Genomic DNA, 72,089 nt, shown 5'->3' with positions numbered 1-72,089 from the left:
AAAATTTACTGCACTTACCTGAGTCTAGCTGAGACTTTTCCCGCCAGCAGGCACCCACAAAACAGCGGATTTTAGCGCTGTCAGAAAGGGCAAACACCGGACGCCATCGCCGGTAACGCGAGGCCACGCCCACTTGCTAGGCCACGCCCACCTCCCTTCCTATGTAACCGCCGATTGGAAGCGCGATACATTGATAGAGACAGACCTCTGAGGCGGAAGCCGGAGGTGCAACTCACTCGTGTTTTTTTAAAATTGTGTGAACTGTGATAAACTGCTTTTAAAATTTACTGCACTTACCTGAGTCTAGCTGAGACTTTTCCCGCCAGCAGGCACCCACAAAACAGCGGATTTTAGCGCTGTCAGAAAGGGCAAACACCGGACGCCATCGCCGGTAACGCGAGGCCACGCCCACTTGCTAGGCCACGCCCACCTCCCTTCCTATGTAACCGCCGATTGGAAGCGCGATACATTGATAGAGACAGACCTCTGAGGCGGAAGCCGGAGGTGCAACTCACTCGTGTTTTTTTAAAATTGTGTGAACTGTGATAAACTGCTTTTAAAATTTACTGCACTTACCTGAGTCTAGCTGAGACTTTTCCCGCCAGCAGGCACCCACAAAACAGCGGATTTTAGCGCTGTCAGAAAGGGCAAACACCGGACGCCATCGCCGGTAACGCGAGGCCACGCCCACTTGCTAGGCCACGCCCACCTCCCTTCCTATGTAACCGCCGATTGGAAGCGCGATACATTGATAGAGACAGACCTCTGAGGCGGAAGCCGGAGGTGCAACTCACTCGTGTTTTTTTAAAATTGTGTGAACTGTGATAAACTGCTTTTAAAATTTACTGCACTTACCTGAGTCTAGCTGAGACTTTTCCCGCCAGCAGGCACCCACAAAACAGCGGATTTTAGCGCTGTCAGAAAGGGCAAACACCGGACGCCATCGCCGGTAACGCGAGGCCACGCCCACTTGCTAGGCCACGCCCACCTCCATCCCGCCATATAATGTGCATTCCACGCAAGCGCAGCGGACGAGCGCAGCGGGAGCGCCGTTTGCGCGCCGAAGGCGCGCCTAAGGCAAGCCCGTCTGCGCCCGTCCGCGCCAGACCGAGCCCTGAGCCCATACCCCAGGCTGGTCATAACTGCCTTCGATTGAAATATTCACTAGATACTCTGTACCAGCTCAGGGAGCCAGTAAACATTAGATGTAATGGAACTTTCATTCCGGAGACCGATCTTATTAGCTGCCCAAACTGCGACTACAGGTTATCCCTATCCCCCCAACCCGAACCAGTTTATCTTGAGATGGCCCTGCTTAATTGTAGGTCACTCCCAAAGCATCAGACAGAAATTCACCTACTACTATCAGAGTCGGACTTAGATGTCCTGTTCTTAACAGAAACGTGGCTGTCCCTTAGCACAGATCCGGACATCAATCAAGCACTTCCTCCCGGATACCTCATTAAAACACTAAATAGACCAAAGGGTATCGGTGGGGGTATTGCAATTATCTATTGTGACAATCTTTCATGCCAGCTTAAAGATAGTCCCATTCTAGATAGTGAAAACGCTCTGTTCTCCCTTCATCTGCCGCCATCTACGACAGTTTCTGGGGCCCTAATCTACCGCCCTCCAGGACAGGTAGGGTGTTTCATAGACTCACTCATGGACGCCATCTCTTCTCGTGCTTGTGTGACCCCAAACTTCACAATCCTTGGAGACTTAAATCTCCACTTCAATGATCAAGGCAACAAACTCGCCACTGACTTGCAAGCCGATTTGGCCTCCCTTGATCTTCATCTACTCAAAAATGAACCCACCCATACGAAAGGACGGCTACTGGACCCCATCTTCTCCAACCTTTCCACACTCACTGTACAATCCCCTCTGCCCCTTCCCTGGTCAGACCACTTTTTGGTCCCTTTTAAACTTCAACTTCCAGGCAAATCGTCTGACACCCCCCTTCCTCGAGCCCCTTCTCGTCCCTGGAAAAAACTGGACACAATCTTATGGGATCACGCGCTGACTTCCTCTCTACCTTTAGTAGACCCTAATCCCTCGTCAGCTGAAATCCAACTTCATAATTGGATAAAAGACTCCCTCGACTCAGTCTTACCTCTTAAAACCCCCCCTTCCAGTAGGAAATCGTCCAAACTACCATGGTTCACTGGAGAACTTCGTGAATTAAGAAGGAAGGGCAAGAGGCTTGAACGCCAGTGGAGAAAGAACTGGAACACAGATGACAAAAGCGACTATAGAACCCATATTAGGCTTTATAAAAACACATTAAAAACTGCGCAGGCCTCCTACTTTGAGGAGCAAATAGCCTCAGCCGCTAATTCCGCGAAAGAGACCTATCGAATAGTGAAACTCCTCACCAAAATACAAGACCCTCCATCATCCCCAGACATGGATGGCGCAAAATGTAACCAAATGGCAGATTTCTTTTCGGCAAAAATCACTAAAATCCTGTCTTCCCTTCCAGCTCCATCTACCGCTCAAGCATTCCTTGGTTCCTCCCCCTTCCAAGACACCCCGAGATTAACCTTTTTCTCCCAAATCTCCTCTGAAACGTTTCTCAACGTTTTACAGAAAGTCAAAAGTGGTTCCCCATCAGACCCAGCCCCTATTAGTAAATTGAAGCTAGTTGCTCCCACTATTGCTCCCCTCTTTACTAAGTTGATCAACGCCTCCTTTGAAAACGGTATAGTCCCGGCAAACTGGAAAAAAGCCACAGTCAAGGCTCTCATAAAAAAACCGCACTTAGATCCCACTGATCTTTCCAATTTTAGACCAATCTCATTGCTACCAGCTATGAGTAAAATAGCCGAACGAGTAGCAAATCGTCAACTTTCGGAATTTTTAGAGACCAACCATCTTCTCCGCATGTCCCAGACAGGCTTTAGACCAGGACAAGGGACTGACACCGCATTGTTAGCCGTGGTCGAAGAAGCTAGGGGCATATTGGACGTAGGAGGATCAGTGGCAGTGATCCTCCTCGACCTGAGTGCCGCCTTCGACACGGTGGACCATGCAACCCTTGTCCAGCGCCTTGGTCTGATAGGAGTGGCGGATTCCGCTTTGGCCTGGATCTCATCCCTTCTCAAAGACAGGTCCTTTCAAGTTGCTGACGGGTATTCCATCTCCAATGCTCAGTCTCTTAGGTGTGGTGTGCCTCAGGGTTCTTCCCTGAGCCCCACACTTTTTAATGTTTACATGGCTCCCCTTGAGGATGTTGTCAAGCCATTTGGCATTAAATCAATAATGTATGCTGATGACACCCAGCTTGTCGTCTCCCTTAACCAATCAGACAACGCCTTGTCCAATCTGAGCAGCTGTCTGGAGAAGGTGCATCAATGGATGTGCGAATCAAGGTTAAAACTAAATGGGGAGAAATCTGAAATACTCCTCTTAGGAACCTCCAACAAAATCCCCACATCCCTTCCTTGGCCACCATGCATGGGAACACCACCTATTCCCAAATCTGAAGTCAAGAGCTTAGGGATATGGCTTGACCAGGATTTAAGTTTCAAAACTCAGGCGAGAAAAACGGCGGGAACCTGCTTCGGCCTGATAAAGATGGCTCGAAAGATTCTACATCTACTCCCGCCCCAGTCCAGGAAACTCCTGCTGCAGGGGCTCGTGAACTCCAGATTGGACTATGGAAATGCCCTGTATTTGGGGGCCCCAGCCTCGGTCGTCCATAGACTTCAATGCGCACAGAATGCGGCGGCTAGAATCCTCACAGGAACCTCAGCGAGGAAATCGGCCAAACCAGCTCTCAGAAGCCTGCACTGGTTGCCAGTAAAGGAGAGGGTCAATTTCAAGACCCTGTGCATTACTCATAGAATTTTGCACAATGAAGGCCCTCCCATTCTGAGGACACTTGTGACTCAACAACAGTCAACTCGACAATTAAGATCCAACTCTCTTTCCCTCGCCAATGTCCCTAGAATTAGGAAGGCTAGAACAGGCGGTCGCCTGTTCTCCTATAATGCCCCTAAACTTTGGAACGCCCTTCCTCTCTCCCTGAGGCAAGAACATAACCACCTCAGGTTTAGGAAACGCCTAAAAACCCTACTTTTCCCCTGAGCTCGCCTCCCTGATCCTTCCTTCCCTCAGTACCGTGGTCTCTTTTTTAGCGCCGGGATGCCCTAGGGTAGCTGCGCGCTCTAGAAAACCTAAAATCAAATCAATCAATCAATCAAATCAAATCATTGATGGTGGTGTTGGTATTGGCCATATTGGTGGTGGTGGTGATGGTATTGGTGGTGGTGGTGGTATTGGTGGTGTTGGTAGTATTGGTATTGGTGGTGGTGGTATTGGTATTTGTGGTGGTATTGGTGGTGGTGGTAATGGTATTGTTGGTGGTGGTATTGGTGGTGGTGGTAATGGTATTGTTGGTGGTGGTATTGGTGGTGGTGGTATTGGTGGTTGTGGTGGTGGTATTGGTGGTAGTGGTATTGGTATTGGTGGTGGTACTGGTGGTGGTGGTATTGGTATTTGTGGTGGTATTGGTGGTGGTGGTGGTATTGATGGTATTGGTGGTGGTGGTATTGGTGGTTGTGGTGGTGGTATTGGTGGTGGTGGTGGTGGACTTGGTATTGGTGGTGGTTGTATTGGTATTGGTGGTAGTACTGGTGGTGGTACTGGTGGTATTTGTAGTGGTGGTAGTGGTATGGGTGGTTGTGGTATTGGTGGTGGTGGTGGTGATATTGGTATTGGCTGTGGTATTGGTGGTGGTGGTATTGGATTGGTGGTGGTATTGGTGGTGGTGGTATGGCTGGGGGAGGTGGTATTGGTGATATTGATGGTGGTATTGGTGGTGGTGATATTGGTGGTATCGGCGCTGGTATTGGTATCAGTGGTGGTATTGGATTGGTGGTGGTATTTGTGGTGGTGGTGTTAGTGGTGGTGGTACTGGCGGTGGTATTGGTGGTGGTGGTGGTATTGGTGGGGGTGGTGGTATTGGTGGTATTGAGGGAGGTATTGGTGGAGGTGATATTGTATTGGTGGTATTGGCGGTGGTATTTTAGTATCAGTGGTGTTATTGGTGGTGGTGGTTCTGGTGTGGGTGGTGGAATTAGTGGTGGTATTGCTGGTGGTATTGGTGGTTGTGGTAGTGGTGGTGGTATTGGTGGTAGTGTTGGCATTGGATTGGTAGTAGTGGTATTGAAGGTGGTGTTGGTATTGGTCATATTGGTGGTGGTGGTGGTGTTGATAGTATTGGTATTGGTGGTGGTGGTATTGGTATTTGTGGTGGTATTGGTGGTGGTGGTATTGGTATTGTTGGTGGTGGTATTGGTGGTGGTGGTATTGGTGGTTGTGGTGGTTGTATTTGTGGTGGTGGTGGCATTGGTGGTGGTATTGATGGCAATACTGGTGGTGGTGGTGGTATTGATGGTGGTGGTATTGGTAGTGGTGGTGATAGTGGTGGTGGTGGTATAGGTGGTTGTGGTATTGGTGGTGGTGGTATTGGTGGTGGTGGTGGTGGTATTGGTGGTGGTATTGTTATTGGTGATAGTGGCATTTGATTTTTTGGTGGTATTGGTGGTGGTGGTGGTATTGGTGATATTGATGGTGGTATTGGTGGTGGTGATATTGGTATTGGTGGTATCGGCGCTGATTGGTATCAGTGGTGGTATTGGATTGGTGGTGGTATTTGTGGTGGTGGTGTTAGTGGTGGTGGTACTGGCGGTGGTATTGGTGGTGGTGGTATTGGTGGTATTGAGGGAGGTATTGATGGAGGTGATATTGTATTGGTGGTATTGGCGGTGGTATTTTAGTATCAGTGGTGTTATTGGTGGTGGTGGTTCTGGTGTGGGTGGTGGAATTAGTGGTGGTATTGCTGGTGGTATTGGTGGTGGTGGTAGTGGTGGTGTTATTGGTGGTGGTGTTGCCATTGGATTGGTAGTAGTGGTATTGATGGTGGTGTTGGTATTGGTCATATTGGTGGTGGTGGTGGTGGTGGTGGTATTGGTGGTGGTGGTGGTATTGGTGGTGTTGGTAGTATTGGTATTGGTGGTGGTGGTATTGGTATTTGTGGTGGTATTGGTGGTGGTGGTATTGGTATTGTTGGTGGTGGTATTGGTGGTGGTGGTATTGGTGGTTGTGGTGGTTGTATTTGTGGTGGTGGTGGCATTGGTGGTGGTATTGGTGGCAATACTGGTGGTGGTGGTGGTATTGATGGTGGTGGCATTGGTAGTGATGGTGATAGTGGTGGTGGTGGTATAGGTGGTTGTGGTATTGGTGGTGGTGGTATTGGTGGTGGTGGTGGTATTGGTGGTGGTATTGTTATTGGTGATAGTGGTATTGGATTTTTTGGTGGTATTGGTGGTGGTGGTGGTATTGGTGGGGGTGGTGGTATTGGTGGCGGTGATATTGGTAATGGTGGTATTGGCGTGGTATTGGTATCGATGGTGGTATTGGATTGGTGGTGGTATTGGTTGTGGTGGTATTGGAGGTGAAGGTATTGGTGGCAGTGGTTGTGGTGGTGGTGGTGGTATTGATGGGGGTGGTGGTATTGGTGGTATTGAGGGAGGTATTGGTGGAGGTGATATTGTATTGGTGGTATTGGCTGTGGTATTTTAGTATCAGTGGTGTTACTGGTGGTGGTGGTTCTGGTGTGGGTGGTGGAATTAGTGGTGGTATTGCTGGTGGTATAGGCGGTGGTGGTAGTGGTGGTGGTATTGGTGGTGGTGTTGGCATTGGATTGGTAGTAGTGGTATTGATGGTGGTGTTGGTATTGGTCATATTGGTGGTGGTGGTGGTGGTATTGGTGGTGGTGGTGGTATTGGTGGTGTTGGTAGTATTTATTTTTTTATTTTTATTTTTTAAACCTTTATTTTGGAAAAACAATACAGATACAGACCTACAACCACCAAGGCCGGTCAATCATACGAAATAGCAAGAACAGAACAATACACAGCTCATCAGCCGACAACCCCAGGGTCCGGCAGCGTAACAGTATGGTGTGATTCGGAGCATTTGGCAGATGAGGATAAATAAAAGGTTTTCATGTTTTTATTATATACAAACAACAAGAAAAAACATAAGAAAAAGAATCGAGGCAAGAGTATCAATATTAGGCCTGCAATGTACAGTAGGGGGGAGGCAAACGAAAAGCAAGCATCAAACAATCGTAGAGGCGGGGAGCGGGGACCAAGAGTGAATAGCACTTCACAAAGAACAGAAAATCAAAACACTGGAACGTACAGTCATGGAGATCTCGGAAGGTCTGGGGGGTCAGCAAAGGGAGGGTCACAAATCTCTCCACGGTACGAATTCCACTGATCCCAAATCCTCCCCCACTTCTTGGGCCTACCTCGGGAGATGTACACAATTTTTTCTCTAAACATGCACCAATCCATGTTCTCTTCCCAGGTCGAGACCAATGGTGCCCTATGAGACCCCCAGAGTTGAGCGATATCTCTCTTTGCAATCATGAGGCCCAGCGTGACCCATTGAGTCTGAGCAATGGTACAGTCATTTGGTTCCCAAACATTCAGCAAACAGCGTCTGGCCTCGGGGAGTAACCCGACACCCGTCACTTCCCCCATCACCGCATGCACTCGATTCCAAAAAACCACGACCGCCGGGCATTCCCATATAATGTGGAGGAAGGTAGCAAGCAAACCACATCCACGCCGACATAACCCATCCACAGAATAACCCATATGGATCAATCGTGGACCCGTGACATAGATACGATGTAGAATCTTGAGCTGCACCAGTCGGAGACGCGCCGGAATAGCGACTTCTTTTGGGGAGGATATTGCAGCCTGCCAGTCTTCATCGTCTAATTCCAGACCGTCACCAGTCCATGCCTCTCGTAGCTGTACAAGAAGGTCCGAACGGGCATTAATACGTTTTTTATATATGAGGGAGATAGTGCTGTCAGGGACATGTCCATCCAGCACTCTATCTTCCAGGGGAGAAGACTCAGGGATCGAAGTACCAGCAGGGAAGACCGAGGCAAGTGCATGGCAGACCTGAAGATATCGTAAATATTCCCTATCACTCAGCTTATATTCCCGTTTTAGCTCATCAAAAGTTTTGACTCTGTCAACGACCCAAAGATCACCCACTTTGCTAATACCGATAAGGTCCCATCTATCGAATCCCTTCGAGGACCACAGACCACCCAGTCTCTCAGCTGCATACAGGGGAGTCGCCCTAGTCAGTTTATCCGTCCAGCCCGTGGCCGATGTAGCACTATCCCATACACGTATCGCCACCACAGTGGGGCCCGTCAGACTCCTCCTGGCGGTCCTGGAGTATAGCGCTCTATTATAATCGTCCCCCGGTAGTTGCCACCTATCCATATCATAGGCGGGATTAGGAACAGGACCATACATGGCATGGTTAATAGCACTCAACTGTGACGCCCAATAATAGCGCTTGACATCCGGCAAAGCTATACCACCGTCATACCAGGGCAAAGTCCATTTCGCCAACGCTATACGCGGCCGTCCACCCCAAACCAATTTCCTCTGAAGGCCCTCGATTTCACGGAAATAGCCGGCCGGAACCAGATCGAGCGTGTTCTGGATGGCGTATAGGAATCGGGGAAGAGACATCATTTTAAACAGGGCCGCTCTCCCTAAAGGAGACAGAGGCAATCCACACCATGCCACTACATCCGACCGAAGTCGGGCAAGCGGAGGCAGTAGATTCCGCTCAAATCGTACCCTGGGGTCCATAGAAATGTAGATCCCCAAGTACTTGAAACCAACACTGGAGACAGGTATAGGGCAGAAACGGGGCAAAGACGGTTGACCACCTGCAACCGGGTAAATACAGGATTTAGCCCAGTTGATAACCAAACCAGAGTTCTTCCCGAAAGAGCTGAGGACGTCAAACAGAACACCCAATGACTTACGGGGAGAAGTAAGGTATAACAGTATATCGTCGGCGTAAAGCGACACCCGATCCTCAAAGGTAGGGGACCACCGTATACCCCTGAGCGAGGGCTCCCAGCGGAGCCACGCGGCAAGGGGTTCAAGAGCGAGCGCAAAGAGAAGAAGCGACAGAGGGCAGCCCTGCCGCGTGCCATGCCCGAGGACAAAAGGGTCAGAGGCCCTTCCATTAACCACCACCTGTGCCAGCGGTTGCTCATATAAAAGCCTAACCCACCCGATAAACTTAGGACCAAAACCAAACTTGGCAAGGGCAGCCCACAAATAAGGCCATTCCACCGTGTCAAAGGCCATCGAGGCGTCAAGGGAGACCAAGATGGCCGGTTCCTCAAGAGACCCCGCCCTCGCCAAGGCACCATGAAGGCGTCGAAGATTGAGTGCGGTATTACGGTGGGGGATAAATCCGGACTGATCAGGGTGCACCAAATCGTCAATCACCGTAACCATTCGGCTCGCCAAGATCTTAGCGAGAACCTTAGGCTCCACATTCAAAAGCGAGATCGGCCGATATGACGAACATTGTTCCTGAGGCTTTCCATCCTTATGGATGACCACAATGGATGCCAGTCTCTGATCCCGGGGAAGAAGCCCGAGATCTCGCGATGCCAAGAACATCCGACGAAGGTATGGCGCCATTTTGTCGGGACACAGCTTATACAGCTCGACTGGCATACCGTTCGGGCCCGAAGCCTTTCCCGAGCGAAGCGCACGGATAGCGAGCGCTACTTCATCGGTAGAGAAATCCGCCTCCATAAGCTCCCTGTCCGAGTCCGACAGACTAGGCAACGTTATATCTCGGAGCAACAGGTGCGAGTCCTCCTCGGGTCTGTCTGAGACCGACGCGTAAACCTTCCGAAAGTGCTGGGCAAAGACCTCCACTATCTCGACAGGGTCCACCACTCGCACACCATCCACTCGTTCAATCACGGGCACCACCCGGTTCAATCTATCCCTCCTGTCAAGCCAAGCAATCAATATCCCCGCCTTGTCACCCACATCATATAGGCGCCCCTGCTGCTCACGATTCATCGCCTTAGCCGCCTCAGTCACCAGAGCTCTGTATTCAGACTGTTTAAGCGCCAGGGAGTGCAAGCTACCAGGCGTAGTTCCAGACTCCATCCGCCCCTCCAACTCAGAGATATCATTTTCCAGACGTACCACTTCCATAGTTCTGCACCTCCTTTCACTGGCAATCAAAGAGAGAGTCTGACCCCGGATCACAGTTTTATATGCCTCCCATAAAGAAACAGGGGAGGATACTGACCCTTCATTCTCAGCAAAATAGTAATCCATACATTTAACCACTTCCGTACCAATGTTGGGGTTACGAAGATGCCACGGATTAATAGGAGCGATCCGACCCCCGGACTCCAGCCGCACGTCAATAGTGAGCCAGAGTGGGGAGTGGTCCGAAATCCCCCTAGCCAAATGTCTAATTTCCCTCACTGAGACCATCTGTGCCGCTGGTATAAGGATGTAGTCGAGTCTCGAGAGACTACCATGAGCCCCTGAATAAAAGGTGTATTGGAGCTGTCCAGGATGGAGTTGTCTCCAACAATCCGCTAATCCCAGTGTGTCCAAGAAATTCCCCAGCCATAACTGCGATGCGGGGAGGGTTCTACGGGGGCTACGATCCTCCTCTCCACTGACGACCGAATTAAAGTCGCCACCCACTACCAGCAAGCCATCGGGGAGTCCCAGGACTACCCCGCCCAAATCAGAAAACGTGGTGGACTGAAGACCAGGGGGAACATACACAGACAAAATGGAGATCGTCTTCCCCTCCCAGCGACCCACAACGGCGGCATAGCGGCCCCTATCATCTAGCACCTTATCATCCACTTCGAGGGGGAGGGAGTTTCTAACCAGGATACCCGCCCCCCTCGACCCAGTGGTGAATCCAGAGTGGGCCACCAAGCGGTAGCCTCGTCTATTCAATGCATGGCACGTATTACCTACAAGATGCGTCTCCTGTAGTAAAACGATATCCGGGGATTGTCGCTTCAAGTATTGCAAAACTATCCCCCGTTTTATCCTATCCCCGAGACCATTAACGTTCCAGCTCAGTACCCTCAGCCCCCTACCCCCCATCCCAGACAGGAACAAACAGTCCTCCCCGACACAAAACAGGCACAAATGATAAAATAGCGACCAAATCGTAGCCTCGTAACAAGCAAACAAGAAAAGACCCCCCCACCACCCCCCAAGGAACCCTCAACACACAACCCCCCACCCTGCACCCCTGCGGTAGACCAAAAAGCCACCCCAACTTGCAGTGTGCCTGTCCCCCATTAAACTAACCTACAAGAAGAGAGAGAAAAACGTCCCCTGAGGAGGAAGAGTCCCGAATCCCTCCACCCCCGGGTATCTACAACGTAGAAACATCGCAATCACAGAGCCACTGCAAAGCGTCCAACAAATTGGCTCGTCGGCACAGACTCACTACTCCTGTTCTTCCAAGCCGCCCTCAGTGCCCCCCGAGCTCTCCAGGCTGATGTGTTGCGTCGGCAGAGTGTCCAGCCAGTCACTGGCCACCTCGGGGCGATCAAAGAAAAATGCACGTTCATTATGTTCGATCCTCAGGCGAGCCGGAAAAAGCATGGCGTATTTCAGTCCCATGTCCCTGAGACGTCTCTTCACCCCCGTAAAGCCAATACGTTGCTTCTGCACCGCCTGCGTGAAGTCCGGATAGAAACTGATCGACACGTTTTCAAACTTAGTGGGACCATTAGTACGGGAGGCCTGCAGGATAGCGTCTCTTTTATTTATTTATTTATTTATTTATTTATAGTGTTTTATATAGCGCGGACATGACCCGTGGGTATCAGAGCGCTTAACATATGGCAAACAAATTGACATAGTGGTAACATTTATAACAGCAAAACATATATAAGGGTAGGGCAGTATGCTATCAGGGAGGTTAGAAAGGGGATTACCTAAAGACATAGAAGAATTAAGCAGTTGACATTCTAATAGCAGTTATAGCAGCGAAAACAAATCAGGTGTGGGAGGTAATGTGCTGTCTACGGTGATTAAGGTAAGATATATTCCTAACGCCTAAGTAGTTAGTATTAGGGTGTGCCTATGTTTAGGTAGTGTCATAGTCATGCTGTCAAGTTCTATGAGGTAGTATTGTATATTATTAACAAGTCAATATCGGCGTAATAAGCCATAAGAGTAGTAGTTGGATGCATTGAACATAAATATTAACAGGTTAAGGTATGGGTGATATCTTCCGGTGAACAGTATAGAATAGATATCGCCTAATAGTGAGGTAGCAATAGATTGTAAAGCCGATGCTTGAGTGGCATCAGTCGTTTGTCTTATTGGTCTTCCAAGAGTTCGTGGTGACTCCAGTCCTTTTTGGCAGTCTGTGGGCATCTCTATATATGGTATTTACTCATCATGTGGTTTTTCAGTTCCCTTTTAAAAGCTGCGATATTTTGAATCCTCCTGATGTAAGGAGGGAGTGAATTCCAGACTCTGGGGGCCGCTCCTGAAAAAGCTCGGTCATAAGTCTTTTTTTTCTGGAAGAATGCCGGCCGCAATAGCAGCTCTTTAGAGCTTCTTGTTGTTCTGTTGCCTCCCGATATCTTAATTTTCTTGGCGAGATATCTCGGCATGTTGTAGTGGACCGCTTTATGTGTGATGCAGGCCATCTTCATTTTAATTCTAGCATCATATGGTAACCAGTTTAGGGCCTTCAGGTGAGGAGATATGTGGTCGAATTTCCTAGTTCCTGTGATGAGTCTTGCCGCTGCGTTGAGACAGGCTTTTAGTGGTGCAGTGGATGTTTTCGGTAGGCCAGCTAATGTGGTACAGCCATATTCGATCCTCGAGATAACTAACGATTGGATGGCAAGTTTTAGGTCTGCTTCAGAGATAAAGGGCTTCAGTTTCCTTAGATAGTTTAAATGGAAGCGGGCGCCCTTGGCCATCAAGTTGATGTGTTCTTTCATGTCTAGGTTCTTGTCTAGTGTAATTCCTAATGATTTGGCTGAATTAACTAGGGTCGGGGTGCAGTTCAGCGCAGTCACCAATTTCGCCCATTCCTTTGCCTCTGTGTAACTCCTTGTCGGTGAGATTAACAGGAATTCAGTTTTATTGGCATTCAGTTTCAGGTGATTGGCTGTAAGCCACTGCAATGCTCTCTTTAAAGTTTCATTCATAAGATCAATGTCTTCACTGCAGGCAATCTTCATGTATATTTGGGTGTCGTCTGCGTACATGTGGTAAGATATCTGTGAGATCTGAAGAATCTCAGTGAGAGGTTCAACATACAAGTTGAATAGATCTGGGGATAGCGTTGAGCCTTGAGGGACCCCTATTGTGTTAGGGCAAGGAGAAGAGGTTGCTTCGTTGACCATGAATAGCTGAGTCCTGTTCTGTAGGAAGGAGTTAAACCACTTCAGTACATTACCAGATAAACCCATCCTGTCTTGTAGTCTGGTCATCAGAATCGCATGATTTACCGTGTCGAATGCCGATGACAAGTCCAGTAGAATCAGTAGGCACGCATGATTTTGGTCAAGGGCTTGTAAAGCGTCATCAACAATATGTAATATCGCAGTTTCCGTGCTGTGTCCTGTTCTGAATCCTGATTGGCAGTCGTCTAGTAGTGAGAACTTAGCGATATGTTGACTCAGTTGGTCTTGTACACATTTCTCAAGAAGTTTGGCCAGTAGCGGGATGTTGGTCACTGGTCGATAATTGTTCGGGTCTGTTGCATCAGCTGTCGGTTTTTTGATAATGGGCACTACCTGCCCCGTTTTTAGGCAGTCAGGAAGGGTCCCTTGTATTAGTGAGGCATTTATTATCTCCGTCCAGATTGGTACTAGAGTGTGACTGATTTCTCTTACACATTTTGTGGGTAGCGGGTCTTGGTAGTGGTTGTTAGGTTTAAGTTTCGCTAGCGTTTTGGCGATCATTTCCTGGTTGTATAGTTCAAATGTGTCCCAGCTTGCCTTGTTTTTTGTGAGAAAATCCATCGATGGCGCATTCGTCTCCTTTTTTGAAGGGGGAAGGGTCGTGATGTCAGCCGCTGATTTTGTAAGCTCAGCTTCTAGCAATTTAGATTTGTCCGTGAAAAATGAGGAGAATTTCTCACAGCTTATAGGATTTTTTGGGTTCTCTTGGGCGGTTTTAGTTAGTTTGTTTGACTGTTGTTTCAGGATCTCGAAGAGTTTTCGGGGTCTGTTTGTGGCATTGTCCAGTTCAGCCCTTATAAATTCTTTTTTGGCGTTGGTTATCTTTAAGTTATATTGTTTCCTCGTTTTTCTGAGGTCCTTCAGTTCAGGGGAGGCGGGATGTTGTCTCCATTTCCTTTCAGCCATTCTCAATTTTCGCCTGTCCTCGTTCAGAGCCTCATTAAACCAAGGATTTTTGGGTTTTTCCGAGACTCTTTTCAGTTTTTGAGGCAAGGTGTCATTGACAATATTACCTATTGAGGTTATGTAGTGGTCAGTCAACTCATTCACACTCTGCCAGTTGTTAGGAGGCTTGAGGTCTTTCTCACATCTTTCAACCAACATTTCAATATTAGCTTCTTTAGTATCTCGTATCCGTTTTTTGACCCTGCGCGGTTGCATGTTCCTGCCCTTTTTCATTGTGGGTATCATGAAAGTTATAGCGTGATGGTCGGACCAGTCACATGGGTCTATAGCGGTAATTAGAATTTCTTTGTTTCTAGAAATTATCCAATCTAAGGTCGCTCCTTGTGAGTGAGTGGGCTGGGTGCAAATTTGAGTAAGGTTAAGCTCATTGAGGAAGTCTTTGATCGCTTTAACCATTTTGTCATTGCCATCGTCCCAGTGGAGGTTAAAGTCACCTAGGAATATGTTATTAGCGTCTGGGTTAGAATTAGCAGTTATGATCTCCATGAGATGCTCTGTGAACTTTGCATTATCTCCAGGTGGGTGGTAGAACGCATGTAGGTTGTAGTTTTGATTATTTGGTGATCTTATATTAAGGCCAAGGTATTCACATGATTCTATAGGGTCTGATTGGAATTGGTTAACCTTTATCTCTGAGCGGTGAATGCACGCTATACCTCCTCCCACTTTCCTTGGTCTGTCTAACCTGATAATGTTATATTGTGGTGGTACTAGAAGATCCATGGTTGGGGAAGATGATTCATTGAGCCATGTTTCCGTGAGGATGGCCAGGTCGATTTCTTTGTTGAGTATTAGAGCGGCTATGTCGGATGCATGTTTATTAGCCGATCGACAGTTAAGTAATAGGCACTTCAGTGTTTTCAGTGAGTTGAAGTTGTTTCCGTTTTCAGCTTCGGTTGAATTTATCTGGATGGGTTGTAAGTTGTGGAGGATTGCTTTCCTATCCTTTGTTGAGGCCGTTCTATTAGGGTCAATAGGTACAACTTCGATAATCTCTTCCTTTTTCGAGGCCTGTTGTTCGTAAGATCGAAGTAGGGCATGAGCTTCTTCGTTTGGAATGGGGTTGGTCCTGTTCGGTCGGTTGGGTCGAAGTATTATATTCTGGATGTGTGTGATGTTGGAGTTCGTGTTTATCGTCATCTCCTAGATTTTCTCAATTGTCTGTGAGACTTTTATTGAGTCTTGTGCCATGTTGCTTATTTCTTTTCTAAGCTCCTTCATTTCTTTCTGTGTTCGGGGTAGCTTCTTAAGTGAGATAGATCTGGCAGTTTGCGTTCTGTATTTAGCTCTCCTCCGTGATCGGTCTGTTCTCAATGTCCCATAATTTATCGTTGTATCCTTAATTTGGTTGTGATTCCGGATTCTATTAAGGGAGACACCATTATTTTCTATATTGTTAAGTTTGGGGGGTGTTTTTGTGGGTGAGGATCCGTGGGCCTCTAGTCTCGTATTCGAAGGGTGTAGGGGAAGGTATATATTCTCTACTATGTTCCTTTCGTAGTTCTCATCATAGGGGGGCTCACTCTGGTCTGAGTTGTCCTCTGCCGTTGGAGTGGCCACGCGTGATGGTATCAGCGGTCCTTCTAGGACTGTCAAGTTCTTCTCTTCGTTTCCAATGATATTATCTACCGTTATCCTTTCATTTTCATTCTCCGGTATTGTCATCACAATTCCAGGTAGATCTCCGGCGTTAGATGTTTGATTGTCAGTTAAATTGACATCTCTACTGACTGGGTAGTTGTTGTCAGGTGTCGTCTCAGGAGGGGTCACGTTTTGTTGGTGACTTGGTCTCACTGTATTTTGCAGGCGATTTGGTCCTACTATGGATTCCTTTAAGGCTTGGAAAGTTATCTCAAATTTCTCAAGTTCTTTGTTAGTTCCTTGTATAAGCACTATTCCCGTTTTGTATATAGTAACGCATACTTCTGTATTACCTCTTTGAGTTATTGAGGTCGTTATTTTCGTGCCATGTGGTATATTTTTTACCGTTTTTATGAACAGTCTTTTTGTAATGATATTACGCCATTTAGCTGTTTTGTCTGTGTGGAATATTAGGTCATTCATCATGATACCTTTAACTCTATCAAAGTATGGGTCCACGAACAACGTGTCCGGGTTTTTTCTCAGAGTTGCATGTTTGAATTTTTTGGCTGCATTTTTTGATAAGGTGGAAGGATATTCTATATGTTTTGCATGAGATCCGGGCGACCCGTGGTATCTGCCCTCCATTTCCGCTTCCCCTTCACGTTGTGGGTCTCCAGCAGCCCTTTGCCTATTTAGGGTTGGGTAGTTCACTGTTGTGACTCACTCCAGACTGAATATTGACTATGGTTATTTCGATGTGTCAATATAATTAACTTTAGTATTTTCAATATGGCAGTGATGATACTTTCAATTCCAATTCGTTATTTCAATATGACAATATAATTGGCTTTAGTTAACTTTAGTTAATTCAATGTGTCAGTGCTGATACTTCCACTTCCAATACATTTCTTGAGCCTTGTATGTTGTGGTTTCTGGTGACACTGCAGGTTACTTTCTCTGTGTTGTTTGGTGTTTCTTAGTCCTTTTTCAGTTTCTTGTTTTATTGATTGTTTACTTCCTTCTGAGTGGGCAAGGTTTGATGCCTCAGTGTTCTTTGGTGTTACTTTGTTCTTTAGTCCTTTTTCAGTTTCTTGTTTTCAGTTTGTTTACTTCCTTCTGTGTGGGCAGGGTTCGATGTCTCAAGCGGCCGCCATTTTAAGGTCAGGGGCGCCGCTTTGAATGCTCCCGCGTTAGTTTTCTTAGGCACAGTTCTTTCCCTTTGTCCTCCCGTAATGCCGCTCACCCGCTGGCTCTCTCCGCTTCCTGTCCTCGTTCTTCCTCCGCTCCCGGCTCCCGCTCCTCTCCCGCGTCTCAAGCCGCACCGGCAGTGCTCATTTGTCACCGCTCCTCACCGCCTCGCACCTCAGCCAGCCCCCGGTCCCGGACCTCCGATACCAGTGGCGGTCTGTCGTCGGCGCCAATGACCCTCATCTCCCGACCACCTCCGGGGACATCGAGCAGCTAGGGCGCCATGGACGTTGCCTCCCTCGTGACCACCGCTCCAGCGTGGGGGTCGGTCGGTGCCCCTCTGTCCACTTCCCCTCACGAGTCAACAGGAAGGAAGGAACATGGAAGCGCCGCATTCGGTCCTCCAGGCCGTCGATCCTCCGTCAAGGCAGTCTGGTCGATCTTCCAGGCAGTCGAGTCTCAGCCCTGGTGGTCCGGTCCAGCAGGGGTCAATCGTGGTGGACACTCGTCTCTCCCCACACGTCAACCCGAGGTATGTTGACGCTTATTTACTTATTCCTTGTGTTGTGGGGGCGTTGGGAGGGGGCAGGGATGACTTTTTTGGTTGGATTTAAAAGGATTTAAACTAAAAATAGTTATCCTTGACCCAGGAGCTCTCACCGGAGCTCCTATGTAGCGGCCATCTTGCCTTCATGAATGGCCCCTGTCATGAATGGTCTCTGTCTCGGAAATAAAAAATCCTGGCTATTATAGGCCGCGGAGCGGCACCAAGCTTGGGCTTCCCACCTGGAATTCTGTGAGCACGCTCCACCGCAAAAAGATTACTAAGGCACTTTGGTGCCAAGTGGTTCCGAATAAGATCCTCCACCAAAAGGTCCGTAGGCGAGTCGGTAGAGTTCTCCGGAACACCGACGATGCGGACGTTGTTGCGTCTGGCCCGGCTCTCGAAATCATCCAGCCGACGGGCGAATGAATCTCTGGCCATGCGAAGATCGCGGACCTCGGTCCGAAGATCCGAGACATCCGTAATCAGGCTCGCTGTCTTGACGTCCAGGGATTTAACCCGTTCATTGGTTTTCCCCAAGTCTGTCCTGATAAGGTTGACCTCGATTGCCACCGTGTCCAGCTTAGCGGCCAGAGTTTCATATTGCCGACCCATCGCAGTCTGGATACTGGCAATGGCGCCCATGACATCCTTTAGAGTCGGCTCTTCAGTCGCAGGAGCATCATCACCAGACTCCCCTAGGGCCTTGTTCGATCCACCCGGGGATCACTTCGGGCGGGTAAAGCGATCTATAGTCTGTGCCTGAACAGCCCCTCCACAATTCGGGCCTCGGGTGTTGCGCCTCTCAGAGTCCGTCCTGCCCGTCATGGTGGGCGACGAGCTCCGACAGGACCTCTGGAATCTGGTCAAAATGGTGCCCTCTATGACAAGCCTGCTGTGTCGAGAGGTCGAGGAACGACAACCAGAGCGGAATTGACGGCTAGCCCAGGGCAGCAGTATCAATCAGCAGCAAGGTGGCGTCAACAATGACCAAAATCGAAACCGAAAGTACCACAGGGGCAGCGGATGCAGCTCTTCAGCCGTTGTTGTTCAATTGCCACCTGGGCACCTCGGGAACTCAAGCCCCCGGATGGCCTCCGCCATAGGCCTCAAATTATGAGGAGCAGCAATTCCGGCTCCCTGTGGCCAAATCGAGTTGTGGAAAAAGCTTTTGATATCAGCAGGGCATCAGCAAAAAATACCCGTCGTCCAAATCAGGATTTGTTCCAGGATAGATGAGGGTGGCGGAAGGGGTCTCGGGAGCCCTCTGCTCACGCGTCCATCTTGGATCCGCGCGTAGCTCCTCCCCCGGTGTTGGTAGTATTGGTATTGGTGGTGGTGGTATTGGTATTTGTGGTGGTATTGGTGGTGGTGGTATTGGTATTGTTGGTGGTGGTATTGGTGGTGGTGGTATTGGTGGTTGTGGTGGTTGTATTTGTGGTGGTGGTGGCATTGGTGGTGGTATTGGTGGCAATACTGGTGGTGGTGGTGATATTGATGGTGGTGGTACTGGTAGTGGTGGTGATAGTGGTGGTGGTGGTATAGGTGGTTGTGGTATTGGTGGTGGTGGTATTGGTGGTGGTGGTGGTATTGGTGGTGGTATTGTTATTGGTGATAGTGGTATTGGATTTTTGGGTGGTATTGGTGGTGGTGGTGGTATTGGTGGGGGTGGTGGTATTGGTGGCGGTGATATTGGTAATGGTGGTATTGGCGTGGTATTGGTATCAGTGGTGGTATTGGATTGGTGGTGGTATTGGTTGTGGTGGTGTTGGAGGTGAAGGTATTGGTGGCGGTGGTTGTGGTGGTGGTATTGGTGGTGGTGGTGACATTGGATTGGTGATGGTGGTATTGATGGATAATGTTGGCATTGGTCATATTGGTGGTGGTGGTATTGGTGATGGTTGGGGCATTGGTGGTATTGGCAGTATTGGTGTTGGTGGTGGTATTGGTATTTGCAGTGGTATTGGTGGTGGTAGTGGTGATGGTGGTATTGGTGGTGGTGGTGTTGGTGGTTGTATTGTTGGTGGTGGTATTGGTGGTGGTGGTGGTACTGGTGGTATTGGTAGTTGTGGTATTCGTGGTGGTGGTGGTATTCGTGGTATTGGGGTGGTAGTATTGGTGGCCATGGTATTGGTATTGGTGGTGGTACTGGTGGTGGTGGTGGTATTGGTGGTGGTGGTATTGGTATTGGCGGTGGTAGTGGTGGTGGTAATATAGGTGGTTGTGGTATTGGTTGTGGTGGTATTGGTGGTAGTGGTGGTGGTGGTGGTGTTGGCATTGGATTGGTGTGTGGTGGTATTGGTGTTGGTGATGGTATTGGTCATATTGGTGGTGGTGGTATTGGTGATGGTGGCGGTATTTGTGGTTGTAATGGTGGTGGTGGTGGTCTTATTGGTATTGGTGGTTTTGGTATATGTGGTGGTATTGATGGTGTTGTTATAGGTATTGCTGGTGGTGGTATTGGTGGCGGTGGTATTGGTATTGGTGGTAGTGGTATTGGTATTGGTGGTGGTATTGGTGGTGGTGGTATTGGTGGTTTTGGGGGTGGTATTGGTGGTGGTGGTGGTGGTATTGGTATTTTTGGTGGTATTGGTGGTGCTGTTATTGGTATTGGTGGTGGTATTGGTGGTGGTATTGGTGGTATTGGGGGTGGTAGTATTAGTGCCCGTGGTATTGGTATTGGTGGTGGTACTCTTGGTGGTGGTGGTATTGGTGGTGCTATTGGTAGTGGCGGTGGTAGTGGTGGTGGTAATATGGGTGGTTCTGGTATTGGTGGTGGTGGTATTGGTGGTGGTGGTAGTGGTGGTAGTGGTGGTGGTGTTGGCATTGGATTGGTGGTGGTGGTATTGGTGTTGGTGATGGTATTGGTAGTGGTGGTGATAGTGCTGGTGGTGGTATTGCTGGCTGTGTTATTGGTGGCGGTGGTATTGGTGGTGATGGTCGCATTGGTGGTGGTATTGGTATTGGTGGTATTGGATTGGTTGTGGTATTGGTGGTGGTATTGCTGGGGGTGGTGGTATTGGTGGTGGTGATTTTGGTATTGGTGGTATTGGTATGAGTGGTGGTATTGGATTGGTGATGGTATTGGTAGTGGTGGAATTGGTGGTGGTGGTATTGGTGGCGGTGGTTGTGGTGGTGGTATTGGTGGTGGTGTTGACATTGGGTTGGTGGTATTGATGGTGGTGTCGGTATTGGTCATATTGGTGGTGGCGGTATTGGTGATGGTAGGGCAATTGGTGGTATTGTTGTTGGTGGTGGTGGTATTGGTATTTGCGGTGGTATTGGTGGTGGTGGTATTGGTGGTGGTGGTAGTGGTGGTGGTGTTGGCATTGGATTGGTGGTGGTGGTATTGGTGATGGTATTGGTAGTGGTGGTGATAGTGCTGGTGGTGGTATTGCTGGCTGTGTTATTGGTGGCGGTGGTATTGGTGGTGATGGTCGTATTGGTGGTAGGGTGACCAACTGGCATTGGTGCAAATTCAGGACGGTGAGTGTAAAAATTCAGGACAAAGGGTCGAAATTCAGGACACAAATTCAGGACAGGAGGCCAAAATTCAGGACAAAACTTCAGGACAATTGAATACGTTTTACAGACACATCAGAGGTCACGCAATAGTATAGAAGTAAGCCCAGCCATATCCAAACATATTCAACAATTTGCAAACCTATCCATCATGTATCCATCATCTATCATTTCACTCATCCATCCCGTCATCCATCCTTTCACTCATCCATCCTTTATCCATCAATCCACCCTTTCACCCTATCCATCTGTACACTCATCCATCCACTCTTCTACCCATCCATTCATTCACTCATCCATCCAGCCATTTACCCTTTCACCCATCCAGCCATCCTTTCACTTACTCATCCACCCACCCAATTACTCATCCTTCCACTCTATCAGTCATCCATCCATCCTCCCTTTCTCTCTCCATCGACCCTTTCACTTAGCAACCCTTCCTTCCATCCATCCATCCACCCACCCATCCATCTACTAATCCACTCATGAATCCATCCATTGACCCTATCACTCATCCATCCTTTCTCTCATCCATTTATCCTTTCACTCCTTCACTCATCTATTCATCCTTTTGTCCATCTACCCTCCCTTTCACTCACTCTTCCATCCTTACATCCACCTTTTCACTCATTCGTCCATCCATTCACCCTTGCATTTATCAATTCATCAATCCATCCATCATTTCACTTATCCATCCACCCACTCACTCACTCATCATCCAACTTTTCACTCATCTATCCTTTCACTCATCCAGCCACCCTTTAACCCATCCAGCTACCCTTCCACCCATACATCCAGCCATTTACCTTTTCTATCTTTCATCCTTCCACTCACTCATCAATCCATCCATCCTCTCTCATTAGCCATCTATTCAATCTTTCATTCACCCTTTCACTAATTCATCTAGCCATCCACTCATCCCTTCACTTACTTACTCGCCCACCTTTTCATATTAATTTTGAGCAGACCCTTTTTGACAAGAGGCCCATCAAGAACATCACCCTCGCTGCATGAGCCATTCCAGGACTGGGACAGAAGCCACCCAGGGCAGAGACGGGATCCAACACACGGGGGGGGGGACACAGGAGCCATCACAGGCTGGGGGGGGACACAGGAGCCATCACTAGGGGGGGGGGACCGGAGCCATCACAGGCGGGGGGGACAGGAGCCATCACAGGAGGGGGAATAGGATCCACCAGGGTGGGCACAGGGGTGGGCATGCAGTATTCTAGTATAATCTTGGTCTCTTCCAGGGTGGGGTAGGGCTCCTCACCCCCTCCTGGACAAGACAACGAGAAGACAGGCTCTTTCCAAAATGTTAGTTTTGCCATCCCCCACTGTGATGTACAGTACTGAAAGGAGATGCTCCAAGAGAACTGATTTAACTGACTGTCCTCCATACTTTGTTAATCAGTATGCGTGCGATTGTGCCATTTCTTAATTTTATTACATTAAGACGGCATGTTAGAAGAACCGTGGTTTGCTTATAATTTAGTGACAGTAATTACGCTCTGTGAAGAGAACCACGTGCAATCAGGGCCGGTTCTAGGATGTTTGGGGCCCTGGGCAGAAATGGAATGTGTGAAGCCCTACTAAATCACAGAGACATGGCGCATTCAGGTCTGTTTGCATCTGAATAGACGCCCCTGCTCCTGAAGCTGCCGCCCCCCCCTCTGTCACCTTCAAGCACCTCTTGACAGCTCATCAAGGGCTGGAGGTGTGAGGGTTGCCATCCCGCTGTGCCTCTCCAATGCTGCGGGGTATCTGAGCTTTGCATCAGAGTCAAGAAGGGAGGAGGGTGGAAGCTGTGCCGGCTTTAGGTTAGTGCGACCGGTGCACGGGGTTAAAATGACGGACAAATGGCGTCCGTTAAAGAATCCTTCACGGACAACGGACAGACGGCTGAAATTACGGACTGTCCGTGAAATTTACGGACGGTTGGTCACCCTAATTGGTGGTGGTATTGGTATTGGTGGTATTGGATTGGTCATGGTATTGGTGGTGGTATTGCTGGGGGTGGTGGTATTGGTGGTGGTGATTTTGGTATTGGTGGTATTGGTATGAGTGGTGGTATTGGATTGGTGATGGTATTGGTAGTGGTGGAATTGGTGGTGGTGCTATAGGTGGCGGTGGTTGTGGTGGTGGTATTGGTGGTGGTGTTGACATTGGATTGGTGGTATTGATGGTGGTGTCGGTATTGGTCATATTGGTGGTGGCGGTATTGGTGATGGTGGGGCTATTGGTGGTATTGTTAGTATTGTTGTTGGTGGTGGTGGTATTGGTATTTGCGGTGGTATTGGTGGTGGTGGTATTGGTGGTGGTGGTGGTGGTGGTGGTGTTGGCATTGGATTGGTGGTGGTGGTATTGGTGATGGTATTGGTAGTGGTGGTGATAGTGCTGGTGGTGGTATTGCTGGCTGTGTTATTGGTGGCGGTGGTATTGGTGGTGATGGTCGTATTGGTGGTAGGGTGACCAACTGGCATTGGTGCAAATTCAGGACGGTGAGTGTAAAAATTCAGGACAAAGGGTCGAAATTCAGGACACAAATTCAGGACAGGAGGCCAAAATTCAGGACAAAACTTCAGGACAATTGAATACGTTTTACAGACACATCAGAGGTCACGCAATAGTATAGAAGTAAGCCCAGCCATATCCAAACATATTCAACAATTTGCAAACCTATCCATCATGTATCCATCATCTATCATTTCACTCATCCATCCCGTCATCCATCCTTTCACTCATCCATCCTTTATCCATCAATCCACCCTTTCACCCTATCCATCTGTACACTCATCCATCCACTCTTCTACCCATCCATTCATTCACTCATCCATCCAGCCATTTACCCTTTCACCCATCCAGCCATCCTTTCACTTACTCATCCACCCACCCAATTACTCATCCTTCCACTCTATCAGTCATCCATCCATCCTCCCTTTCTCTCTCCATCGACCCTTTCACTTAGCAACCCTTCCTTCCATCCATCCATCCACCCACCCATCCATCTACTAATCCACTCATGAATCCATCCATTGACCCTATCACTCATCCATCCTTTCTCTCATCCATTTATCCTTTCACTCCTTCACTCATCTATTCATCCTTTTGTCCATCTACCCTCCCTTTCACTCACTCTTCCATCCTTACATCCACCTTTTCACTCATTCGTCCATGGTGGTATTGGTGGTGGTGGTGGTATTGGTGTTGGTGGTATTGGTGGTGGTGGTGGTATTGTTGGTAGTGGTATTGGTGGTATTGGTAGTGGTGGTATTGGTGGTGGTGGTATTGGTGGGGGTATTGGTGATGGTAGTGGTGATGGTGGTATTGGTGGTGGTGGTGGTATTGGTGTTGGTGGTAGTGGTATGGGATTGGTTGTGGTAATGGTGGTGGTATTGGTGGGGGTGGTGGTATTGGTGGTGGCAATTTTGGTATTGGTGGTATTGGCGTGGTATTGGTTTCAGTGGTGGTATTGGATTGGTGGTGGTATTGGTAGTGGTGGTATTGGTGGCGGTGGTTGTGGTGGTGGTATTGGTGGTGGTGTTGACATTGGATTGATGGTGGTATTGATGGTGGTGTTGGTATTGGTCAAATTGGTGGTGGTGGTATTGGTGATGGTGGGGGTATTGGTGGTGGTATTGGTGATATTGTTAGTATTGGAGGTGGTAGTGGTATTGGTATTTGCGGTGGTATTGGTGGTGGTGGTATTGGTATTGGTGGTGGTGGTATTGATATTATTGGTGGTGGTATTGGTGGTGGTAGTGGTGATGGTGGTATTGGTGGTGGTGGTGGTATTGATGTTGGTGGTATTGGTAGTGGTGGTGGTATTGGTGGTTGTATTGGTGGTATTGGTAGTGGTGGTATTGGTGGGGGTGGTAGTGGTGGTATTGGGGGTGGTGGTATTGGTGGCGGTGGTATTGGTATTGGTGGTGGTACTGGTGGTGGTGGTGGTATTGGTGGTGGTGGTAATGGTGGTGGTGGTATTGGTAGTGGTGGAGGTAGTGGTGGTGGTAATATGGATGGTTGTGGTATTGGTGGTGGTGGTGATATTAGTGGTGGTGGTATTGGTGGTGGTGGTGTTGGTGTTGGCATTGGATTGGTGGTGGTGGTGGTATTGGTGTTGGCGATGGTATTGGTCATAATGGTGGTGGTGGAATTGGTGATGGTGGCAGTATTTGTGGTTGTATTGGTGGTGGTGGTGGTATTGGTATTGGTGGTGGTTTTGGTATTTGTGGTGGTATTGATGGTGGTGTTATTGGTTTTGGTGGTGGTGGTATTGATGGTGGTATTGGTGGTGGTGGTATTGGTGGTGGTGGTGGTGGTGGTATTGGTGGTGGTGATATTGGTGGTGGTGGTATTGGTGGTGGTATTGGTGGTGGTGGTACTGGTGGTGGTGGTATTGGTATTGGTGGTGGTATTGGTGGTAGTACTGGTGGTGGTGGTGGTATTGGTGGTGGTGGTATTAGTAGTGGTGATGATAGTGGTGGTAGTGGTATGGGTGGTTGTGGTATTGGTTGTGGTGGTGTTAGTGGTGGTGGTGTTGGTATTGGTGGTGGTGGTGGTATTGGTGGGGTGGTGGTATTAGTGGGGTGGTGGTATTGATGGTGGTATTGGCGGTGGTATTGGTATCAGTGGTGGTATCGGATTGGTGGTGGTATTTGAGGTGGTGGTATTGGTGGTGGTGGTACTGGTGTGGGTGGTGGTATTAGTGGTGGTATTGCTGGTGGTATTGGTGGTGGTGGTATTGGTGATGGTGTTGGCATTGGATTGGTGGTAGTGGTATTGGTTGTGTTGGTATTGGTCATATTGGAGGTGGTGGTAGGGGTATTGGTGGTGGTATTGGTGGTGTTGGTAGTATTGGTATTGGTGGTGGTGGTATTGGTATTTGTGGTGGAATTGGTGGGGTGGTATTGGTACTGTTGGTGGTAGTATTGGTGGTTGTGGTGATGGTATTGGTGGTGGTGGTGGTATTGGTGGTGGTGGTATTGGTATTGGTGGTGGTGGTATTGGTATTGGTGGCAGTACTGGTGGTGGTGGTGGTATTGGTAGTGGTGGTGATAGTGGTGGTGGTGGTATGGGTGGTTGTGGTATTGGTGGTGGTGGTAGTGGCTCTTCGTCATTGAGACATGGTTAAAGGATTGGTGTAACCCTGACATTGTGCACGCACTCCCCCCAGGCTATTTAATCCAAAGGATGGATAGACCGGAACAACGCAGTGGAGGTCTTGCGATTATTTATCGGGATACCATGATATGCACTGTATTAGTAGTGGTGGTGATAGTGGTGGTAGTGGTATGGGTGATTTTGGTATTGGTGGTGGTGGTGTTAGTGGTGGTGGTGTTGGTATTGGTGGCGGTGGTGGTATTGGTGGGGTGGTGGTATTGGTGGGGTGGTGGTATTGGTGGGGTGGTGGTATTGATGGTATTGATGGTGGTATTGGCGGTGGTATTGGTATCAGTGGTGGTATCGGATTGGTGGTGGTATTTGAGGTGGTGGTATTGGTGGTGATGGTACTGGTGTGGGTGGTGGTATTAGTGGTGGTATTGCTGGTGGTATTGGTGGTGGTGGTAGTAGTGGTGGTATTGGTGATGGTGTTGGCATTGGATTGGTGGTAGTGGTATTGGTGGTGTTGGTATTGGTCATATTGGAGGTGGTGGTAGGGGTATTGGTGGTGGTATTGGTGGTGTTGGTAGTATTGGTATTGGTGGTGGTGGTATTGGTATTTGTGGTAGAATTGGTGGGGTGGTATTGGTACTGTTGGTGGTAGTATTGGTGGTTGTGGTGATGGTATTGGTGGTGGTGGTGGTATTGGTGGTGGTGGTATTGGTATTGGTGGTGGTGGTATTGGTATTGGTGGCAGTACTGGTGGTGGTGGTGGTATTGGTAGTGGTGGTGATAGTGGTGGTGGTATGGGTGGTTGTGGTATTGGTGGTGGTGGTATTGGTGGTGGTGGTAGTATTGGTATTGGTGGTGGTATTGGTATTGGTGGTAGTGGCTCTTCGTCACTGAGACATGGTTAAAGGATTGGTGTAACCCTGACATTGTGCACGCACTCCCCCCAGGCTATTTAATCCAAAGGATGGATAGACCGGAACAACGCGGTGGAGGTCTTGCGATTATTTATCGGGATACCATGATATGCACTGTATTAGTAGTGGTGGTGATAGTGGTGGTAGTGGTATGGGTGATTTTGGTATTGGTGGTGGTGGTGTTAGTGGTGGTGGTGTTGGTATTGGTGGCGGTGGTGGTATTGGTGGGGTGGTGGTATTGGTGGGGTGGTGGTATTGGTGGTATTGATGGTGGTATTGGCGGTGGTATTGGTATCAGTGGTGGTATCGGATTGGTGGTGGTATTTGAGGTGGTGGTATTGGTGGTGGTGGTACTGGTGTGGGTGGTGGTATTAGTGGTGGTATTGCTGGTGGTATTGGTGGTGGTGGTAGTAGTGGTGGTATTGGTGATGGTGTTGGCATTGGATTGGTGGTAGTGGTATTGGTGGTGTTGGTATTGGTCATATTGGAGGTGGTGGTGGGGGTATTGGTGGTGGTATTGGTGGTGTTGGTAGTATTGGTATTGGTGGTGGTGGTATTGGTATTTGTGGTCGAATTGGTGGGGTGGTATTGGTACTGTTGGTTGTAGTATTGGTGGTTGTGGTGATGGTATTGGTGGTGGTGGTGGTATTGGTGGTGGTGGTATTGGTATTGGTGGTGGTGGTATTGGTATTGGTGGCAGTACTGGTGGTGGTGGTGGTGGTATTGGTAGTGGTGGTGATAGTGGTGGTGGTGGTATGGGTGGTTGTGGTATTGGTGGTGGTGGTATTGGTGGCCGTGGTAGTATTGGTATTGGCGGTGGTATTGGTATTGGTGGTAGTGGCTCTTCGTCACTGAGACATGGTTAAAGGATTGGTGTAACCCTGACATTGTGCACGCACTCCCCCCAGGCTATTTAATCCAAAGGATGGATAGACCGGAACAACGCAGTGGAGGTCTTGCGATTTTTTATCGGGATACCATGATATGCACTGTCACTGCTTTAGCGGATATTAAAGGGGCAGAAAGTATTGGTTTCTGCCTACAGGCCTGTTGGACTTGGCCCTCTTGGCAGGGTCATCCCTGAACTTTTTGCCTTCCTCCAATATTCTCTCTGACCTGTTTTTGTTGGTTTATTGACTCTGGGCACATTACCACTGCTGACCAGTGCTAAAGTGCATATGCTCTCCCTATGTAAAGTGTAACTGTGATTGATATTCCTGATTGGTTCATTGCATTTACTGTCAGTCCCCAGTAAAGTGCGCCAGGAGTGCCAGGGCTTGTAAATGCCAATGCTGCTAGTGGGCCTGCAGTGCTGGTTGCGCCACCCACAGAAGCAGCCTTTTAAAATGTGTCTAGGTTCTGCCACTGCAGAACCTGCGTGCAGTCTGGTACTGTCATACTGGCTGGGCAAGTGCACACACTTGCCAGCCTCAAAACATTCCCTTAACTTCATATTAGTCACCCCTATGGTAGGCCCAAGGGCAGGGTGCATTGTAAGTATAAGGCTACCTGTTCTCTTAGGCCAAGATGGGATGCTGGAATTATTACACTCTATAATCCCAGCAGGCTCAGGGAACATGGTAGAAAATAAAGTTTAGTATGCCTAAACTCAGAATAATAAAATACATCTTTTAGTAAGGTTTATTTTAATATCCTGTGTTTGCAAATGCTACTTTTAGAAAGTTAGCATTTGCTTGCCTAACCATTTCAGCCCGCCTCTGCTTGGATGTGTATCTGGCTGTCTGGTGTATGTGAGTGACAGGGCTGGGGGATGACAGGTGGTGAATGCAAGGATTACACCTTAGTGGGAGTGCCCCTGGACTCTGAATAGGGCTGTGCGCTGCCACCACAATGCTGGCTCCGCCCCCTGGGGAGCGACTGATGACTCAGCCGGCACCTGGCCCAGGAAGGGCGAAGCACTGTCAACAAGGTACTCCTGGCTGCCCCTGTCCACACAATGCTGGCTCCACCTCCTGGGGAGCGTCTGATGTGCCTGCCCCTCACACTGAAAGCAGAAACCAGAGTACACCCAACAAGTGCTCAGAGACTGAATGAAGTTATGCAGAGGCCCCCCTGGCCTGTGTGAACAAAGAAAATGCTGTATAAAAGTAGGAGCCCTGCTCCTTGTAAATCAGAATCCTGTTTCCCACAAAGAACCTCTGCCCAACTAGAAGGAGAAGAAGACGCTGGAAGGACTGGCCTGCTGCTTGCCTTGCTGAGGAAGGAGAGGAAAAGACTTGCTGAAAAGACTTTGCTGATTTGTGCTAGAAACTTTCTCCAAGGGCTTGTCTGAGCTTGCCCCCTGACCTGAGCCACAGGACCATCTGGCTCAACCTGCTCTCTGCTCGTCTGCTGGTGAATTGACCCCCAATTCTAACAAGGCCCATGATTCTTTTACTTTTGCGGGAGCGTTAGTCTACCGCCCACCTGGTCAGCAAAATCAGTTCTTGGAAAGCATTGGGGAAGTGCTTAGTAATTTGACGCTTAGGTTCTCAAACTTTACGCTCCTAGGGATCTGAATCTCCAGTTGGAAGACACTGCTGATCCAGGTGTAATTTGTTTCAGAGATATTCTGAATGTCCTCGGGCTAACTTTTCCCACTCGGGATTCCACCCATAAAGCTGGCCACATATTGGACTGTATTGGTTCCAATTTAGACATGATCAAAGTAAAGCCCCCTTTGACGCAAACTTGGTCGGACCACAAATTTATTGCCTTCGAGTTTTTAGTGGAAAGCAGTGCCGTAGGAAAGAGCGCTGGGAAAACCAGTCGGGTGAAGAAACCCTGCTGGAAAAAGATTATAGAGCACCCTGACTTTCTAAAATGGGCTAAGGAGAGTAAACCCACTATGATGGGAAATCCTCAATAGGTAATCAACGATTTGGGGAATGGATCGGTGATATCAGTAAATGGATGGACCCCTTAGACCTGGACAGCAGACCTCGCGGTAAGAAACGGTCTGCACCATGGTTTTCACGGGCCTTAAAAGAAAAACAGAGTGAAGTCAGAGTGCTCGAACGAAGATGGCGCCAAAACTATGATAGCAGGGAACTTAGCCTCTATAAAACGACTAGGAGACACTACCATGCCCTGATTAAATGTGCGAAGGCTGACTTTTATACAGCAGCCATTGAAGCCACTAAAAACAAGCAGAAGGAGATCTTTAGAATTGGAAACATCTTTAGGAATCCTAAAATATTGACACAGGAAATTCCGCCATCTCAGACGCTGTGTAACTCTATAGCCGACTTTTTTGAACATACGGTACAGGATCTTACTAAAGACTTTCCTCCCATCGAACCACATATCTTTGATGAGGCCACCATGGCCGACACAAATATTGCCAGTATGAGGACTTTTCTTCCGATCAGTCTGGAGGAATCCCACCAGGCCATATTATCTATCAAATCAGGCTCCCCATTTGATCCTTGTCCCCCTGTGGTGTTGCAAGCCATGGTTGACACGGCAAACACTATCATAAACAGTATTATCAATTCCTCACTTTCCTCTGCTGAGGTTCCGTCTGAATGGAAACTCGCAGCGGTAAAACCCCTTCAGAAGAAACTACCAGACTCAACTACCCTGTCTAATTTACGGCCCATATCACTCCTCCCAGTACTCTGTAAGCTAGCAGAAACATTCGTTAATAGGCAGCTTACTGCGTTCCTTGAAGACAATAATATATTACATCCTAATCAGGCGGGCTTTAGAGCCCAGCATTCCACAGAGTCCGCTCTTTTGTTCATGGTTGAAACTCTATGGGCTGCTATGGATCAGGGCAAGAAGGCCGTCCTGATTCTTTTAGATTTATCTGCGGCCTTTGATACGGTTTCACATGCTATTCTTAAAGATCGCCTGGTAACATCTGGCATTACAGGAACCGTATTGGTGTGGCTCAAGAACTTCCTGACTCATAGACGTCAAGTGACCACTCTAGGACAGTTTTGCTCAGGGGAAAAAGCGTTGACGACAGGGGTACCGCAGGGCTCCAGCCTGAGCCTAACGCTTTTTAATCTTTATATGGTCCCACTGATCAAATTAATTTCGTCTTTTGAGATCAGTTCAATTGCGTATGCGGATGATACGCAGCTGATCTTAGCCTTTGACAAGGACATGTTAAACACAGAACAAAACCTCAAAAATTGCCTCTCAGCTACCTTTGAGTGGATGAAAATAATCACCTGAAATGCAACTCAGGCAAAACAGAAATTCTGCCATTTTGACTTCATAATTTATTTGTTCCCAAGCAATGGTGGTCGGAGGATGCGGAGCACCCCCAAACACAATTAGTGTGGCTCGCAACCTAGGGATCAAGTTTGATGATACCCTATCTTTTAAGCAACAAGCGCTGGCGGTGGCAGGCACCTGTTTTAACATCATAAAGGGCCTGAGGAAATTGTTCGATCTTCTCCCTCTGGCAGCAAGACGAACGGTGATGGTGGCATTAATAACATCAAGACTGGACTATTGTAACAGCCTTTATGCAGAATCGAATAAAACGGTCCTTCACAGGCTACAGATGGTCCAGCATGCTGCTGCCTGCCTGGTGCTCAGATGGCCCAGGAAGTCGTCTGCCTCGGCTGCGCTTGATGCTCTCCACTGGCTCCCTGTGCATACACGCATCTTGTTTAAAGTGTTGGTCATCACCTTCAGGGCCTTTCATTCTCAAGGCCCTAAATATCTTTTGAAAGGTTTCACTCGTTATTGCCCATCGCGAAACCTTAGATCCTCTACTGCTAATCTGCTTATCATCCCTAAATTTAGGCTCGTTACCAAGGGAGGGAAATCCCTGGCAGTGATTGACTCCAGGGCCTGGAAAAAACTCCCTGCCCATCTTCGTCAGATCTCCTCTGAAACGGGTTTCAGGAAATCTCTTAAGACCTGGATATACAGTTTCACTGACACAAAGTGTAAATCATTGGTATGATCATTGACGCTCATGGACAGTGCAGTGGCGGATCATTATTCCATCGTTTTCTGATCCTCAGCGCCAAGATGCTCCCTGGAGTGATAGTTTGCTATAGAAATGTCTTGTTACATTACATTACATTACATGGTATTGGATTTTTGGTGGTATTGGTGGTGGTATTGGTGGCGGTGATATTGGTAATGCTGGTATTGGCGTTGTATTGGTATCAGTGGTCGTATTGTATCGGTGGTGGTATTGGTGGTGGTGGTATTGGTGGTGGTGGTATTGGTATTATTGGTGGTGGTGGTATTGGTGGTGGTAGTGGTGATGGTGGTATTGGTGGTGGTGGTGGTAGTGGTGTTGGTGGTATTGGTGGTGGTGGTTCTACTGTTGGTGGTGGTATTGGGGGTGGTATTGGTAGTGGTGGTATTGGTGGTGGTGGTGGTATTGGTGGTATTTGGGGTGGTGGTATTGGTGGTCGTGGTATTGTTATTAGAGGTGGTACTGGTGGTGGTGGTATTGGTGGTGGTGGTATTGGTCGTGGCCGTGGTAGTGGTGGTGGTAATATGGGTGGTTGTGGTATTGGTTGTGGTATTGGTGGTGGTGGTTTTGTTGGTATTGGTGGTGGTGGTGGAAGTGGTGATCGTGCTGGCATTGGATTGGTGGTGGTGGTATTGGTGTTGGTGATGGTATTGGTCATATTGGTGGTGGTGGTATTGGTGATGGTGGCGGTATTTGTGGTTGTATTGGTGGTGGTGGTCTTATTGGTATTGGTGGTGGTGGTTTTTGTATTTGTGGTGGTATTGGTGGTGTTATTGGTATTGGTGGTGATGGTATTGGTGGTGGTGGTGGTATTGGTGGTAGTGGTATTGGTATTGGTGGTGGTTCTGGTGGTGGTGGTATTGGTATTTGTGGTGGTATAGGTGGTGGTGGTGGTATTGATGGTATTGGTGGTGGTGATATTGGTGGTTGTGGTGGTGGTATTGGTGGTGGTGGTGGTGGTCTTGGTACTGGTGGTGGTTGTATTGGTATTGGTGGTAGTACTGGTGGTGGTGGTACTGGTGGTATTAGTAGTGGTGGTGGTAGTGGTGGTAGTGGTATGGGTGGTTGTGGTATTGGTGGTGGTGGTAGTGGTGGTGATATTGGTATTGGCTGTGGTATTGGTGGTGGTGGTATTGGATTGGTGGTTGTATTGGTGGTGGTGGTATTGGAGGGGGAGGTGGTATTAGTGATATTGATGGTGGTAATGGTGGTGGTGATATTGGTATTGGTGGTATCGGCGCTGGTATTGGTATCAGTGGTGGTATTGGATTGGTGGTGGTATTTGTGGTGGTGGTGTTAGTGGTGGTGGTATTGGCGGTGGTATTGGTGGTGGTGGTGGTATTGGTGGGGGTGGTGGTATTGGTGGTATTGAGGGAGGTATTGGTGGAGGTGATATTGGTAGTGGTGGTATTGGCGGTGGTATTTTAGTATCAGTGGTGTTATTGGTGGTGGTGGTTCTGGTGAGGGTGGTGGTATTAGTGGTGGTATTGCTGGTGGTATTGGTAGTGGTGGTGGTATTGGTAGTGGTGTTGGCATTGGATTGGTGGTAGTGGTATTGATGGTGGTGTTGGTATTGGTCATATTGGTGGTGGTGGTGGTGGTATTGGTGGTGTTGGTAGTATTGGTATTGGTGGTGGTGGTATTGGTATTTGTGGTGGTATTGGTGGTGCTGGTATTGGTGGTGGTATTGGTGGTTGTGGTGGTGGTATTGGTGGTGGTGGTGGTATTGGTGGTGGTGGTATTGGTATTGGTGTTGGTATTTGTATTGGTGGCAGTACTGGTGATGGTGGGGGTATTGGTGGTGGTATTGGTAGTATTGGTGTTGGTGTTGGTGGTATTGGTATTTGTGGTGGTATTGGTGGTGGTGGTATTGGTGGTGGTGGTATTGGTATTATTGGTGGTGGTGGTATTGGTGGTGGTAGTGGTGGTGGTAGTGGTGATGGTGGTATTGGTGGTGATGGTATTGGTGTTGGTGGTATTGGTGGTGGCGGTATTGTTGGTGTTGGTATTGGTGGTATTGGTAGTGGTGGTATTGGTGGTGGTGGTGGTGGTGATATCAGTGGTATTGGGGGTGGTGGTATTGGTGGCAGTGGTATTGGTCGTGGTACTTGTGGTGGTGGTGGTATTGGTGCTGGTGGTTTTGGTAGTGGTGTTGGTAGTGGTGGTGGTAATCTGGGTGGTTATGGTATTGGTTGTGGTATTGGTGGTGGTGGTATTGGTATTGGTGGTATTGGTGGTGGTGGTAGTGGTGGTGGTGGTGCTGGCATTGGATTGGTGGTGGTGGTATTGGTGTTGGTGATGGTATTGGTCATATTGGTGGTGGTGGCATTGGTGATGGTGGCAGTATTTGTGGTTGCATTGGTGGTGGTGGTGGTATTGGTATTGGTGGTGGTTTTGGTATTTGTGGTGGTATTGATGGTGGTGTTTTTGGTATTGGTGGTGGTGGTATTGGTGGTGGTGGTGGTATTGGTGGTAGTGGTATTGGTATTGGTGGTGGTGGTATTGGTATTTGTGATGGTATTGGTGGTGGTGGTATTGATGGTATTGGTGATGGTATTGATCATATTGGTGGTGGTGGTATTGGTGATGGTGGCAGTATTTGTGGTTGTATTGGTGGTGGTGGTGGTATTGGTATTGGTATTGGTGGTGGTGGTTTTGGTATTTGTGGTGGCATTGATGGTGGTGTTGTTGGTATTGGTGGAGGTGGAATTGGTGGTGGTGGTATTGGTGGTGGTGGTATTGGTGGTAGTGGTATTGGTATTGGTGGTGGTACTAGTGGTGGTGGTATAGGTGGTGGTCGTATTCGTGGTATGGTCGTATTGGTATTGGTAGTGGTGGTATTGGTATTGGTGGTGGTATGGGTATTGGTGGTGGTGGTATTCGATTGGTGGTGGTATTGGTGGTGGTGGTATTGGTGTTGGTGGTGGTAGTAGTGGTGGTGGTATTGGTGGTATTGATGGTGGTATTGGTGGGGGTGATATTGGTATTGGTGGTATTGGGGGTGGTTTTGGTATTGGTGGTGGTATTGGATTGGTGGTGATGTTGGTGTGGGTGGTGGTATTAGTGGTGGTATTGGTGGTGGTGATAGTGGTGGTGGTATTGGAGGTGGTGTTGGTGGTGGTACTGTGGGTGGTGGCATGGGTGGTTGTGGTATTGGTGGTGGTGGTATTGGTGGTGGTGGTATTGGTGGTGGTGATATTGGTGGTTGTGGTAATATTGGTGGTGGTATTGGTGGTGGTATTGGTGGTGTAATGGTCACAGTACTGGTGGTGGTATTGGTATTGGCGGGTGGTATTGGTATTGGCGGTGGTGGTATTAGTGGTATTGTTGGTGGTGGTATTGGTGGGTTTGGTGGTGGTGGTGGTATTGGCGGTGGTATTTGTATCGGCGGTGGTATTGGTATTAGTGGTGGTGGTATTAGTGGTGATCGTAGTGGTGGAAGTGGTGGTGGTATTGGTGGTGGTGGTGTTAGTGCTGGTATTGGTGGTGGTGGTAGTGGTGGTGGTATTGGTGGTGGTGTAAATGTATATGTAAATGTCATTTGTGGAGCGCATAATCACCGTCAGGTCTCTAAGCGCTGTGAGAGAGAGCCCTACCCTAGCACGTGAAGGGGATGTAAATGATTAAGTTGTGTCCCAAGCTTCCACAAAGAGGAGTTCTTCCTAAATGGAAGGAGGGTGTGTTCCTTACGCAGATTCTACGGCAGCTTGTTCCATAGTACAGGGATTGAGGTTGAGACGGCTCTGCCTCCTTTAGAGATCATGCTAAAGCGGGAGCAGGCCAGCAGGCCGGCCTCCGAGGACCGCGGTGACCTGCTAGGTGTGTAGGTTGCTAAGCGATCTTTAATGTAAGAAGGGTCTAGGCCATAAATGGCTTTATGCGCGATGCAAAGGCCCTTAAATTCAGTTCCCTGTCTGATCGGGAGCCAGTGTAGCTGGCGTAAGAGGGGGGTAGCGTGGGCCCTCCTAGGCAGTCTAAAAATTAGTCTGGTAGCATCATTCATAATGACCTGTAATATGGAAAGCAGCTTTTCTGGGACGCCGATGTACAGGGAGTTCCCGTAGTCCAATCGTGGCACTATCATGGCCGATACTGCCGTTCTGAGTGTTGCAAATGTGGAAGGGGGGCAAGACTCCGTAACTGTCTAAGCAGGCCAACACATGTTCCTACTACGGCAGATACCTGCTGGGTCATTGACAGCTTGGCATCGATTTTGATGCCCAGGCTTTTTACGGCCTGGGCTGGTTCGGGATTTGTGCCCAGCTCTTGTGGCCAGAAGAGGTCGCTCCAGGGGTTGGAGTCTGTGGTGATGGCCAATACCTCGGTCTTATCAAGACTGATTTTGAGAGAATTGGCCGTCATCCAGTTGACAGAAGTTGGTCATGGTTGACCATGTCAAATGCCGCGGATATGTCTAGCAAGACCAAGGCACATGTTATTTTCTTATCAGCCCTGAGCCTGAGTTCATACAGCACTGCCGGCATAACCATTTCCATGCTGTGATGGGCCCTAAAACCTGCCTGGTTGGTTTGCAGGAGATGGTTTGCTTCTATGTGGTGTGACAGGGATTTCAGCAAGTACAGTTTCCAGCACTTTCGCCAGGAATGGAAGTTGGGAGATTGGCCTAAAACTTTTTAAGTCCTTCACGTCTGCCCCCTGTTTTTTCAGGAGTGGGATGACTCGTGCTTCCTTAAAATTTGGTAGGAACGTGGCCACATTCGAGAGATTGATTTAATAGCGTGAGGACGTCGCTTTCGATCGCTGGTAGCGCAAAATTTAAGATCCTCGGTGGGCAGGGGTCCGCAGGTGATCCTGACTTAACCTGACCCGGAGACAGGGAGTCATGAGTGAGCATGAGGACGATAGTGAGTGGTTTATCATTAGTGGGGGGCAGGGGTTCTGATACAAAGGGACAATGGACAGTAGGAGTAAGGTGGATCTCCGTCAATAGGGCTTCACTTTTCTTGAGAAGAAGGACTGGAACTGGTTACAGTCTGCAGGGCAGAAGGGGGGCTTCCGTTCCTGAGCCTGTCTCAGCTCTTTTAGATTCCGAAAGGTTTCTTTTTGTGTATTGTCAGCGTTCAGGATCCTAGCTTCATAACATTCTGCTTTCCTTGTTAAAATCGCTTTCTTATACACTGCAAACATTGCTTTATATTCTAGCCGGGCACCTGGGTCATAAGCTTTACGCCAGGCTCTCTCGCACTGGCGTAAGGTTTGTTTCTTGTTTTTTAGGGCCTCATTGAATCAGGGAGCCCCTTTGCCCTTGTCCCTTACTCTTTCCCTGCGCATGGGGGCTACAATGTGGAGGGTGTTCTTCAGCCTCGTGGAAAGGGCGGCGCTTTCTCGGTCAACATCAGGATTTCCCTGTGCTGGACGTAGGGGGGCTGATTTACGTAAAGTGTTAATCAGGTCATCTGCTCAAATTTTTTTCCATCCCCTCAGCACTCTCCACTCCGGGTGGGGACGGACTGCTTGTCTTGTGGATGGAAGCAGGCCTCTAATTAAATGGTGATCCGACCACACGCAGGGACTGATCTCTATTGGACTGGTTAGTGAATGGGAGGTCCAGACCAAATCAAGTATATGGCCCTTCTCGTGAGTAGGTGCTGTTGGACTTGGCCCTTCTGGCAGGTTCACCCCTGAACTTTATAGTGATTTCTGGTCTTTGCGCACTTTGACACTGGCGCAGTGTAAAGTGCGTGCGCTCCCTGAGTGCGTGTGTGAGATAGGCCTGCCCTCCCATAGGAATGCATGGGGAATGTATGTGTCCCTGGTAGTTCCTGATGCGTGGGGTGTACAGGCTCGAGTCTGGTATGTGCGGACTCGTGTGATTGAATGCTGCGAGATGATGTATGCGGCGTGTATGTGTATAGTATGGAAGTGCCACTTCTAGACATGTGCCTGTCTGTGCAGTGAGTATGCTGGCGCGTGATTGGCTGAAGCTGGCTGGGGAGCCTGGCTCCAGGAGTCTGTGTGGGTCTGCCCCGGTGGTGAATGGAGAGATTAGCATGCTGATGTGAGGGAGGGGCTGCACCGGTGTCCTGAATAGGGCTGGGCTTTTCCCACACAATGCTGGCTCTGCCCCCTGTGGTGCGACTGATGACCCTAGCCTGCCTGGCGAATGGAAAGGGTGGCTGAGGTAAACACAGTGCTCCAAAACCAGCTGCGACTGGTTCTCCCCCCACCCTGCACCTGAAGACAAAGGGAAAAGGTGTATAAAAGAGGGGCTGTGACCCCATGAAAATGTTCTTGTTTGCCAACTTGAATCTTGCCAGGGGCGTGCTGCTGCTTGGGCCCGGGGGAAGGCTTGCCCCCCCTGGGCCCTGCCCAGCCCCTGGACTCCTGAAGGACTTTGCTGAGCTGTTGGCTCCTCTAGCGCCTGGGGGCCCTGGATTCCTCCTCAAAGCGCCTGGAAGCGCTGGTTCGTTTCCCTAGCGCTGGGGAGCACTGTATCTTGCCATTAGCGCTTGGGAGCTCTCTATTTTGCCCCTAGCGCTCTGAGCGCTTTATTTCTCCTCCCGCGGCTGCCCACGCCACATATTTACTTTTATTCTTATATTTAACGAGGGAGCCTACCCCTCGGTTAATTCTCCCCCAGCCTCTGAGTGCCTGAAACGGGCCGCCGCGCGTTCTCGCAGCGACCCGGAAGTGCTGGGCCGGCCGGCCAATCCTAGTGTGGCCCCCAGGGAAGGACCGGAAGTCCCGCCCTTGGGACCACGGCGTGAGAGAGAAGCGGCTACAGGCACAGGTGGGGCTCCGGTATCGTAGAGAGCCCCGCGCTGCCCAGAGGAGAGCCGCGCTGCCCAGAGGAGAGCCACCCCAGCATCTGAGAAGCCGGTGAGTGGGGCCCGAAGTGCTGAATCGGGGAGGAGGGCGTCGGGGCACATTGCCGGTGCCCGCCCCTCCCCTCCAGTGTGTAGAGCCAGTTGAGGCTCTTGGAGCATCGGTCTCTGTTCCTGAGTCCCCCGCGAGGGACTCCAACGAGAGGGGCATTTCTTTAGTTAGAGCCCGAGAGCCTCAGGCGGCATATCGTTGTTTCCGAGCCCAGCGAGGCTCCAAGCCCACAGTTGTTCTCAAGCCCGGAGAGGCTTAGGGTGCCATTTTATTCTCACGAGCCCAGAGAGGCTCGAGGGCCAGTTCCTTGTTTACAGAGCCCGGAGGCTCCCGCCCATATTGGTTTGCGAGCCCCGAGAGGCTCGAGGGGCATTCGTGATTGCAGAGCCCCGAGGCTCCTCACAGCCCACATTGGTCCTACGAGCCCAGAGAGGCTCTTGAGTGTATTCCTGTTCTTGAGCCCAGAGAGGCTCCCACGTTGGCCCCATTCTCTACAACAGCTGCCCAGCACTTTGTGGGCAGCTGCCACGTTTAGGTCTTGGCGCAGTGGCGCAACCTGGACCCTGGACTTCATGCTAATATGATTTCTGCAAAGTGTTCTTTTCTGCACCTCTGAATGTGTTGTAGATGCATCATGTGCCTTGTTCCTTACACCTCTGAATGTGTTGTTTATGCATTATGTGTTCTCCTGTGCTGCACCTCTGAATGTGTTGTAGATGCATCAAGTGCCTTGTTCCTTACACCACTGAATGTAGGTTCTGCATCATGTGTTTTCCTTCCCTGCACCTCTGAATGTGTTGTAATGCATCATGTGTAATGTGCCTATGCCCCTACTTGTATTGTGATACTTAGGTGGTTGTTCTTGCTAGTACAGGTGGTGCTAGTGAGGTCCTGGTTCCCTGCGTGACCTGTTCCTAAGGTGGTTAGGATTGCGTAGGTGGTACTTACCGGTTACCAGTAGTTACTGGATGTGTGCTACATGATTATTTGGTGTTTAACTATCTCCAAGGGCTTGATACTGAGCTCGCCCCCTGACCAGAGTCCCAGGACCAGTGGACTCTATTGTGCCTTCCCTGACAAATTGCTGGGACTTGTCTGATCTCCCTGGGCCACTGGGGCCTCGCTGAAGTGTGCCTCGCTCACTCCCCTCGGCAGCTCGTGCCCGGCCGCCCGTCCAAGCCTCGAGCCGCGCCGCTCTCCCCTGAGCCGCGCCACTTCGCTGGGCCGCTCGCATCCTGCCTCCCCCTCCTCCTCTGAGCCGCACACATTGGTCGCCCCAGACAGACACTTGTAGCTAGCCAGCCGCCCGCTCAAGCCTACTAAGGAGATCACTCGCATTATCCCGCGCAACCAGGACGGAAGGTACTGTCCGATAGGCCCTATGTTCTAAGTTCTAGGCCTACAAGTATTGTATTCTAAGTTCTAAAAGTGCTGATCCCTGACAGTGGTCCAGGTGGCCCTGTCTTGTACATATCCCCTGTAAATTCTGCCTGTGCCTGTTGGCACATTGTAAAGTGTGTGTTTTTATCTAATGTGTTTTGGTGTAATACAAAGGCTATTTTTATATAACCTTGTGTGGAGTTTCCTTTGTGGGGGGCCTTGGGTGTTGTTGCTGGGGTGCGTGCGCGAATACTTAACTCACATCGCCTCCAAGTTTAGCCTTGCTGCTCGAGCCACGTTACCTAGAGGGTGAGCAGGGGTTATCTTGGTGTGTAACTCCCTTGCCCTGACTTAGGAGTGGTGGTCTCTGACTGACTTGGGCAAAAGCCCTGGCCAGCCAGGGATCCCATTTCTAACAGGTGCATTCACCAATTGCCTCAGTTCCAGGGAGCCTAGTACCTCTTCCAACTGTTTGGCCTGGCAATCTTTGGGTGTCTGATCCCAGTGGTAATTAAATTACCCCATTACCATGATGCATTGATACCGCAAACGGATATCATTGACTAATTCGGTGAAGAGCTCAACAAATTTGGGGGACGTTCGTGGAGGGCGATAAATTATCAGGATGATGTCTGCACGCTTCCTCCAGCTCTGAAAATCAGCTGTAATCTCCTGCCACCCACCAATTAGCCCTGCTATGCAGCAGCTGACTTTCCCTGAGCAACTAGAACGTCGGAATAAAGCATAAGTGCCCTGGGGTGGCGAAAGTGAGGGAGCGATGAGCGCGATTAAAAGTGAACACAGTGCAAAATACAAGTTTTTAAAAAGAGGATTCCTTCAATTGGTGGTATTTGTACTGGTGGTGGTGGTATTGGTGGTGGTGGTATTGGTAGTGGTGGTGGTAGTGGTGTTCGTGGTATGGGTTGTTGTGGTATTGGTGGTGCTATTGGTAGTATTGGTGGTGCGGATATTGGTGGTGGTGTTATTGGTGGTGGCATTGGTATTGGCGGTGGAATTGGAATTGGTGGTGGTGGTGGTATTGGATTAGTGGTGGTATTGTTGGTGGTGGTATTGGTGGTGGTGGTGGTATTGGTATTGGTGGTATTGGTGGTGGTGGTATTGGTGGTGGTGATATTGGTATTGGCGATATTGGTATTGGCGGTGGTATTGGTATCAGTGGTGGAATTGGACTGGTGGTGGTATTGGGAGTGGTGGTATTGTTGGTGGTGATGGTATTGGTGTGGGTGGTGGTATTAGTGGTGGTATTGGTGGTGGTGGTAGTGGTGGTGGTATTGGTGGTGGTGGTGGTATTGGTGGTGGTGGTGTTAGTGGTGGTGGTATTGGTTGGTTGTGGTATGGGTGGTTGTGGTATGGGTGGTTATGATATTGGTGATGGTGGTATTGGTGATGGTGGTATTGGTGGGGGTGGTATTGGTGGTAGTGATATTGGAGGTGGTGGTAATATAGGTGGTGGTACTGGTGGTGGTATTGGTGGTATTGTTGGTGGTGGTGGTATTGGTGGTGGTGGTATTGGTGATGGTGGAGGTAATATTGGTGGTGGTATTGGTGGTGGTGGTATTGGTGGTGTTCTTAGTGGTATTGTTGGTGGTGGTATTGCTGGTATTGGTGGTGGTGGTTGTATTGGTGGTGGTGGTATTGGTGGTGGTATTGGTATTGGCGGTGGTATTGGTATTGGCAGTGGTATTGGTATTGGTGGTGGTGGTGGTGGTATTCATGGTGGTGGTGGTATTCGTCGTGGTATTGGTGATATTGGTGGTGGTGGTATTGGTGGTGGTGTTAGTGGTGGTATGGGTAGTGGTGGTGGTATTGGTGGTGGTAGTGGTGGTGGTGGTATTGGTGGTGGTGGTATTGGTAATGTTTGTTGTACTGGTGGTGGTATTGGTGGTGGTGGTGGTGGTAGTGGTGGTGGTAGTGGTGTTCATGGTATGGGTGATTTTGATATTGGTGGTGGTATTGGTGGTGCTATTGGTGGTATTGGTGGTGGTGGTATTGGTGGTGGTATTGGTTTTGGCGGTGGTATTGGAATTGGTGGTGGTGGTGTGGTATTGGATTAGTGGTGGTATTGTTGGTGGTGGTATTGGTGGTGGTGGTATTGGTATTGGTGGTGGTGGTATTGGTGGTGGTGATATTGGTATTGGTGGTATTGGTATGGGTGGTGGATTTGGATTGGTGGTGGTATTGGTGGTGGTAGTATTGTTAGTGGTCGTGGTATTGGTGTGGATGGTGGTATTAGTGGTGGTATTGGTGGTGGTATTGGTGGTGATGGTAGTGGTGGTGGTAGTGGTGGTGGTATTGGTGGTGGCGGTATTGGTGGTGGTATTGAGGTTCCGTGAATTCTGAACCCGTTTCATAAAGGTCATGGTTTCGTTACGAATTTGGTATTAACGAACCGTAACCAGTTAGTACGGCAAGCATGAGTGTTTTCGTCACCTTACACCGATGAATTCACTACGTATTTAGGGATTCGTTCTGAACCCTTGGGTTCCATTTTGTGTATGGCAGCCATTTTGTGGTTGCCCTCACATAGGCCGATGACTATGGCCGAACGGGTCTTTAGCACACGTACACTTTAGCTGACTTCTGAATGACCTGAGCGAGCGACCCTCTTGCCTGGAGCCAAACTTGTTAGACCAGTTCCTTTCCCAGTAGCTGATCAAGATTGAGGATCAAGGCACAAGACATCATAAACCCTTTATTGCACACAACTATGTCTTATCTTACTCACACCTGTCTCTGCTCCTTTTTTTATGGCCTGTTTACGATGGGGATGTGCCCGTTTTTATTATGGGTTCGATCGACCTGTCTGATGAAGAATGTTGGGTTAGACCAATGACCGATCATGGGCTGGGCAACTGAAAAGTGGGTTTTTCCGTCATGTGATACCTCTGATCTGGATGCATGTGATTGGCCAGTTTGTAAATGTAAAGTATTTGCCTGGAATGTGATTTTTGGCATAAAAAGGTTGGTTTGCTTTATAAAAGAGAGCAGTCTCCTGAGAACTCATACCGTGTTGACTTCTAGTACTTCTGTTACTGGCTGCAGCCAATTAAATTCATTATTTGACGTCACCAAGAAGATTCCGTGTCTCTGTGTTTGAAGACAGGTGATACCCGAAGACTTTGGGCGTGTCCCCTGACGCCGCTAGGTCTTAAATAACCCGGTTCTTCATGTGGCGCCCAACGTGGGGCGACTTCAGCGGTACCGGTCCAAGCCTGAAGATCGTGAGGAGCTTCGTGTGAAAATTCTGGAGGAAGGCCTGCCACTTCATTGACCCCTGTATGTCATCGTGGTCCGAAAGTCTTTGCTGCGAGGTTCCCCGCTTCCCGACGGCTACAAAGGACTGCTGCCCTGACTGTCGCCCTGTCTTGGAGCCTTTGATGATTTGTAGAGCGAGACGATAGACGGGTCTTCTGGCGACGTCATCGATACCTCAGTTAAGTATGAGTGGAGCGTCTCCCAGTCCTTAGTTTTTGGGTATCCCTTGGGATCTTTGATTTGGAACTTGAAAGCTCCAAAGCCGAGGGACTTGTGTATTCACGAGACTATCGTATTCGATACTCCCTTGAAGTTTGAAGCTAGACTAGAGAGCGAAGTTGCCAGGTCTTAGCAGACTTGGAAGAATATTTTGTTGTGGTCGTAATAGGGATTCCCGATTGGAGGACTCGTGTCCGGTTCCTCCGATTGGAACTCCAACCTATGAGCTCTATGTGAAACTTGGCGTGGGCCCCATCACGTATAATGAAGTGTGGATTCATTACACAAGGAAGGACGGTGTCCTCAAATGGCCCCAATATGGTAGGTTTGACACGGAAGTTTTAGATAATCTAGAAGTTAGACTTTTTAAGAAGAAAGCCCCGCCAGCGATGTTTGACTCTTTCCGCCTATAGCGAAAGGAAGCCAAACAGAAAGAAATTAAATTAGCGAACAAGAATAAGAGAGTAAAGGGTATCTCGATAATGCAAGCTGCTATAGAGGTTAAAGATAATGAAGAAGAACAAGCGAGTGAGCAGTTGCACAGGCAATGTAAAATGGCGATTGATAAATGTTATCCAGTTTTGATGCCTCCTCAGCAAGATGCGATGAAGGACCTTGTGAAAGATCCTTTGATGTCACATCTGTTGACTTCGCCACCCCATTATGCGCAGAGTGCTACAGCACCTCCGCAACCTTTAGTTGCGCAACCTCCGGTTGCCTTGCCTCCTGTTATCGCACAGCCGCCAGCTCCTCTTCAGTTGGCTCCTACTCCTCTGGTGCAGCCTTCTCAAGGGCCGCCGACTTTGCTACCTGTTCCGTCTTTAATTCCTACGACTTTTCCGCCTGTTCTCGCTGCCTCTTCTGCTACTGCTCCTACATTAGCTCTTTCTCAGTCCGCTTTATCTCCTGTTCTGTCCACTTCTCCTTCTGTTTGACAGAGAATGACGGATACTGTTTCTAGTCTTTTGTCTCCGTTCTTTGGGTCATTGAGTACGACCCCCGTTTCAGAGCGTAAGCAATTGCGTAGCCAAATACCTGGTCCCACGGAGAGGACAGTATTAGATCATTTAGCGTGTAAATGGGTTACTGATGTTGCTAGATATGAATTAGAGTCTGTTATGGATGTCTTCCGCCAATGGGAAGCACCGAAGCAGAGATATGTTTTTGACAAAATGTGTATTTTCCTTTGTGAAGAATGGGAAGATGGTGCTCTAGGACAAACTCCGCCTGAGTTGTCCCGTGTACGGTCCGAATTTGCGAAAGGCACGATTGTGGGTCTCGACGTTGAAAGAGCGGTAGCGACACTGCTTTCGTTCAGGAGCGAGTCTCCTTCCCAGTCATTGTTTGAACCTGATCCTTCTGTTAGGAGAAAGGCGAGACAGTATCCAATGAGAGAGGTTCCTCCGGTATGGAAGGAAACAGTACCTGCTGGTGCGAATAATAATCCCCCAGCTGTGCCGGCTCATTTTCAACGTGTTTGGGTGCATGTTCCATGGAAACGTGCTGAAGTTTTGGCCCTTAAGCAGACTTTGCCTGACCCCCGTAAAAATCCTGCAGGGTATTATAAGGAATTATCACAGAACGCAGACTCATGTGTTATGAATCTAGCTGATATAGACATGTTGTTTGGAAATGTGGTCCCACAACCTTTATGGGGATTGATTCGTCATACTGATCATGCGCCGGAGTTAGGTGATACATGGGTTAATATTGGTGCTGCGGATGCGCGACAAGTTGGTGGCGCTAAACCTGAGCCTTTAGTTGCTGACCTTCCTGGTAGGATCATTACTTACATGAAGACTTTAATGCCTGCTATGCGAGTAAATTGGGACAAATTGTCTGCGTGTAAGCAGAAGAAAGATGAAAATGTATCTGATTTCTTCACTAGGTTTGAAGAAACGTTCATTGACCATAGTGGTCAAGACATGAGTACCGAGGGTGGTCAACGGTTGTTTGTTGATAAGTTTGTGCATATATTACTTCCCGAATTATGTACCAAGTTAAAGGATTCAGAGAGTTCTTGGGCTGTTTCCTCGTCGGCACAGATATTAGATACTGCACAATACTACGAAAATAGGGATAAGGATGAGAAGGATAGAGCAGACAAGAAGACTAAAGATTTGAAGACGAAGGTTCTTCTACAGCAAGCGTACCCGCCTCGTAATAACCAACGTGATTATCAGCAACCTCAGCAGTTTCAGCGAAACTCACAAAGGTTCGAGCCTTCTCAACCGCGTTTTCCTGTAGGCCCTAATCAATGTGCATATTGCAAAGAAGAGGGTCATTTTAAACATAGTTGCCCTGTTTTGTTACAACATATGAATGGTGTTTCTGGCGCAAGAGGTCGGGGTGTTCCGCAAGCTTCTAGAGGTAGGAGACGCGGAGGGTTCCCCCAGAACGCGCGTTCCTTTCCTCCACAAAATTCAATGAATTGTTTTGATCAGCAGAATAATGCGTCTGGTAGGACGACTCAGTACTATGCTGACGATTACTATGTCGAAGGTGAAAATATGGATGGTAATGATTGCTAGGACAGCCATGGACAAAGAGAGGGAGTTGTTTCAGTTCCAGTAGATCAGAGTGGACCTTATGTTGAAGTGATTTCATCAGGTGTGTCAGAGCCTTTTCTGTTGGATACTGGTGCTGCGAAGAGTTCTATTAAGCACTCTAGACTCCCTGGCGCACCTTTGTCTGGCTTAACGAATGTTTCAGTAGGTTTTTCTGGTGCCCCAGTTAGAAACCCGATTTCTAATCCTTTGTCTCTTTCTGTAGGACCTCGTGAATTTGAAGCACCCCTTATTCTGACGACCGGTTGTGGTGAGAACTTGTTGGGATTGGATCTGTTGAAAAGATTGTATGCGACGTTGTATTGTTCTCCTTCGGGAGTACAACTTACATTGGGTAAGAAAGTGGTCTCTCCGATGTATTTGTCGAAGGATCAACTTCCGACAGAATTGTCTTCTCTTCCTGATACTATTTGGGCTACTGGTCCTAATGATGTGGGTCTTTTGGAGATACCGCCATATGTTGTGATGCTGAAAGCGAACGTTAAAATGCCACGTATTCCCCAATATAGGATTTCTAGTGATGGTGAAAGGGCATTGCTAGCGATTATCCATGATCTAATTGAGAAAGATGTGATTGAAGAGACGAGAGGTAATGCTTGCAACAGTCCTGTCTTGTCAGTCTTGAAAGTAACCCACTGACTCTTCTCAGCCACCCGTTTACAGGTTAGTGATCGATCTTCGCGAGGTGAATAAGATAGTAGTGCCACAATTTCCTGTTGTTTCAGATATCACTGCCTTATTGACCATGATTCCAGCTTTGGCCACTTGGTTTTCGGTGATTGATTTGAAGAACGCTTTCTTCACCATCCCGATTGCCGAGGAGAGTAGGGATATCTTTGGCTTCTCTTTAGGAGGTCGAAGCTTCCGGTTCAAGCGTGCTCCTCAAGGCTATTGTGAGAGTCCGTCAATATATAGTCAGGCTTTGAAAACACAACTGGATACGATTGTTTTACCTGATGGTGCTGCTCTTCTTCAGTACGTCGATGATTTGTTAGTCGCTGCCGATACCGAGGAGATTTGTAAGGAGGCTACCTTGTCATTGTTGCGTCATTTGTCTGACTTTCATCACAAGGTGTCTCTTTCGAAGTTACAGTATTGTCGACAAGAAGTGACCTACTTAGGTCATCTCTTATCGAAGGAGGGAAGAAAATTGACCCCAGAACGAATTCAAGCGATTGCGAAAATGAGTGTGCCAACTACACAGAGAGAAGTGCGTGCTTTCTTGGGTATCACGTCATATTGCAGACAATATATACGGAATTTTTCTCTGCTGGCCAAACCTCTGGTGGCATTGACTTGTAAAGATACTGTGGTAAATAAATAAATAATACCCTATTTTTGACTAGACTTATAGCATAACAGATAGCTCAATAAATAAGAGTCAAGATTCGAGGTAGTAGGAGTTTCTGCAGGTTTATTACAGCATAAGGACAGGATCAGGACAACCTGCATGGGAACAGGACAATAAGGCCCGGCAGCTGCCGGGGCTAGGTCTGGGATGAGCGCGCTAACATTTAATAACAAGACATTGACTTATATACATAGCGCAAACACATAGCATTACATTGCAGTAGGCGTAACAGTGGGTGGAGTAGAAGGCGTGACGCGTAGCAGTCGCGAGAGATAACAGTAATAAGAGGTGTAACTGGGAGTTTACTTAGACATGTGATGCAAAACGTAACAGAATATGTCATGAATGGGCGGAAACATTGGAGGGGGCTACCTAAGGAGCCGGGACCTCTAACCTAATGGTGGGCGAAAACTGGCAATGACGTGTTACTAGGAGAAGCTGGGGGCTACGAACTCTGTGCTAGGAGCAGAGACTAGAGTCTGGAGGGTCGGAGCGACATGTACCTAAACCCTATCTGGTATCTAATGTTTAGGGAACATGTTGATATAAACTAGAAGTCATGAGGGGAAAAGCTAACTTGATTCTAAGACTGGACCATGCATTATTCTACATGTAGTGCGTGAAGAATATTAAATGACCATTAAATACAGTATTTCTCTAACGTGGAGACGAGAAGGCTAGACAATGACGGAAACTATTGATGCAGTTCAGTAGCTTAGGAATGCAGAGGAGGAGGACTGAACTGATAGCTGGAACTATAACATACTTTTGGCAGACTCAGAGGCAGAGCCGGGGTGCACCGGGCACTGCAAGGCAGGAAGTAAGTGAAGGGTCGAGGATACAGGTGGGGGCTGTATCGCTCCTCAGCGAGGCTTTCAGGAGACAGGAGCTGAATCTGTGGTCCGGGCCCTTTTGAGGCCTGGAAACGGGGACTTTATAATTGAATAACGTGCACACTGAGAAACGTGGCAATATTACTTACATAGGCCTGATATTCGTAGTATTCACGAGGACTGGAAACTAACATATTAGAGGTGGACACAACTGTAATTGCGTCTTTAATCAGAAATGGGGAATAACATATGCATATTGATCATGCACACATAACATATGATGGATGAAGCGTAGGGACACAGAACATGGCAAATTTTACTTTTCCACATTCCCTCCTTGTCACTACGTTTCCATCAGGAAACATCAATATTCATGATACCGTCTATCATTTCATACAGTACCATTTGCTCGTCTCGAATTGTCTTGGAACGGGATGTAGAACAGGGCTTGGGACGGGGAATACAAGAGGTAGCACACATGCTGCAAATCGCAGGGCCACATTGTATACAGAGGCAGCAGCTAAATATGATCGCTACTGCAATACCTAGAAAGGACAGGACTTTCCATCCCCATGCGGAAATTACATTCCAGAACCAACCGGACCATGTCCAGGTGTCTGGATCTTGGTGTAACAGATGGGCAATTTTATGGAGTCTGGTTATAGCTGAATAAACAGACGGCGCGTTATTTGGAATGAAAATGCAACAACTGGATCCGAGAATTCTACAGGCCCCGCCCCTATCGGCCAGTATGACGTCAAGGACGAGACGATTCTGTAAAACGACAATTCTCATAAAGGATTGCTCTTCAGTTAAGTTACCTAGAGCGGAGGCAGTCTCATCTACTACTGCTTCAAGGGTTCTTGTTAACCTACGGATAAGCTTACTATTTACAACTGTACCTAAATAAGGGAAAACACCTTTATCTATATCAATGAATTGCTCTGCGGCGGTTTCAGTATAATCGACAATCGGGAGATTTCTCTTGTGTCTAGTGTGTACTAAGAAAGAATTCCTATGATAGTCAGGTGGGGCTAGAAAAACAGGTGGCAGTAGGAAAGCAATGTAACAGGTTCCCTCCCAATCGAGGGGCAGACGGACATATGCAGTTTGACCACAAATAAAATAAGAATGACGTGAAGCTTTGAAAATAGATTTCCCACTGTCACTATACTGGATAACAGTAGTACATTCACTATGACCTATATGTACAGAACCATAACTACGGACACATAATTCGCCTTTGACTGGTAGTACTGAAATAGCGGGTGAGTCTGGAGTAGTATCAGACTGAACATTCAGAACCATGAAATTCGACGAATAATTTCCTAAATTATATACTTCATTTTCTAAATCTAAACCTGTTCTGTGGGGGAAACCTTGCTTGTCTGGGAAACATGTACTGTTAAGAAAAGACATATCTGTTGAGGATGACGTTAACGTGGACCATGCTCCACACGAACCATTGTGTGAGAATGGATAAGGAAAGAGTGGCAGAACTCCCTTCGGTGTCTGGAAAGGGGGGAGTCGACCACACACCCAACAATTTGTGGCATTGCTGGTCTGGTGTGAATAATGTAACATACGGATAAATGTGTTATTACGCATGGCGAGGCGGTATGAATATTCGTGAGGAGGCAGATCACTAAACGTGTGCTCTACTGTAGCATGAGCAGACATATTTACATGAGGAACTGAAAAACACAGATAGAAAGCATAGCTGGTGCAAGAAACCATTATGCTGATGAATAATACGAAACTCAGAAAAACGATACATTTGATTGAGCTTTGACTGACTCTCTCACTATGGGGGTCTATTTTATACATGTCAGAAACAGTCTAACCGTTTCACCTAGGGGAGGACTTATACAATCAAACTGGCTGACTTATTAGACCTGAGCTTTAACTTATACTCCTGTTGCGGAGTTTTCTCTAACAAGGGAGGGGTTGTAATAATGTCTTGTGCGGGACAGTCCTTTAAAACAATGTTCTGGCAATCCTTCGAATCCTGGGAAATGTTCTTGGAAATGTTTTTGAAGACTGGTTTCGGTCCTTTGAAAAGTTTTACATGAGAAAGGTGGACCCACCCCTTCCTGCCTTCCAACTTGACGGCAGTTCGGGTGGTCAAGAGGACCTGGCGTGGCTCCTTCCAACGTGGTTCCAGCGGACTTGATCTGTCGAAATTTCTGATCATCACTAGGGAGCCTGGAACGATCTCGTGCGGTGCCACCTCGGTATTGTCTGGAAATGCGGCGGCAACCTGTGAACGACATGAGTTGAGGGCAGACATCAAGGAAGCTAGGTAATCTGTCAGCATATTACATGAAACATCGGTAATACTTCGGGGTCTAGGAGTACCCCACATATTAGGGGGGCGGCCGAAAACGACCTCATACGGGGACAGACCTGATCTGGAATGTGCGACCATACGCATGTAAAATAAAGCGACTGGCAGAGCTACTAACCAGTCCACACCCTTGTCTTTACAAACTTTTGCTATACGGATTTTCAGAGTCTGATTATGCCTTTCGACTAGTCCAGCTGCTTCTGGATGGCGTACACAATGGAACTTCCACTGGTACCCTAACAAAAGGGAAACATGTTTCATGAGTTCGGATGAGAATGGCTGACCGTTATCAGAATATACGACTCTAGGGAGTCCATATCTAGGGAAGAATTCACGAACCAACTGCTTGGCAGTGGTCGCGGCTGTGTAATCTGGGACTGGATATGCTTCTGTCCATCTGGACAAGGCGCATACTACTACAAGGACATACTTGAAACCTCGACATCGCTCCATTTGAATATAATCCATCTGGAGGACCTCAAAAGGGTGGTCAGGGGGCTGGAAACCACCTTGTTCCACCGGGACACTTTTACCTGGATTAAACTGACAACATATCATACAGGTACGGACTTTCTGCTTGGCTGCAGCTCGTAAATGCTTGTTGAACCAAATGTTCTGGATACTGTCTAACATAGCTTTTTCTCCTAAATGTGCTGGACTATGTGCGGTATTGATAATGACTTGAACCATAGAATCGGGGAGAAACCATGTGGCTCTACCCTTCGTTAACCATCCTTGATCTGTCTGGACCCCTCCTTGTACAGACCATTTCTTGATTTCATCGGGAGTAGCATGTAACTGGATATCTATGACATCTTGAGTAGGGTCCTTAACTGTCATGTATGTAATCGGATCTGGAGTATGTGTCTGTGTCTGATTAACTGGAATGTCTAGAGTCTGTGCTGTAAGCTTGGCTGTGCGGTCTGCTAAATCATTACCTTGGGAAATAATGTCAGTGACTTTCGTATGTGCTTTGCACTTCATGATAGCAATAGATGTCGGTAAATGTATGGCATCTAACAGGGCTTGAATAAGGAGACCATGCTGGATCTTGGTTCCATGAGAAGTCATAAAACCTCTCTCCTGCCAGAGCACTCCGAAGTCGTGTACAACTCCGAATGCGTAACGTGAATCCGTGTAGACATTAACTTTCAAGTTCTTGGCGTGTATGCAGGCTTGTGTCAGAGCGACTAGCTCTGCTGCTTGAGCGGACAGAGTATCAATACGGTGTGTTTCAATAACTTCAGTGTCAGTAGTCACTGCATACGCGGCGACTAGTTCTCCTGTACTAGTTCTCATACATGAACCATCCACATAAAGTGTCAGGTCAGGATCTGGTAACGGAATGTCTGTCAGGTCTTGTCTTGGCTTTGTCGTAATGTTAACTACTTCCACACAATCATGTGTGTCTGGATTTGAATTAACTGATGGTAACAGTGTAGCAGGATTCAGGACGTTGCAGCGTCTAATTTCTATGTGTGGCTGGAACAGTGTCAATTCATAACCTGTTAAACGTGCAATTGTCAAGTGCTGAGTTTGTGTTCGGTTTAAAAGAACTTCTACTGAATGTGGGACTTGTACTGTCAGGGAATGTCCTAAAACTATAGAATCACTTTGTCTGATAGCTAGTGCTGTGGCTGCAACTGACTTGAGGCACGCAGGCAACGCCTGGGCGACTGGATCTAATGTGCTCGAAAAATAAGCACAGGGCTTGTATTGACCTGCTTGATCTTGTGTGAGGACAGATAATGCTGTACCTTCGCGTTCAGTAACGAAAAGTGTAAAAGGCTTACTGTAGTTCGGTGTAGCTAGAACTGGAGCTTGACATAGGGCTTTCTTTAACTCGTTGAAACTAAGTGTATGGTCAGATGTCCAAGGGAGGACAGTCGATACGGCTGCCTCCTGTGTCGTTAACTGTATCAGTGGCTTGGCTAGGAATGCATACTGGGGAATCCATTGTCTACAATAAGAAGTAAGGCCGATAAAGGCACGTACCTCCTTCTGGGTTCTGGGCTGGGGAAGACTCGCTATTAACTGGATACGGTCGGGTGTCAACTGCCTACCCCTCTTGGACAGCAAGTGTCCTAAGTATACCACTTGCTGGACACAGAATTGAAGCTTCGAAGGTGACACCTTGTGCCCCATCTCGGCTAGAAAATACAGAACTGTAAGTGATGCTCGCTCGCAGTCACGTTCAGAACGGGCTGTGATCAGTAGATCATCGACATACTGGAGCAGGGCAGTGTCAGTTGGCATGTGAATGTTGTCTAGTTGTCTCTTGAGTGCTTGACTGTAAATACTAGGGCTTTCTGTGAAACCTTGAGGAGCGCGTGTAAACATATAGCTCCTTCCATTTAAACAGAATCCGAAAAGAAACTGGCTGTCTGGATGAATTGGAACACTAAAAAATGCATTCTTGAGGTCAATAACAGTGAAAAACATGGCTTCGGAATCAATGGCTGTTAACAGGGAAGAAATATCTGGAACAACTGGGTACTGAGGAATAATACATTTATTAAGCTCTCGTAAATCAATCACTAATCGATATACTGGGGGTGCATTTGGATCAGTACGTTTCATGACTGGAATGATCGGAGAATTGCATACATTGGAGTCAGTTTCTACAACTACTCCTTGAACCATGAGCTCGTCAATAATTTTGGATAAGGCTGCTACAGCCTCAGGTGGCAATCTGTACTGCCTGATTCGGGGTAACACTACACCTGGTTTGAGAGTCACACGATAGGGTGTGATTTGCATGTAACCTACATCAGTTGGACCTTGTGCCCATAAATGCTGCGGAACATTAGACAATCTTGAATCAAAATCTCGTAATACATAGTGACCCTTAAAGTCACGTAGGAACAGACGTATTCCCTCTGGGGAACAGCAAATAACTGCACCTAATTCTTTCAGTGTCTTAATACCTAATAGATTTTCTGGACATGACTTAGTAAGTAACAGATCAGTAGTACGGGACAATGGACCTACTTCTAGAGTAACTGGCTTAGATATTTCATTAACTATGGGTTTTCCTGAAAATCCAAGGGAAACATTTCTTGAGCCTGAGAGCGGAGCCCCTGGAACTTCGGCATGACTAATTGTGGTCCTACTTGCCCCTGTATCGATCAAAAACTTTCTGTCTTTCCCTAATACTTGACTATGAACATAGGGACCTTCTTGGTCTACAGGTATCTCGATGAGAGGCAAGCCTACCTCCCTCTCTAGGCTGTTTCATGAATATGACTGGTACTCTGGATACTCTGACTGTGCGTACTGGTACATCTGCGATGTAACGTGCTGTGTTGCAGCAATAGGCTGCGGTACTGTAACTGTCTGCGGTGCATTCTGTGACTGAGGAGTCTGTGAAACTTGTTCTTGTCTTGGCGGACGTGGTCTTTCTTTAGTCTTACCAGTAGCTATGTTGTGCTTCAGAACTGCACACTCGTTTATAAAATGACCTGGCTGTTTACAATAGTTGCAGTTCCCTTTAACGGGAGCCGCAGGATGACTGGCTTGATTCGGACCCCTCTTCTGACTGTCTTGAGGAATAGATTGTGCAACTAGCACTTTCATTTTCGTGTCTTTCATACGTTTTCTTTCGTGTTCTTGCTCTTCTCTAATTCTATTCTGGTGATACTGGAGCATCTGGAGCATCTGGGACGGAGTATTTGCTTGCCAGGTGCTTTCGACTTTCAAAACTCGGTTTTTAATCTGTGGACTTGAATTCTCGACTAATTTGGTAACGAAAAGATGAGGGTATGACTCACTACTTGTCTTGAGACCACTGTTAATACTAAAACATTTTTCGAATCTAGAATAAAAATCACTAATATCCTCTTCTTGTTTCTGTTTACAGGCTGAGATTGCATCCCAGTCTTCTTTCCTAGTTGTCAATAATCTGGGTAAAACTTGAATCAATAATTCTGGTAATTCTTTACATTTATCTCCAAGACCGGTACCTGGTACTCGTGCCTTGTCTTCAGCTTCTAGAGCTGTCCAATCGATCTTTTTCTCTCCCACCTCCCATTCTTTTTCCTTTAACTTTTCATACACCCCTGCGGGTAGCAGGACCTTTAACATTTTAATGATATCTGGGTAAGTGTATTCTCCCATACGGAGCATGTCTTTTAATTCTCGATGGAACCCTGCTGGATCTTTGTCATGACAGGGAATTAATTTCTTCATTTCAAGAAGTTCCATCTTTGATATCGGAGTGTATACAAACACTCGTTGCATTACGCCACCCGCCCCTTGGACTGGGTGGACTTCTCGTAACGGATTCTGTCTGTCTATGTAGAATGGTTTACTTTCTGGGGGTGAAACATGAACAAAATGCGGGTTCAGGAACGTTCTATACTTGTGGCGCTGTTCTAGAATGACACTAATTAAATCGGTACCTAGACCTCTCCACCTGTACTGGAGTAACTCGTTCAGGATATCATGTAACGGGCCTGGATCAGAATGTTGACCCTCATACAGGGTAATGAGGTGCTGGATCATATACATACCCACCAGTCGTTGCTCGGCTGGGGGCAGTTTCAGAAACATTTGTGCCACTATTTCGTCTGGAAAAGTGGTAGAATCAGTAATCCATCGGACTGCTGATCGGGCTAGTTCTTGTTCGTGCATGGTACTTAATTCGCTATAACCGACTCGTGATTTCAGAATGTGATCGGTAGCTTGAAATACTTGTTCTAGAGAACCTCGTTCTGGTGCTAGATGTTGAAAAATAGACTTAGATTCTGGACGTAAATGGCGATCTGGAAATCTGGATTTTCCTACATACGCTATTCTGGCGGGATTCTCGTCTTCCTCTTCAGGATCAGAGGTACTTTCTTTCTCGCTTACTTGTACTGCTTTACGCTGTTCGTGTAACCTTATTACTTCTTTACGAATTTTCTTGTACATACTTTCCATGGCACTAATGGTCTTGTGCTTACCCTCGGCTATATTATCACTCCACCTTGTTAGGATTCTCATTTCGGCGGGATCTTTAGACGGGTAATCTTGTTCTCTTATTAGACAATTGATCAGGAACTTTAATATCATGAGCTGAATCTCGACTTTCCTTTGAGACATAATCTCGCCAATACTTTCTGGATCATCCCCTGTACGGATGAAACGATATATTCTGTCTAGATCTTCTTTCATATTCGGTAAGGTGACTAGATACTCGGTCACCCTTCTTACGCGTACGGAATATAAAACCATATTATACTCGCCTGGGACTGTGTCATAGACACATTCGGCAAGGGCTTGTCTGATTTCTGTGACAGACTTATTACTTTTTGGAGTACGCTGTGATGCTTGAGCATGTAATTCGAGTGCTGACAAACGTTTGTGAGGCGGCGGGGTTTGAGGAGGACCTCCTCCTGCGGCCCCTAGACTAGAATCGTCGACTGACATTCTTCGTGCTTGCAGGGTCGGTAATTGTAACGTGGGCTGAACTTGTATGGCAGGCTGACCCGGGGGTACCGTAACAGGTACTCCGGTGTCTGGAGAAACGGGAAGTGCCTGATTTACAGGGACAGGTGGAGCGCGAACTGGATTTGCATATTCTGGAACTGTGTCGTCCAAATAGGACGAAATAAAAATATCAGCTGCGGTCGGTTTGTGACGTAGCTTGGTCGGAACTAATGGTGGCGGGAAATTACTGGGTGCCTCTGGGGTCGCTTTTGGCAAGCCTTCGGCAAGGAGAGGATACATACCCTTAATAAGGGCATGCCTCTGTCTGTCTGACTGTTCGGCTTTGACTTGTTCACCTATCTCGATTAATTCTCTTTCTTGGGCTCGTTCTTGGGATTCTCTACTTAACTCTGACTTTCTGACTTCCTTTTCCGTTCTTCTATGCGCTTCCTTACGCCATAACTCGATGGCATCTTTCTGTGACTGTCTGGCTTTCTTTTTCCATAATGCTTCTTCTACTCGCATGATACATTCGGCATCCCATGTACCCGATACGGGCCATCTATACTTTTCTTCTAACTGTTTGGTATACTCTACCCATAAATCTAGATACAATATGGCGCTTATGCCATGTTTCTGATACATAAAGTGACCTGGACTGTCCCTAGGCGGAACAGGAACTGCTGCTTCCAGCAGACCCTTTCTAGTTTTTAACTGACGTAACTTGGAAAAGAGCGGCATTCTAAACTTGAATCGGAACACAATACAATACACGAAAAACAATAACAATTGGGAAAACAATTCAGGCATACCACGACATTGGAAATACATTGAACAACATTATAAATAACAGTTCGAACAGAATACTACCTGAAAATACTGAAAACAGAAACAGAACAGAATTCTCGAGAACGGAACAGACTAGAGTTACTGGATGCACTGCTATAACAGTACGGAACATACCGGTCCGATAAAGGAACGCATCAAGACCCGTATCCACCTAGGTGAACACTTCGTTTGTGGGCTTGGGTACCACCAACCCACGGACCAGGAGTCAATTTAGACTGACCCTGTCTAGACACTACCCCAGCAATGGTACTCACCGGGCAGCACGGAACGGAAGGCCTCGGACGGGACTGGACTACGACGACGAACTTCGGACTTCGGACTTTAGTTACGGGTGGGCCTCCGGATACCTCGGACCTTGGACTCTCGGCTTGGGCTCTGGTCGGGACTCGCCGCGTTCCTCCACCGTCTCGTTCGGATGCTGGACCGCCTCCTCCGTCTCCTCCGTGGGCCTGAGGGATACTTGAAGCAGAAATATCTGCACTTGGCCAGTATGGTTCCGTCACGACTGCAGAGGGTCAGGGGGTCGGCGTGGCTTCACCGACGCGTGGGGAAAGGGCAGGTCCCTATTCGGGCGCCATTATGTGGTAAATAAATAAATAATACCCTATTTTTGACTAGACTTATAGCATAACAGATAGCTCAATAAATAAGAGTCAAGATTCGAGGTAGTAGGAGTTTCTGCAGGTTTATTACAGCATAAGGACAGGATCAGGACAACCTGCATGGGAACAGGACAATAAGGCCCGGCAGCTGCCGGGGCTAGGTCTGGGATGAGCGCGCTAACATTTAATAACAAGACATTGACTTATATACATAGCGCAAACACATAGCATTACATTGCAGTAGGCGTAACAGTGGGTGGAGTAGAAGGCGTGACGCGTAGCAGTCGCGAGAGATAACAGTAATAAGAGGTGTAACTGGGAGTTTACTTAGACATGTGATGCAAAACGTAACAGAATATGTCATGAATGGGCGGAAACATTGGAGGGGGCTACCTAAGGAGCCGGGACCTCTAACCTAATGGTGCGCGAAAACTGGCAATGACGTGTTACTAGGAGAAGCTGGGGGCTACGAACTCTGTGCTAGGAGCAGAGACTAGAGTCTGGAGGGTCGGAGCGACATGTACCTAAACCCTATCTGGTATCTAATGTTTAGGGAACATGTTGATATAAACTAGAAGTCATGAGGGGAAAAGCTAACTTGATTCTAAGACTGGACCATGCATTATTCTACATGTAGTGCGTGAAGAATATTAAATGACCATTAAATACAGTATTTCTCTAACGTGGAGACGAGAAGGCTAGACAATGACGGAAACTATTGATGCAGTTCAGTAGCTTAGGAATGCAGAGGAGGAGGACTGAACTGATAGCTGGAACTATAACATACTTTTGGCAGACTCAGAGGCAGAGCCGGGGTGCACCGGGCACTGCAAGGCAGGAAGTAAGTGAAGGGTCGAGGATACAGGTGGGGGCTGTATCGCTCCTCAGCGAGGCTTTCAGGAGACAGGAGCTGAATCTGTGGTCCGGGCCCTTTTGAGGCCTGGAAACGGGGACTTTATAATTGAATAACGTGCACACTGAGAAACGTGGCAATATTACTTACATAGGCCTGATATTCGTAGTATTCACGAGGACTGGAAACTAACATATTAGAGGTGGACACAACTGTAATTGCGTCTTTAATCAGAAATGGGGAATAACATATGCATATTGATCATGCACACATAACATATGATGGATGAAGCGTAGGGACACAGAACATGGCAAATTTTACTTTTCCACAATACCACGAATCCCCTCCCGTGGTCTGACAATTGTCAGAAAAGTTTTTCTGAATTACGCAATGCATTGTGTTCGGCTCCTGTGTTGGGTACTCCCGACTACAGTAAGCCATTTACACTTTATGTGCACGAGAGGGAGGGATGTGCGTTGTCAGTGTTGACACAATCTTTTGGGGACAAGCAACGTCCATGCGCGTATTTCTCGTCGACCTTGGATCCGGTAGCTAGAACGTTGCCGAGTGGTTTGAGGGCAACAGCGGCAGCAGCTGTTTCTATTCGAGTCTGCTGGTTTGGTGATGAATAATACGTTGATTGTTATGGTTCCACATGCAGTGGACACTTTGTTAAACCGGACTCAGACACAGCGCTTAACTAGTGCTCGATTGTCAGGTTATGAGTTGACACTTTCAGCGGGTCATGTGCACATAAAGAGATGCAGTACGTTGAATCCAGCTACGTTGTTGCCGATTTCAGTAGAGACAGATGTTTCTGAACAGCATGATTGTTTTCTCAGGACGGAAGAGGAAACGAAAGGGAGAGTAGATCTTAGGGACACTCCTCTTGTGAAGTGTGATGGTACCTTATGGGTGGATGGTTCATGCTTCAAGCTTCCAAATGGTGATACGACTGCGACATATGCTGTTACGACTTTGCATACGATTGTTGAAGCTGCACGTATCCCATATAATTCAGCTCAAGCAGCAGAGTTGATTGCACTTACAAGAGCGTGTGTGTTATCGAAAGGAAAGAGGGTGACCATATACACCGACAGCCAGTACGCGTTTGGTGTGGCTCATAGTTTTGGACGTTTGTGGAAGGAACGTGGGTTCCTCACGTCCCATGGAGCTAAGATTCATCATGGTCGGTTGGTAAATGAACTCCTTGAGTCACTTACTTTGCCGTTGCAAGTTGCAATCGTGAAATGCAGTGCACATAAGAAGGTGACCGATGACGTTGGTCGCGGTAATGCGTTTGCAGATGAAGTTGCGAAGGAAACAGCAAGGGATGTGATGAGTCGAATGTATGTTGCGGGTCCGGCGAGATGGGTTCCGGATAGAGGAATGTGTGAAGATACGATAGAGAGTGTGAAGTCAATTCAAGCTGAAGCCACAGAGAAAGAGTTGAGTGTGTGGAGAGAAAGTACGGGTAAATTGGATACGAATGGTTGTTGGGTTGAGTCGTCAGAGCATCAGCGATGGTTGTTACCCGATGCGTACGTGCTTGCAGTGGTTACGATGGCGCATGGAATGGCTCATATCAGTGCGAAAGGGATTTGTAAGTTGTTGGCTCCAGTATAGCAAAACGCTGGAATTCCTAAGTGTGCAGAGAATGTGGTCAAGAATTGTATGGTTTGTCTGATGTACAATCCTGGTAAGGGAACTCCAACTCCAGCTGGTCATTTTGCGCCTCCGACGTATCCATTTGAGGTTTTGCAATTAGATTTCATTCACATGGAGAGATGCAACAACCTGAAATACGTACTCGTGGTTGTTTGTGCCTTTTCGAGATGGGTAGAAGCATATCCCCTAAAAGATAACACTGCCTTGTCCACTGCTAAAGCCCTTGTTAAGGAGTTCTTCCCTAGATACGGCTTGCCGAGAATGGTCTGGAGTGACAATGGGAGTGAATTTGTGGGTCAAGTGATGAAGAGAGTGTGTGGTGGCTTAGGGATCCGACAAAAGTTCCACGCTGCAAATCACCCACAATCAGCTGGTCTAGTAGAGTGCTATAATGGCACTCTTAAGTTGAAACTTGCCAAGATACAGGCGAGCTCTGGTCTTAAATGGCCTGACGCGTTGCCATTAGCACTTTTGTCAACTAGGATGACTGTACATTCTCGAGTGGGACTTAGTCCCTATGAAATAATTTTTGGTCGCCCGGCAAACATATGGGGAGTGCTGAGGCCGACGAAATTCAGCGAGATTGAACACCCTGTATTGCTTGACTATCTGTATGATTTGACAGCTAAATTGCGTGTCTTACACCAACAGGTTCATGGTACATTGCCTCACACTTCTGAAGACCCGGGACATGTCATTGATCCCGGCTCCTGGGTGCTGATCAAGAATTTTCAGTGGACAAAGAACGATCAGCCTCGCTGGATTGGTCCCTACTTGGTACTCTTATCTACGCGATCTGCAGTGTGGGTGCAAGGAAAGAAGAACTGGATCCACGGCGTACATTGTAAGAGGGTCCCTTTGCCTCTGCCGTACGACCGGTGGGTCCAGGAGGGCATTCCTGATTCGGAAACTGACACTGTGCCTCGTTTTCTGCCTTTTAGCGATGCACGTTTAATTGGGACAAGTTCTGAGCGAGAAAGCGACGATCTTCTGCAAGAAGCTGTGCCACCGTCAGTTCGATTGGACACTGCTGAGTCTGAACTTTTATTCCACGACCAGACATTGCCTGATAAAGGCCGTTATAATTTGCGACCAAGAGTCATGGGACAAATAAATTAAAATGTTCCTTTTCCTTTTGCTATTTTTGAAATTCAGCTCTCCCATCTGAGAAACTGTTTTGACCGATTTTTGTTTTTTGAACCGCCATCCGGGTTCAGCTGTAGGGTCGCGGTGTAAAGACTTGGGAGTGCAAGCCAAAGACACAAGGTCGACGGTTCTGGTTGGTCCTAGGGCGTTCCCTGAACTGACAGACGCATTCCTTAGCACGGAACACCCAACCGCCGCGAGCAGCACGTTTAGAGGATGGAGTTTTTCGAGATGGAGAGACCTGTTGAAGAAGCGAGTTTTAAAAGCAAAATGTGTAAAATTATGAGCAGAAAATGTTTTTTAATATTGTGTCTTTTCATGTTGCTTAGCTTGATGATGTTTTTAACGGGATATATTATATTCTCTTTTCAAGTGACGTTCGCACCCACTACCCAACCCATACCTTCTTCTACTGTTTCTTCGCATTCTTTTCATCCTCTGCCTGAACATGAATCCATTAGAAGATTGGAATTCATTAATAACTCCTTTGTTCAGCTTCTGCACCAACACCAATTAGTAGTGAACACAACTAACTGTTGGGTGTGTGGCCTTATGCCTCATACTACTGATAAAGGTATTCCTTACCTGGTCCTGCCATTCAGCTATAATGGTTCTGTGTGGGCATACAGAACGATGTTCATATATGCTCGTGAAGTATACCCCTACGTTCTATGAAGGACAATCCAAAGAATAGTGCTCTAGTCAAGGGTGTAGTCGATATGATTAGAGGAGTTAGTTCCTATGAGACAATCCCGAGAGATGAGACACTAGCGTATATTGGATGGAACGTGACTGGATATGGAGTTAGTCTGAGTGAGAACCAGCGAGCGAAAAGATCTTCTCCGATTTTTGATCGTACCCCATCAGGGTCATCTTTGTCTGCAAGGTAATGGCAAGAATTCGAGAGCTCAGTTAGGGAAGAGTATCTGCACTGAGACGTATGTTTTTGCGTCCCAGACTTCCCCACCATTTCTAGCAGCTAAGGGTACCTATTTTGTCTGCCACGATAGAGCGTACACATGGTTGCCCCCTAATTTCTCGGGCACATGTTTTGTCTCGTTCCTGTTGCCTCCCACCTACACAGCTGCGGCAGATTACCACAAGACGAGAGTCGTTAGAGGTGTCTTCAGTGAGGAAGATACTGCAGGACAAGAATTAGGAGATTTCTTGAAGGATTTTCTGCCATTTTGGAGATCGATGGTTAACAGCAGGAACATACGGCAATTGACGAGAGTGGTTGAGGCCACCGTGGTTGAAACTGCCAGTGCCCTTAGTAACTTGACTGCTGAGCTCCAGTCGGATCGCCTTATGACTCTCCAGAACAGAGTTGCGTTAGATGTCATACTTGCAGATAGAGGAGGAGTATGTAAATTGATTCAATCGAGCTGCTGCGTTTTCATTCCAGACAATGCTCCGACAGTATACCAGGCCATTTCCAAGTTACATAAGATCTCTGAAACTATACATGTAGATAAAGGAGATTGGTCGTTGATGGGATGGTTCTGGGAACTGTTATCCACCTGGGGAGGGAAGATTCTGATGGTCATTGGGGTGGCTTTAGTGATTCTTTTCCTGTTCTGTATTTGTGTGTAGTGTGCTCCTGCTATATGTGGCCTCTTTGCTACTACGTGTGCAAGGAGACCTGTCCCGAGAGAGGTACTAAGTAATAGGATTATGCTTCAGCAACATCTTGATGATCTGATGAATATAGACCTGGACTCAGATTGACGTGAGTGTAGGTTATTGCCTATGTAAGGGCAAAAGGAGGGTCTGAGGTTCCGTGAATTCTGAACCCGTTTCATAAAGGTCATGGTTTCGTTACGAATTTGGTATTAACGAACCGTAACCAGTTAGTACGGCAAGCATGAGTGTTTTCGTCACGTTACACCGATGAATTCACTACGTATTTAGGGATTCGTTCTGAACCCTTGGGTTCCATTTTGTGTATGGCAGCCATTTTGTGGTTGCCCTCATATAGGCCGATGACTACGGCCGAACGGGTCTTTAGCACACGTACACTTTAGCTGACTTCTGAATGACCTGAGCGAGCGACCCTCTTGCCTGGAGCCAAACTTGTTAGACCAGTTCCTTTACCAGTAGCTGATCAAGATTGAGGATCAAGGCACAAGACATCATAAACCCTTTATTGCACACAACTATGTCTTATCTTACTCACACCTGTCTCTGCTCCTTTCTTTATGGCCTGTTTACGATGGGGATGTGCCCGTTTTTATTATGGGTTCGATCGACCTGTCTGATGAAGAATGTTGGGTTTGACCAATGACCGATCATGGGCTGGGCAACTGAAAAGTGGGTTTTTCCGTCATGTGATACCTTTGATCTGGATGCATGTGATTGGCCAGTTTGTAAATGTAAAGTATTTGCCTGGAATGTGATTTTTGGCATAAAAAGGATGGTTTGCTTTGTAAAAGTGAGCAGTCTCCTGAGAACTCATACCGTGTTGACTTCTAGGACTTCTGTTACTGGCTGCAGCCAATTAAATTCATTCTTTGACGTCACCAAGAAGATTCTGTGTCTCTGTGTTTGAAGACAGGTGATACCCGAAGACTTTGGGCGTGTCCCCTGACGCCGCTGGGTCTTAAATAACCCGGTTCTTCAGTATAGGTGGTGGTGTTGGTGGTGGTATTGGTGGTGGTGGTATTGGTGGTAGTGATGTTGGAGGTGGTGGTATTGGTGGTGGTATTGGTGGTGGTGATATTGGTGGTGATGATATTGGTGGTGGTGGTAATATTGGTGGTGGTGTTATTGGTGGTGGTATTGGTGGCAGTATTAGTGGTATTGTTGGTGATGGTATTGGTGGTGGTGGTTGTATTGGTGGTGGTGGTATTGGTGGTGGTATTGGTATTGGCGGTGGTGGTATTGGTGGTGGTGGTAGTGGTGGTAGTGGTATTTGTGGTGGTGGTATTTGTGGTGGTATTGGTGGTATTAGTGGTGGTATTGGTGGTGATGGTATTGGTGGTTGTAGTGGTGGTGGTATTGGTGGTGGCGGTGGTATTGGTGGTGGTGGTATTGGTAATGGTGGTGGTACTGGTGGGTGTGGTATTGGTGGTGGTGATTTTGGTAGTGGTAGTGGTGTTGGTGGTATGGGTGGTTGTGGTATTGGTGGTGCTATTGGTGGTGCTATTGGTGGTATTGGTGGTGCAGATATTGGTGGTGGTGATATTGGTGGTGATATTGGTATTGGCGGTGGTATTGGAATTGGTGGTGGTATTGGATTAGTGGTGGTATTGTTGGTGGTGGTATTGGTGGTGGTGGTATTGGTATTGGTGGTATTGGTGGTGGTGGTATTGGTGGTGGTAGTGGTGGTGGTATTGATATTGGTGGTATTGGTGGTGGTGGTGGTATTGGTGGTGGTGATTTTGGTATTGGCGATATTGGTATTGGTTGTGGTATTGTATCAGTGGTGGAATTGGACTGGTGGTGGTATTGGGAGTGGTGGTATTGTTGGTGGTGATGGTATTGGTGTGGGTGGTGGTATTAGTGGTGGTATTGGTTGTGGTGGTAGTGGTGGGGATATTGGTGGTGGTGGTCGTATTGGTGGTGGTGGTATTCGTTGGTGGTGGTTGTGGTATGGGTGCTTGTGGTATTGGTGATGGTGGTATGGGTGGTGGTAGTAGTATCGGTGGAAGTGATATTGGAGGTGGTGGTAATATTGGTGGTATTGGTGGTATTGTTGGTGGTGGTGATATTGGTGGTGGTGGTATTGGTGGTGGTGGTAATATTGGTGGTGGTATTGGTGGTGGTGGTATTGGTGGTTGTGGTATTGGTGGTGTTATTAGTGGTGTTATTAGTGGTATTGTTGATGGTGGTATTTGTGGTATTTGTGGTGGTGGTTGTATTGGTGGTGGTGGTATTGGTGGTGGTATTGGTATTGGCAGTGGTATTGGTATTGGTGGTATTCGTGGTGGTGGTGGTATTCGTCGTTTTATTGGATGGTATTGGTGGTGGTGGTATTGGTGATATTGGTTGTAGTGGTATTGGTGGTGGTGGTAGCGGTGGCATGGGTAGTGGTGGTGGTATTGGTGGTGGTGGTAGTGGTGGTGGTGGCATTGGTAATGGTGGTTGTACTGGTGGTGGTGATAGTGGTGGTGGTAGTGGTGTTCGTGGTATGGGTGATTGTGGTATTGGTGGTGGTATTGGTGGTTCTATTGTTGGTATTGGTGGTGGTATTGGTATTGGTATTGGCGGTGGTATTGGAATTGGTGGTGGTATTGTTGGTGGTGGTATTGGTGGTGGTGGTAGCGGTGGCATGGGTAGTGGTGGTGGTATTGGTGGTGGTGGTAGTGGTGGTGGTGGTGGCATTGGTAATGGTGGTTGTGCTGGTGGTGGTGGTAGTGGTGGTGGTAGTGGTGTTCGTGGTATGGGTGATTGTGGTATTGGTGGTGGTATTGGTGGTTCTATTGTTGGTATTGGTGGTGGTATTGGTATTGGTATTGGCGGTGGTATTGGATTAGTGGTGGTATTGTTGGTGGTGGTATTGGTGGTGGTGGTAGCGGTGGCATGGGTAGTGGTGGTGGTATTGGTGGTGGTGGTAGTGGTGGTGGTGGTGGCATTGGTAATGGTGGTTGTGCTGGTGGTGGTGGTAGTGGTGTTCGTGGTATGGGTGATTGTGGTATTGGTGGTGGTATTGGTGGTTCTATTGTTGGTATTGGTGGTGGTATTGGTATTGGCTGTGGTATTGGAATTGGTGGTGGTGGTATTGGATTAGTGGTGGTATTGTTGGTGGTGGTATTGGTGGTGGTGATATTTGTATTTGTAGTATTGGTGGTATTGGTATAGGCAGTGGTATTGGTGTGGGTGGTGGAATCAGATTGGTGGTGGTATTGGTGGTGGTATTGTTAGTGGTGGTGGTATTGGTGTGGATGGTGGTATTAGTGGTGGTGGTATTGGTGTTGGTATTGGTGGTGGTATTGGTGGTGGTGATGGTAGTATGGGTGGTTGTGGTATTGCTGATGGTGGTATTGGTGGTAGTGATGTTGGAGGTGGTGGTATTGGTGGTATTGGTGGTGGTGATATTGGTGGTGGTGGTAATATTGGTGGTGGTGGTATTGGTGGTGGTATTGGTGGTGGTCTTAGTGGTATTGCTGGTGGTGGTATTGGTGGTGGTGGTGGTATTGGTGGTGGTGGTATTGGTGGTGGGATTGGTATTGGCGGTGTTATTGGTATTGTTGGTGGTGGTAGTGGTGGTGCTGGTATTAGAGATGGCATAGGTGGTGGTGGTATTGGTGGTTGTAGTGGTGGTGGTGGTATTGGTAATGGCAGTGGTACAGGTGGTGGTGGTATTGGTGGTGGTGATTTTGGTAGTGGTGGTGATATTGGTAGTGGTGGTGATATTGGTAGTGGTAGTGGTGTTGGTGGTATGGGTGGTTGTGGTATTGGTGGTGCTATTGGTGGTATTGGTGGTGCGGATATTGGTGGTGGTGGTATTGGTATTGGCGGTGGTATTGGAATTGGTGGTGGTATTGGATTAGTGGTGGCATTGTTGGTGGTGGTATTGGTGGTGGTGGTGGTATTGGTTGTATTGGTGGTGGTGATATTGGTATTGGTGGTTTTGGTATCAGTGGTGGTATTGGTATCGGTGGTGGAATTGCATTGGTGGTGGTATTGGTGGTGGTGGTATTGTTGTGGGTGGTGGTATTAGTGGTGGTATTGGTGGTGGTGGTGGTAGTGATGGTGGTATTGGTGGGGGTAGTATTGGTGTCTGTGGTATGGGTGGTTGTAGTATTGGTGATGGTGGTATTGGTGGTGGTGGTGGTATTGGTGGTAGTAATATTGGAGGTGGGGGTAATACTGGTGGTAGTATTGTGGTGGTGGTATTGACGGTATTGTTGATGGTGGTGGTATTGGTGGTGGTATTGGCAGTGGTATTGGTATTGGTGGTCGTGGTATTGGTGGTGGTTGTGGTATTGATGGTGGTGTTATTGGTGGTGGTGGTGCTATAGGTGGTGGTGGTATCAGTGGTGGTATTGGTATTGACGGTGGTATTGGTGGTGGTATTGGATTGGTGGTGGTGGTATTGGTATTGGTGGTGGTGGTGGCATTGGTGGTGGTGGTATTGGTTGTGGTGTTGGTGGTAGTGGTATTGATTGTGGTGGTATTGATGGTGGTGTTGGTGGCATTGGTGGTTGTGGAGATGGTGGTATTGGTGTTGGTGGTGTTGATGGTATTGGTGGTGGTGGAGATGGTGGTATTGGTGGTATTGGTTGTGGTGGTATTGGTGGTTGTGGTATTGGTGGTGGTGTTAATAATACAGCCTTTTAAAAACAACCCGTCAGGTGACTTTAGTGCAGATGACAAGTAACACAGATGGGCTATTGTCAGCTTCAGCCCATTAGCACACAATTATGTTCTACCTGGATTTCACATGACTTAGTTCGGTAATCATTTCTAAATCCAATTTACTTGGTGGGGGTGAAACAGACACAAGATAATGCCGGGTTTAAGTGATTGAAAGCGGGTGCCCGTAGTACGGGGCGGCCTTGCTGCTTGAAAAAACACAAAGTTTCAGCTGAAGCAGGCATGTCCAACCTGCAGTAAGAGAAACTCAATAAAGTAAATAGTGCTTACAGACTAAATAACAGGTCCCATGTAATAACCAAAGTAAAGGGGCCAGTAGCCATGGGAGGTTACAAATGAAGACAAGGCTGTACTAGGGAGGGACTACCAAGTCTATTAACGAATCCAAAGGCAGCATTTACGAAAGTCAATGACACAAACCAATGAAAACTATGGGAGGAAAGTGGGTGCGGCTTCTCTCCCATACTGTACTACAGCAGTCTCGCAGAGCGAGCAGCACATGCATGCTGCCGCTAGGCTCGACCTAAAAACAAATAAAGGAAATAAGGGAAGGAACCGTCCTGGGTCTAGAAAGAGGGATGATCAGAAGTGGGGAGACGGTCCTTTCAAAAATATAAGAAAGAGGGGGTATACATTGAGGAGAAAGAAGGAGGATTGTGGGTTACTTTCCCCCACTCTCCACACAGTTACCCAGATTTGTCTGAATACAGGAATTGCAACATTTTTTCAATATAATGACATTCACCAGAATGGATTTGTCATCCTGGTAATGCCACTCATTCATTAGTGTTGTAAGAAACAGATTTGTGGGTAAAATTTCTCCAGGATGGGCTTCTTAAATATGTTTTTCACATAAATTACATGCAACCAGATCCTCCGTTAGGCGCCCACGGCACCTCATCAAAAATGGATACAAGTACAGCCTCAGTTTACCCCACTGGCCTAAATAGCAGATAAGGCATCCAGTACGGAAAAACAACAATGGGGGGGAGAGATAGAGAAGTGGATTCAGTCTCCCTAGGCGTCATGAATAAACAAAGTAGAATCCACAGAGTGGTTGTTCAGTGGTCCCTCAAGGATGGGGAGCACACCGTGTTTTTTAAATGCCCCTCACACACCAACAGGCCCCTTGGTGTCATGCTTCATCATCGGGGCCTTCGCACCCCTCTACGGGATGCGGCGTGCTACGACAGAACGACTACGCAGGAGCACTTGGTAGTGAACTATGTGAGGGAGTGTGTTAACGTGATGTGAGTGAGGTGAGGTGAAAAAGTGATTAAAAAATACCTGGCACTAAGGAAAAGAGAAAATTTTATTCAGTCCCTGGCTGGTATTAGTAAAATGTGCAAAGACTGGTTGAAAAAATACGTGCTAGGGTATATCAACCAACAACAGTGTCAACATGTTTCGGAGTACAAGACTCCTTCTTCAGGACGAGGATATGCACTATGATCCCCACCTTACTCACATGGAATGTGAAAGTGCTCAAAAAAATTAATTATAAAAACAATGTGTAATGTACCTATCAATGTTTTAAGTGATGGTTTGCTCGTTGCGCCCAATTGGCGTTTGAAATATCTGAAAAGGAAAGACAAAGTAAATAAACTAGTCGGATGTCCAGGAACATAGTAGACTTGCTAGTCGGATGTCCAGGAAACAAGAAAAAGGAAAAAAGGGGAGTATTTCTTTTTATAACAATGGTAAGTATGCAGAACTCCACTGTGGATCTGGTACCTTGCGAGAGAAAGACATTTAAGGGGGACATACAATTCAAGACACAATCATACGTACATACACGCAATCTCCCTGGTATACATGGGAATGTAAAAGATGGTATTTTGTAGTGGTACAAGCTTACTTAAGTTCAAAGTGCGGATGGCCCCATGAGCCTTAGCGTGGTATTGGGGGTATCACTCCTCATTGCCCAGTCAGCAACCTATAAGATAGTAAATAGCGGTATTCAGGGAGGTGAAAAATAGAGATTAACAGCCAGGTTACTAGTGAGTGAAAATACACCCTCAGTTTCAACCGGCTCCTACTCACGATGACTGCAAGGACTGGATGCCTGCCTTCCCCTCAACGCTGCTCCGCTGTAAGTGAGCTGTGAAGGCGGAGATTCGCATTTTATACCCTCAGGTGCGGTTAATTGGTTAGGGAAAATTGGATAATTGTAAGCGGAAGAGGCCCATATACGGGTAAATGCAAGGTCTCAGTTTAGAGGAGTCCCGGAGCTGCGCAGAGCTTGGACGCGCTGGCTCAAAGGTGAACAGAAGCCCAGCGCGCATGCGCAGGGCAGGGCCGGTATAGCGGTAGTGGCGTGCTTGCAGCGCATGCGCAGACCCTGTTATGGGGGCTGGCGGTCTGTGACGCGTCGCGCATGCGCGAATGGATAAAAAGCGGAGATAGAGCATACCAAGTAATGGCAATTTTCTCAAAAAGTATAAAATCACTGGCTCCCTCAATCATTCATTAATGGGGGGAGAGAGGCAGATCAAATGGCCAGATATACAATGTAGTAGGGTGTTTTTAAATACATACAATGGAGATTGTCAAAATGGCCCTAAACACCTCCCTCCTTGGTAGGGGGGGGGTTCGGGGGGGGGGTTTGTGTGTACCCTTGGGGTTGAAATAGTACTATTAGGGTCAGAAATGTAAACTTAATCGCACGGGCACTCCCTGTGACAAAATAACCCCGAGGATGCTGGTTTTACAGAAAAGGGTTGCAGTCCTATGTCACTTATCATATCATTCATGCAGTGTTATGAAGCTAACGATGGAATGGAGTCATTGAGCCCTGTGACATCGGTGCCCAGCCAGAACACCCAACGTTGCTCCTTTTCCAACAGACCAACGTCTGAGGGAAGTTGTTCAATCACTGTCCAATGTACATCGTTGACACAGTGCTGATGCTCCAGGAAATGTGCTGACATTTTTGTGGTTACCTTCTTGCATCTAATGTTGCTCTTATGCTCATTTATCCTGACTTTAACTTGTCTGGTGGTCATGCCCACATATTCCTTGCCGCAGGGACAGGTGATCAGGTAGATCACGTTTCTACTATTGCAATTCGTGAACATTCGTTGCTCCCAGCTTGTCCCATTGGCGAAGGAGAGGGTCTGGCTCTTCTTAGTCAGGTGACAGCAGTTGCAGTTGCCACATTGATGGTGGCCATGTACCCCTTTTAATCTGGTCTGCTCTGCCTTTGGTGATTTTGGCCTTGTGTGGACTAAGATGTCCTTCAGGTTCCTGCCTCGTCTGTGGGCGAACATCGGTTTTTCTAGGGATAATGTGCCACATGTGAGGGTGCGCCAATGTCTATTCACCAGTTTCGTCACTTGGTTGGTGACCGGGCTGTAGGTGGTTACACAGACCGTTCTATTCATCTGGTTGTCGGATGTAGGTTTGTCTTCAAGAAGGGACTCACGATTGTTATTTCTGGCTCTTTTCATAGCCTTCTGAATAACAGGGGTTGGGTACTTCCTTTCTTTAAGCTTGGTGCAGAGGTCTTTTGCTTGACATTTATATTTCGCCAGGTCGCTACAATTCCGACGCAGGCGGAGGAACTGCCCATAAGGTAGGTTCTCCCTCAGGTGACGCGGATGGAAACTGTCGAACCTGAGGAGACAGTTCCTGGCCGTCGGTTTGAAATGGGTTTCTGTCTTGAGAAAACCATCTTCATGATAGATATTGAGGTCCAGAAAAACCATAGACCTATTTGACATTTGGTGAGTGAACTTGAGGAAACTGTTCTGATTGTTCAGCCATTGCATGAACTCAGTGATGGAGTTCTCGTCCCCCTCCCAGATAACTAGGACGTCGTCAATATAGCGTCGCCACGTGTGTATCCTAGTTCTGTAGGGGTTGTTCGGATGGAGGATTTTGGAGGACTCCAAATGATGGACATAGAGATGCATTCCATTACTACCCCTCTAGGGGTTTGGTATTTCCAATGAATCCACTCCACTCATTGGAAATACCAAACCCCTAGAGGGGTAGTAATGGAATGCATCTCTTTAGCACTTACAAAGAACTTCTTTGAATACGAGGGAACTCTATATTGGCAAAGCCATGGGACCAGCATGGGGAGCACCTTTGCTCCGAGTCTGGCAGGACTCTATGTCCATCATTTGGAGTCCTCCAAAATCCTCCATCCGAACAACCCCTACAGAACTAGGATACACACGTGGCGACGCTATATTGACGACGTCCTAGTTATCTGGGAGGGGGACGAGAACTCCATCACTGAGTTCATGCAATGGCTGAACAATCAGAACAGTTTCCTCAAGTTCACTCACCAAATGTCAA

Source organism: Lissotriton helveticus, chromosome 12, assembly GCF_964261635.1.
Source record: "Lissotriton helveticus chromosome 12, aLisHel1.1, whole genome shotgun sequence".
In the NCBI taxonomy this organism is placed as follows: Eukaryota; Metazoa; Chordata; class Amphibia; order Caudata; family Salamandridae; genus Lissotriton; species Lissotriton helveticus.
The sequence above is the reverse complement of the archived record's forward strand: the minus strand, read 5'-3'. Positions refer to the sequence as shown.